The following is a 72,089-nucleotide window of genomic DNA, read 5'->3' as shown; positions in this document are numbered from 1 at the left end:
CGGAACAAAGAAGTGGGTGAATAATTCAATAATCTTCAAGAGAAATATCTTTACAATGAGACCTGATTCTACTTAAATGCCTACACATGCGAACCTGTGCTTAAAGGGGTTGTCCGAGTTTTGAAAAAAATAAATATGTGGCCGGGAGCGGGCTGCATAAAAAACAATAAAGCTGTACTTACCTTCTGGTGCCCTCCGGTATCCAGCGCTGCTGTCGCTCTGGTCCGGGCGCCATGTAAACAAACATGGCCGCCGGAACAGCGCTGCATTCAGCTTCCGGCCTTCATACACAATGCTGTGTATAGGGAAGGATAGGCGTACCCGGCCACGGCCGGCCGGAAGCTGAATCCAGCGCTGCTCCGGCGGCCATGTTTGTTTACATGGCGACCGCTGGATACCGGAGGGCACCGGAAGGTAAGTACATTGTTATTGTTTTAGGCAGCCTGTTCCCGGCCACATATATATAGATTTTTTTTTTTTTAAACTTGGACAACCCTTTTAACTACTTATAACAATTCATATCTGATACCTGGTACATACATGAAGCTAGTTGTAAATATTCTGTTGCTTTTGACCAACAGTGACCCTAGTCCCTATCTTGGGACATTGTTTCATTTCCCCCAAAGAAAGCTCTTGTCTTCTCTATTTACTATGTCTCGGATTGTAGTTAAAAGACATCTACCACCAGGATGAAGGATTGTAAACCTTCTGGCAGGATCCGCTCTTCTTTTAGCTTCTTAAGCCCTATTTTTTAAAGTCTTTTATGCAAATGAGCATCAGAGGCTCCAGGCTCCATAGATGTTAATGGAGCCTGAAGCCCCTCAGGTCTATTTACATAATCCTTAAAGCCTTTTTTTCTTAAAAATAAGAGCATAAGAAGCTAAAAGAAGGGCAGATCCTGCTTGGTCTACAATCCTTCATCCTGGTGGTAGATGTCCTTTAAGCCTGATGCAATTTAAGAAGTTACCTCACACAAACTGTGGACAAGAAAGTCCCTCTTTATTTAATAAATAAATTAGCCGTTTTGCTTTGGAATCTCAGACAGCCCCTTTAACATTAAAGGGAAAGTGCCTCACACATGAGATTCCTCATCAACTTCTGAACAGTCTGTTACAGAACCAAAAATTAAATTGAATCAAAACCTTTTATATTGTTAGTGTGTAGCAAATGTGGATATTTTAAAGGAAAATAAAAATCATTCCAAATCGACCCAAAATAATGATTGAAACTACGGAAGGATCTTTCAAAGTGGAAAAGACTGTAATACATATATAATAAGAGAGTATAGCAATCAGAGAGAGGAGGGATTAGAGGGTATGTGTAAAGTGTTATGTACGTCTTTCAGCCTATAATAACGGCATAAAAATTACACAGCATGACAACTCCTCATCTGCTGACAATTTTGAGTAGATGATTGATGCCTGGAATCTCATACGTTAGTTCTAGGAAAGCTGATGGCAGAATTATTTGAAAGCCATAAGTCATACTCTTCTGCTTGAACCAAAGATGATTTTCAAGGTTGACATAAAGTAACTGACACCAACCTCCCTGTAATACTGACTATAAAACACTTTCATGTTCCCGCCATATAATTAGCTATAAATTCACATTCAAATGCAGATCTGCGTAGGAAATACTTTGGGTGAAATTTAAGGGAATTGCAAGAACCGTTCTAATCTATATGTATGGAACAGAAGTGAATGAAGAGGAAAGTGGTCATACTAGTCTGGATGACAAACCGAATGCATAGGCAATGGGGTCAGGCGAAGTCTTTAAAGTAAACCTACCATGAGCAATCTACTATCAGAAGTAGATCAGATGGTAGATTCCTCCTGCCTGCCTCTGCCCTAATCTGTAGTTTAATAATCCTGGAAATGAACCTTTTAAAAACATTATAGTTAGATTTGGGTCACAGCGGCTGTGGACCTATAATTCATATTAGTTCTTAGTATCTGAGCCTATATTAGTCAGCCCACCAAGTCGACATAGTGTTATGGGGGAGTTATACGGATATTAAATATATATTGACCCCTCTTAGACCTTTCACCCTGATTATATATCACTTATAAAGAGATCAAGATCAAAGCCTTCTAATCATAGTTTTTAGTGAAGTACCGTATATACTCGAGTATAAGCCGACCCGAGTATAAGCCGAGGCCCCTAATTTTACCACAAAAATATGGGAAAATCTATTGACTCGAGTATAAGCCGGGGGTGGGAAATGCATTGGTCACAGCCTCCCCAGTATATAGCCTGCCAGCCCCTGCCCCAGTGTATATAGCCTGCCAGCCCCTGCCCCCAGTGTATATAGCCTCATAGGCCCTGCCCCAGTGTATATAACACCCCCCCCCCCGTTGTGCAGCACAACAATACCATTGTAGCGGATGGATCGTACAGAAGATCTAAGGGGGCCGCCGGAAAGGTGAGTTTTGATTAATTTTTTTGACTCGAGTATAAGCCGAGTTTGGGGTTTTCAGCACATTTTTTGTGCTGAAAAACTAGGCTTATACTCGAGTATATAAGGTATGTATTTTGGGTGGGTTAATTTAAATGGTAGGTTCTCTTTAAGAAGGTGCCATTAGAATACCTTTTTACCTAATGCTAATAGTAGTCAGGGTAGTCAGTACACAGAAAGATGCATGAAGAAAAATATAAAGTAATAACATTTTACTGGTCATCAGCTTAGCACAACTCTACCCATGAAAAAAAAGATGAAAAAAAGAAGATTCAGCAAAAATCTGATAATATTGATACGTTTATTGGTTTTGAAGGTTTCATATATATATATATACAGTATATACACATGAGAATATGAATATTTATGAAACTTTGTGAACTGGTAAAAATATTGATATAAATGGAGATTTCTGACTCTTTTATTTTATGGTTATCTCAAGATTTCTATTTTTGTTCAGGCATAGAGCAGGGTGATGAAGCATAAATTTATATATAACTGAACAGGGCCATCCCAAAAATCAAAAAGGATCCCATAGCTGCCACCCATCAATTACTCCCATATGGAAAGCTATATTTTTCTATGTACAGGCAGTCCCCGGTTTGCACACAAGTTCCTTGGGTTTGTACTTAAGTTGAATTTGTATGCAAGTTGGAACTGTATATTTTATAATTGTAACCCCAGACAAAAATTATTGCCCCAGTGACAATTGGAGTTTCAAATTGTTTTGCTGTAATGGGATCAAGGATTATCAATAAAACTTCATTACAGAGATCTTACAGCTGATCATTGCAGCCTGGGAGTATAGTAAAGCATCAGAGCTTCACCAGAGGCCACAGTGGGCAGAGATGTCCGTTTGCAACTAGGGGTTGTCTGTAAGTCGGGTGTCCTTAAGTAGAGGACTGCCTGTATTCACAACTTTTATATATTTATATAATATATACACACATTTCCACCACGCTATGTATGTTACTGCTCCCAAAACATTTCCAGGCTTTATTGATGCATCTTCTTGGGAAATTCTACCATGGTACCCCAATATAATGGGGCTTATTTACTAAGGTCTGCGGCCGCCTTTTCATTGGGTTTTCCGATATTTTCGGGGATCACACCGGATGGGTAAATGTGCCCCAACATAATGTTGAGAATTACAGCACTGGGTGTGATCCTGTGTCACGATTAAGTGAATGTGGATAGCTGCATGTTACAAACAGCTGGATGACTGAGAGGGTATAGGTTTCGGAAAAAACTTATACGAGACCACAATTTTCGAAGGGTTCCAGTAATGAGAGACAAACTATTGGAGTAATACCTTTTGAGACCCATACCCAGACCAATACTTTTGAGACCCATATTTCTAGAGAACCTGGGGACCAACAATCCACCAGTTGAAAAAACTGTACCCAGCTATGGAAACTAAATTATGAGTTGGTAACAATTGTGCTTTCTAGGCTTGCCGATAAATTCCATAGACGTGTTAAGAAAACCTGACGGACAACATTAATATTAAATCTGTGTGTAGAAGTGGAAGCCTCAGCTGGAAAAACAGACGGCCCTAATTCTCTCCATCAATGGATGAACTAGAGTTGTCACCTACCGGTTAGTCATGATGTATCTACACAGGATATATGACACAAGACATTGACCAGAGAAATGCAGATATATCATATACATTATAAAATAGGTCTATATCATATAAATTGAATTATATCACAATAAATCCTCATTCACAAGGAGGGTTTTTACAGAATCTGTTATAGACAGATTGACATATTAAGGAAAACTTCAGATAAGATGCAATGCAATTGAGGAGGAAAAAAAAAATCAATGTTAATGTAAGTAGGATATGTCAAGCTTCACTCTGAGCAGAAAATCTAATTATTGAGTGCACTGACTCAAATACACAATCTTTACCTGAATTCATGTTTTGACGGAAAACTCCATCTTGTGGCAGCTCAGCCCACAGATAAAACATGTCCTTTATGCTCCGAGTATCTTCTGAGCAGATTGTGATCATAGGCTGTGATTTATAGTACAATTATCCCCCTTAAACCCACTGTTATACAGATACATCATCACAATGACACAATAAAAGCACAGTCTGAGAAGCGAGCTAGTCATTAGTGGAACAGGTCTTGGATGCATTTATAGTCGATGAACAATGCAAAGTATATTGCTTAAAGTGTGGCAATTACTGTACATAAAGACACTGGAAGCCACCATGGTGTGAGTTCAAGACAAACTCAGGGGAATCCAACAAGCTTTAAAGGACACTAAGTTTTGTTACAGAATTACACGGTAAAAACTTTGACTATTATTTGGACTATATTATAACACTACAAATAAAGGTGACCCTTATTTTGATCTTTATAGACGTTAGTTAGACGTTATGGTCTCTCCCAGGGGCGTAACTAGGAGGGCCAAGGCCTCATAGCAAGACTTCTAAATGGGGGCCCAGTACCTCCTTTAGAAAATATACATATTTGTATACACATTTATACACTTTTACACACATTTAAACAATCATGTGCACACAATTATGCACCAATATGTACATTTATACACTTACAAAGACCTATCCCTGTAACTGCTGCCCACATGGGGAAATACATGGCGGCAGGATTTAGAGATGAGAAATCTAGTCCTGGTCCTAGTCATTCGTCTGTCCCCTGCCGCGACATTGCTTACCTGTGCTGCCGATTCCTGCTGTGTACTGTGGAAGATGTGGACTGTTATATGCATATGATGGCGTACAATGTGCAGCATAATATGTATCTAATGGTGCACATCCTCCATTCTTTGGTGTATCAGGTCGGATGCCGGTCCCCTTGACACTGTAGGCCCCAGAGTAGCTGCTATGGCTGCTACCGCTGTAGTTACTCCCCTGGCCTCTCTTCAAGATCATTGGAATTTAAAAAAAAAAAACTTTGTTCACCTGGACTGCATTTTAGCATTCTCTGGAATATTAGGCCTACTTCCAGTGATGGTTTTGGCTGTCACCCCTATACTCCTTCTTTAGACAGCTTTTGGCTTTCTTTATAGTATTATCGAAGAACTGTCTATATTAGTAAATAGACAGGAAAGAACAATAGACATGAAAGAACAATTCTGGAGCTTAGCCAAGAGTAGTTAGCCATGTGGGTGGCTCCAGATGCAGATACATCTCTGCAAAGTCTGATTCTGGCAGCATTGACTGGATGGAATGATTCTTTGTAGGACTTACAACTGGTAACACCCATATGGCTAACTATATATGGAAATGTATCAACCTGTATATGCCAATCTGTATATATCAGACACAATGATTAATCCAGCGCAGCAGACAACTGTCTAGATATGCCCCCTATTGGTGTAAAGATTAATGCATCTCCCCCAAAATATTTCTAGAATAAGATCAATATTAGTTCAATATTTAAAAACTTTACTGGTAATATATAAAATAAAAGATAAAAGAGAGTGCAGACAGATAAGGAAAGGAGGAAAAAGATTCTTTGGATTTAACACCTTACATACCTGACTTACACTTGATTCAGCTCTGTAAAGAAATGAGGCTAATGAGTAAAATATTGTCCATGTCTATTAAGAGTTAAGTCATCAAAAACTTTAAAAATGTCTCCTTTTCTGTCTGCTGTTTGTGTAAGGTCTGCTAAGTAAGGAGGGGATGTTTATTTAGATGATAAATGTTGGGAAACCAAAACCCATCCAGGTCAACATCTGCAAAGCATTTGTATGTACTCTCCATGTTTGTGTGGGTTTCCTCCGGGTCCTCCAGTTTTCTCCCACACTCCAAAAACATACTGGTAGGTTGATCTGATAGGCAATATTTGTGTAGATGATGTAACACCATTGTAAAGATACCATTAATATTGTTCTTTTGTTACTGAGCCAGACAGGTTCTAGCCTGATAACCTACTCAGACAGAAAAGACAGTAACACCGCTATAATACAGAGTGTAAATACCCTGAATTACAGTATAAACTGATTTTCCTAGGAGAGTTAATGGATCTCTATGGTTCAGCCTCACACTTGACTTTAGTGAATTTTCATGTTCCAGTGTTCACAGTCCTGGAATGACTAAGCTCTGTCTGGAACAGCCCAAGCACAGGAAGAATATATTAAGCAATTAAAAAGTCTCCTTTATTCAGTTTCCTGCAGGTTACTAATATATACTTGGATTTTTCAGGTTGAGAAACAGCATCACCTGCTGGGAACGAACAAAATTTCACCGCACATAAGAAATTCTGGTCAAATCCTTTTCTCAGGACTGAAGGGTAAGACCAGAACACAAACCATATTTATAACAGTTCTTTTCTTTTATGGAAGGGTAAAGCTTACAACATGCTGACTCTATGGTGGAGACAGCTCACCGCAAGGCCTGTTACCTAATATAAACCCAAGACATTGAGCCTAAGAGGAAGCTGAGAGGAAATATGAAGGTCCCGGGATTTCCAATACTTGAACATTTACTGGTTGTACATAGATGACATTGTCTAAGGAAAGGAAATGTTATTGTGTCACTCTACAACTCTAACGCACTCTAACTGCTCAGCTCCTCCTGTTCTTTAACATGCTGCCTGCAGATATGGCACTATCAGGGTCGGCTACAGGTTTCAGTAGGCCCCTTAGCGACAGAGCCTCAGTGGGCCCCTTTGTAGTGAACTCACATAGCAGCATTAAAAATTCAGAAACTGGAAAAAGTCTCCTGTTCCCATGAATATTTCCTAGTTTATCGTCCCAAACAGCCCCTCGTGGTTATTTTATAAAAGCCTCACCTCAATGGAATTATTAGATACAGCTCTCCTCACCCCCATAGATTCATTATGTGCAGCCTTTTGCAAGACCCCCCCAGCAGACTCTTGCCCGGGTATGCCCATTGCTGGCACCGGCCCTGGGCACTATTTACAATCTACTCAGCTCCTCCTGGTTCAACCACTCCTGGTTTTGGCTCACAATAACCAAAGGCCTAACAGGGATATTAGGTGAACAGGCCCAGTTCACAAGTACCAGTACTAGGGGTGCAACTTGGTTGGATGCATTTGACATAAAGTGCATAGGTCGACTTTTGCCTATTTTAGGAGACAAATATTGTAAAAATTGATTATAGTTGAGGAGCCTAGATATAGGACCAGCATAACTTACACCTCTCATCTGGCCATTAGTATGAGCCCTAGTTCTAGGACTATCACATAACTGTGTACCAGCCGATGGACAACCATGAAGAGTCTTTTGCAAGTCTTTACATGGTCCCTCCATTATTGTGTTTATAGTACTGGTCTTTTACATGAGACACCTGATGAGAAAATGAAGACACCCTGGACCAGTGGCGTAACTAGAAGCTGACGGGCCCCAGTGCAAAGTCTGTGCTAGGCCCCGACTATAATGTATGGTTTATAGTAATGGCCTTCTCATATGGGAAAGTGACACCATAAGGGCCCCCTAAACCTCTTGGGCCCAGGTGTGATCGCAACCTCTGCACCCCCTCAAGTTACGCCCATGCCCTAGACCCCACTACAACACACCTTCCGGAACACCAGTCTGACCCCCTTGCACTGAAAACACACAGGCAGAAACCATGGGGAAAAATTAGTCAGCGAATACAAAGCTTTTGCATCGTGTCCCAGCCAGCCTCGTCCCCGGCCACTTGATGTAGAGGAGGGGTTTATGGTGGGAGGAGTCACAATGCCCCTCCTTTAAGTCTGGAATTGCTATGATGTACAAACCACATTCTAACAAGGAACTAGCAAAGTGAAAGCCGGTTTAACATTTTTTCCTGATTTTTTTTCTTTATCTTTTATAGAAATGGAAAATATCAATTCCTAGTCACAGTTTCATTTGCTATCATTTCATTTGAAATTGACCTTTACCAGTTATTTTTCTCAAAAACAAATCAAATGCTGGCAGATTCTGTTAATGAAAGTCAAAGAGGAATGAGAATGTATAATAATTCAGTAATGACTGAACTTTCTAATCAGTAATGGTCAAAGCCGTCGCCCACAAAACTTGATGTCTTCAGACAAATGTCATGGGACTGCGGAGGTGGCGCATTTTCTCTTCCCACAGAACTTTCCAATGTGTAAACACAGGCATCGGAGAATCCCATCCTCCTGCACCCTGCCAAAAAAATCTGCCCTAAAAATTATGATAGCGATGTGACTACATTCATTGTAGTGCATAGGACCGGACAATTCTCCCCCACGGAATAATCAAAAACAGGTCATTCCAAAAGGAAAAAGGGACATTTTCATTAGGACCACTGCTGGTGATGCCAAACGAAACACCATTACTGTGTAACAGAAATATTAGAGGCATTTCCTCTCTGTGTTTCTTTGCGCTTTTACCCACACAATCTGCTGCATAGCTGATGTACAGGAATGTGACACACACTTTGTTTCCATATTAGCATTTAACCTTTGCAAGAAAGACACAAGAGTGGGACAAAAGCTTAGAATGTGGAAATAGTTGCCCTCGCTGAGACATGAAATCACAGGCGGGTGGGTGGATATATATCTTATATTTAGATACAGAATCATTTGTCAGGGTGTAAAATAAGCCAAATCAAGAAAAGAAAACTCACCAGGATGTAAATATAATCCATTATTTTTTCCCCCATAATTCTCTTGTGGAAAGGCTCTTCTGTGCTACTAAATTCTGCATTAACCCATTGGGGCAAATTTACTTACCTGGTACAGTCACGATCCCCGATTCAGACGGTCCAACAAGTCCGGCACGATTCAAGAAGATTGTTCGCCCAAGTTCCTGCATCCGACACTTCCCCGCCGAGGTCCGCCGGAGTTCACCTTCTTCTTCTCAGTGCTTGTAAGTGTGAATTGCGACACAATTCTAAATGTTAAATCTTGCGGGTTGTCCGACCATGTGATTTCTGTTGCGTGCAAGTCAGCGCCAATGCGGCAAAATCCGATCGCGTGCGACAAAAACCCAGACGAAAATGCGCTCCGCGGACCCATAGTAAATTAGCCCCATTGTGACACTGGTTGACAGTTTTTTACTCTTCGAATCCCTGGTCCCTACACACAGGTTTTTGGATATGTAAGTTCACACCTACATTAGGCATATCTACAGTATCTACATATCTACAGCGCTTTAATAATTTGCTTTATATATATTTATATAGAGCTCACAGATTATGCAGCGCTGCACAGAGCTTTCCAAATCAGTTCCTGTCCCCATGAGGCTCACAATCTAGTCAACTGCCAATCTACCAGTATGTTTTTTGGAGTGTGGGAGGAAACCGGAGGACCCGGAGGAAACCCATGTGCAAACACAGAGAGAACATACAAACTCTTTGTAGATGTTGACCTGGATGGGGCTTGAACGCAGGACCCCAGCGCTGCAAGGTTGTAGTACTAATCACTGAGCCACCGTGCTTTCCACTGTATATAATGGATGTCTTACAGAAGGTAACTGTAAAGTCTCCAGCATATGTACAAGATAGATTCTTTAGATTTACCAATTTGTATATAAGTCGAAACTGGTATATTTTGAATAGTAAATATTCAATGATCAGAGATTGCTGGTTACCAAGGAGGCTTGCACATTCTCAGCAGCACAACCTGTGATCTCAGATAGAAGACGCTTGGAAGATACTTTAGGTTTTACAGTATAGCCTTTAATTTGTCATTGCTATTATTATATGTATTCTAATGGTTGTCCTGGTAATGTTAATATAACTGGTCTTATTCATTTTGTGTCTTATACATTTTAATACTTTAAGGGAACCTGTCACCACACACACAAATACAGCTAGTGACAGGTTCCTATAGAGTCCTATTAGCTAACTGACAGCCTTCGTTTAGATAAGAATTGTTTCCTTTACATCCACATCAACTTTATCATATATTACCTGGAATCAGAGTGGGCATGTCCTCCCATATACACCTCCCCATGTACAATACCTCTTCTCAGTATGTTATGTGACCAGGGTGATGTCATCTAAGATCCTTTACTCAGGTACGTTTTCAATGTCTACCCCATGTATGTATCTGATCACATGAAATCACAACACACCTGCATCCTCCACGGAAGCATGCTGTGATTTCATGTGAACAGATACATACATGGGGTAGACGTTTCAAATGTACGACATGAAGTGCCTAATGATGTATCAAAGCTCTCTCTAAATGTTTCACATGCCAGCATGTCTTAGTAGTGACACCTGTCAATCAGGAACAAGGAGGCACGGTAGTGCAGTGATATACTCCATTATTATGGGGTGAGTTGCATACAAGTTTACAAACTGATTTTTGATTGATTTTTACATTGAAGCCATGAAAAAGAACCATTTAGGAATAAGGGCAATGGATTTTAATCATAGTTTTTAATGAAGTATTTATTTTGAGTGGGTTCTCTTTAAATTTAATTGTATTAATTATATGTAATAAAAAAAAATTAAAAAGTTAGTGTAGTGAAATGTAGAGAGATCTCTTAGAAGACACATCTTTATTTACCACTATGGGACATGAACAAGCAATCGATTGCTTGTTCATTATAATACCCTGCAATACTGATGTATTGCAGGGTATAAGCGCTAACAGCCTATGAAGATGCAAAGGCTGACACTGTGCCATAGGCCCCATATTAACAGGCATTTACTATGGACAGCCCTGGGGTCTTAGCTCACACCCTGGGGCTGCCCTAGCAAAGATCAAATCCCGAAAACGCTGTGGGGGGCGCTAATCAAGCAGGGTCTCTGTCTGCAGTCATTTCAATGGTGCCGTCATGCTGACCGCGGCTACATGGTTACACGGGGATATCAGCAGTAGATTATCGCTAACACCACGCGATTCCGGATTCCGGCGCAGAACGGGAAGGGGTTAACAACAATTGAATGACGGCCATTACTGTGATAAATAGGGGTTCCAATATGGATAGGGAATAACACACCCACCTTTTTTTAGCAACACTATATATATAGCGATGTTATGAGATATAAAGCTTAAGAAATGTATTAGCCAATAAGTTTTATGTTTCTTTCTCTCCTTCAGCAATTACTGACATGACCAAAAATAAAAGTTACTAAAATGTTTAGGGATAGAACTGAGGCATGACCACTGGTGTTGGTTATGTGACCAACCCTGGGATAAGACTAAAGTATAAAACTACATAAATAAAAGTTTGAATTACTTTTTTTTCCCCCAATTTTTCTAATAACATGTCACAATGCAAAGGTACTTTAACTCTAGTGGATCCCAGCACTCATACAATATGCTGCAATACTACAGTAACACATCTGGCAGGTTACTTTACAGATCCTGCTATGACTTCCATGTTTCCTGGCTGTGAAAGAAACCAGCCGACGCCCAATGATGACAACCGGATCCAGGATGGTGGCGCCCACGCGGTGACAGTTTCCCCATTGTGTTTGATGGCAGCACTTATAACAATAATAATAATTCCTTTATTTATATAGCGCACACAGATTACGCATCGCCACACAGAACTTGCCAATCGGTTACAGGGTTATAACCCGTGATGGGTATCAGCCCTGGGTGTTAGCTGCATAGTACATGGATCACAAAAATCTGCGTCCATTGTACCCAAAATGAACGGAGCAGTCAGTCGTACATACAAAACATCAGAAAAATAGCCTATCCTGTGTATAAGGCCCCTTCTATACTTGCGTTTTAATGTGCATTTTCTGCACGTGCTTTTGAGCATTGCACTCTGACCCATTGTAATCAATGGGTCTTTTCAGACTTGCATTTTTTTCACGCACACATGCACGTTTTTTTAATGCACATTTAAATCTCGGCATGCTCTACCTTTGCAAGTCACACGCGTGAAAAACGCACCAAGTCTATGGAGATGCATCAAAAATGCATTGCACTCTGAGATCATGCAAGTGCAATGCGTTTTTTGATGCATCAATTGCCATAGAAAAGATAGAGCTCAGTCCTGAGTCCTTTTGAAAAACGCATTGAAATTGCACTGAAAACATGCGTGAAAAACTGAGACACTGAAAAAACTCTGACTGTACTTATTGAACTCTGATGAAAAAAGGCAGTTTTTCACTGACCAAACCCTGATCGCATCCTGATCAAACTCTGACGTTATCTGCAACGCAAGTGTGGAAGGGGCCTAAGGGTTAACTTGTCGTGACTGCACAACCCTTTAAAAGTTGGGGGCATGATATATCTTGCACTGGAGTACAGTTATGTCTCTGTGAGGGTCCCAAAACTCAGATCCCTGTCAATCATTAAATATGGATATTTTAATAGGATAAAAGATGGAAAACTCCCTTTAACACCTTTCCCGAAACTGTTTCCGCAGCATAAAACTCAAAGACCAACTCCGCCCTCTAGTGGTTGGATAGAGGAAATGACACTATGAAAACATTTGCAAAGCCTTTTAAGGTAAAGATGAGAAAACATTTTTGAAAATGTATATTAAGCAACTGAAATATCAGAACTTGGATTCTATATTTGTGCCTGTCAGCACAGAAACAAATTTTACAACCATGAGCAAGATAAAAAAAAATAAGCATAAAACGCAGTGAGAATTTATAGAAACTAACCAGGGAATCCACATGAAACAACTCGAATTACACAAATTTAAATATAAAAATGACATTTTTTATATATTGTACATTTTAAGGCAGTAAATCTATTACTTATAAAATCGGTACAGAAGAGCCAAGATCAGACGGCGCACGACAAGACTGGGTGATGGTTCCAATTAGGTTTTCTTTTTTATTAAATCGTCATAGGTACACAGAGGACACACAACGCGTTTCGGGGAACTGTGGTCCCCTTTTTTAAGTGGATAAAGAATCTGTGGGTTGGCGAAGTACAAAAGGGTATATGTGCATATATAAAATTTATACAAACATTAAACACAAAGAGTAAGGGTTTAGTAAATATGAGAAAAATACACGAGAAAAATCCATAGATGCATAAATATTAGGAAATGGATCTATTAGATAACAGAATTCTTAAATATATACACGATACATATATACATACGACACAACATATATGCGAAAAAATATCACGTTTCTTTGCATAATTGGTAAAAACAATTGATAAAATCCAGTATTGATGTAATTTACTCATAAATATTTATGGTAGGGGATGACGATTAGCCCCTGGTTAAGAATAATAATAATACATAAAATTGTGGTGTAGCATAGGGACACATACAGGAAACCAATTAATCTCTTAGTTAAAAAAATATAATAAATATATGTATAAAATAATATGGCCAAATGAATAAATAAATAATTAAATAATTAAATTAATTGATAAGTACATGGTATAAGTTAAATATATAGCTGCTCCTTATATTTCCCCAAAAGAGTGTGATGACGGGCTTACCAATCGCTGGAGTGATAATCGTGGGCGCTCCAGTGTGTGCGCGCGCCAGGATACATGTTGATTATAAAGCCTGCGGTGTCTCTGTTGGAGGCGGGTGGTAGCGGGTTAGTGCTCATGCGCAGTAGCTGAAGTATCGCGTCCCGCGTGCTCGAGGGTGCACGCGGGTTGTGCGCAAGCGCATTAGCGACGAGGAGACCAAAAACGTGGCGTCCCACGGTGTGGCGTCATGTGTTGTGTGTATAACACAATGGTGATTTGTTGGTGTATTAGGACTTGATCCTATGTTGTGGAACAAGTTAATTGCTAGTCTTGATGTAAAAGGCAGTGTGGGAATGTGATTATTAAAGGGAAAGGATTATGTAGAATAGGTCACCTGCTTGAAATAAATAAATAATTGAATAAATAAATAGATATATGAATTACAGTAAGTTAGGGTGCATTAAAATATGGATTCCGACAGTAGTCGCATATTCTGTATTAAAAGTATGTAGAAATGGATATTAAATAGATGAAACAGAGTTAAATTATGTTTGGGTGTGCCAGGTTCATCAATAAGTTATCAGAAAGGGCGGGGTGGGTTGGGCAGGAGGGGGGGCGGCGGGGGAGGGTTGATGTTGTTAGAAGTTCTCTTCAAACAATAACGACTTAGGTTTATCTTTCACTGCTACCTTCTCCCCAACCAAACTTGAATTCCTGGACTTACACCTGTCCATCAAAAACGACCAGATCATCACGAGCACCCATTTCAAAACGGTAGACACAAATAGTTACCTAGACTACGGTAGTGCACACCATAATAAATGGAAAAGCAACATTCCGTTTAGTCAATTCAGGAGAATCCGAAGAAACTGTACAGAAACCAACACTTTTAAAAAACAGAGTCTAATCCTAAAAAGGAGATTCAAAGAGAAGAGTTTTCCGAAACCCCTTGTTGAAGCAGCCTTTGATAGAGCCCTTAATCTCACACAAGCTGAATGTCTACAACCATCTAAGTCAAGCCAAGAACCTACCCAGAAATCACCACCCAACAACTGTCCAGTCTTCATCACTACCTACAATAATAACCATCTAACCCTCGCAAACATCCTTAAAAAACATTGGCCTATACTACAAAATGACCCCTTTCTAAACAAAAACTTACCCAGACAGCCAAAAATAATTTATAGGTGGTCACAGACACTAAAAGGCATACTAGCCCCAACGAAACTACAGGGAAAGAAAAACACAATTAAAACGACTTCCCTCTTTCCACAAACTACGGGCAGTTTTAAATGTGGCCGAATAAACTGTAAATGCTGCCTGAACATTCAACATCGGAAGAACTCTTTCACCAGCAATCAAACCGGAGAAACCTTTAAAATCCATCAGTTTCTCAATTGTTCATCTACCTATGTTATATACCTAATGGAATGCACATGCGGTCTACAGTATGTAGGCCGTACTTGCCTAACTCTACGCATTAGAATGAACAGACACAGAAGCAAAATTACAAATGGCTATACTAAACATAGTGGGGCAGATTTATCAAGCTGTCTGAAAGTCAGAATATTTCTAGTTGCCCATGGCAACCAATCATAGCTCCCCTTTAAAATATTCATGAGCACTGGTAAAATGAAAGCTGAGCTGTGATTGGTTGCCATGGGCGACTAGAAATATTCTGACTTTCAGACAGCTTGATAAATCTGCCCCAGTGTCTCTAAACACGCCTTAGCCTGTCATGATAAAGACCTCTCAGCATTCACAGTCACACCCATTGAATCCGTACCCGTCGATGGTAGTGATCGCTTCCAAAAACTACGAAAACGCGAAATGTACTGGATTTTTAAATTAAACAGCCTACACCCAGCAGGACTAAACAAAATGTTTGAAGAGAACTTCTAACAACATCAACCCTCCAATGCATATCTTACCAATTATGCAAAGAAACGTGATATTTTTTCGCATATATGTCGTGTCGTATGTATATATGTATTGTGTATATATTTAAGAATTCTGTTATCTAATAGATCCATTTCCTAATATTTATGCATCTATGGATTTTTCTCGTGTATTTTTCTCATATTTACTAAACCCTTACTCTTTGTATATAATGTTTGTATAAATTTTATATATGCACATATACCCTTTTGTACTTCGCCAACCCACAGATTCTTTATCCACTTGAAAAAGGGGACCACAGTTCCCCGAAACGCGTTGTGTATCCTCTGTGTACCTATGACGATTTAATAAAAGAGAAAACCTAATTGGAACCATCACCCAGTCTTGTCGTGCGCCCTCTGCTCTTGGCTCTTCTGTACCGACTTTATCACTCCAGCCGATTTAGCACCTCGTGTCTGGATACCCCAATTACGCCGGCTGCACCTCGACCCTTATTAAGATCCTATATGCCAATACGAGAGTTGTGCCTTATGTGTAAGCACAACTAGACCAGGTAAGCGACTGTCTAACTACATCCTATACCCTGATCCGACGTTATCACCCTATGAGCGCTGTTGTGTCCCCTGTTTGCTATCTTCCTATTACTTATAAAAGGTAATAAAAAATAAGTTAATGGCTGTATTGCCATTCTGTGCCTTTAAAGTATTAAAGGGATATTCCTATTCCAGCAAATTAATGTTAATGTTTTTATGATAAAAAGTTATACAATCTTTCTGTATCCATTCCTCACAGTTTTCTAGATCTCTGCTTGCTGTCATTCTATAGGAAGTTTATTTGTTTAGCTCTGGTTACTCTCTGTGATATATCTATGTTCACACAGGTGCACGGCTCGTTATAACACACAGCTCTGATTACTCTCTGTGATATATCTATGTTCACACAGGTGCACGGCTCGTTATAACACATAGCTCTGGTTACTCTCTGTGATATAACCATGGTCACACAGGTGCACGGCTCACTATGACACACAGCTCTGGTTACTCTCTGTGATATAACCATGGTCACACAGGTGCACGGCTCGTTATAACACACAGCTCTGGTTACTCTCTGTGATATATCCATGGTCACACAGGTGCACGGCTCGTTATATCACATAGCTCTGGTTACTCTCTGTGATATAACCATGGTCACACAGGTGCACGGCTCGTTATAACACATAGCTCTGGTTACTCTCTGTGATATATCTATGTTCACACAGGTGCACGGCTCGTTATAACACACAGCTCTGATTACTCTCTGTGATATATCTATGTTCACACAGGTGCACGGCTCGTTATAACACATAGCTCTGGTTACTCTCTGTGATATAACCATGGTCACACAGGTGCACGGCTCACTATGACACACAGCTCTGGTTACTCTCTGTGATATAACCATGGTCACACAGGTGCACGGCTCGTTATAACACACAGCTCTGGTTACTCTCTGTGATATATCCATGGTCACACAGGTGCACGGCTCGTTATATCACATAGCTCTGGTTACTCTCTGTGATATAACCATGGTCACACAGGTGCACGGCTCGTTATAACACACAGCTCTGGTTACTCTCTGTGATATATCTATGTTCACACAGGTGCACGGCTCGTTATAACACACAGCTCTGATTACTCTCTGTGATATATCTATGTTCACACAGGTGCACGGCTCGTTATAACACATAGCTCTGGTTACTCTCTGTGATATAACCATGGTCACACAGGTGCACGGCTCACTATGACACACAGCTCTGGTTACTCTCTGTGATATAACCATGGTCACACAGGTGCACGGCTCGTTATAACACACAGCTCTGGTTACTCTCTGTGATATATCCATGGTCACACAGGTGCACGGCTCGTTATATCACATAGCTCTGGTTACTCTCTGTGATATAACCATGGTCACACAGGTGCACGGCTCGTTATAACACATAGCTCTGGTTACTCTCTGTGATATATCTATGTTCACACAGGTGCACGGCTCGTTATAACACACAGCTCTGATTACTCTCTGTGATATATCTATGTTCACACAGGTGCACGGCTCGTTATAACACATAGCTCTGGTTACTCTCTGTGATATAACCATGGTCACACAGGTGCACGGCTCACTATGACACACAGCTCTGGTTACTCTCTGTGATATAACCATGGTCACACAGGTGCACGGCTCGTTATAACACACAGCTCTGGTTACTCTCTGTGATATATCCATGGTCACACAGGTGCACGGCTCGTTATATCACATAGCTCTGGTTACTCTCTGTGATATAACCATGGTCACACAGGTGCACGGCTCGTTATAACACACAGCTCTGGTTACTCTCTGTGATATATCTATGTTCACACAGGTGCACGGCTCGTTATAACACACAGCTCTGATTACTCTCTGTGATATATCTATGTTCACACAGGTGCACGGCTCGTTATAACACATAGCTCTGGTTACTCTCTGTGATATAACCATGGTCACACAGGTGCACGGCTCACTATGACACACAGCTCTGGTTACTCTCTGTGATATAACCATGGTCACACAGGTGCACGGCTCGTTATAACACACAGCTCTGGTTACTCTCTGTGATATAACCATGGTCACACAGGTGCACGGCTCGTTATATCACATAGCTCTGGTTACTCTCTGTGATATAACCATGGTCACACAGGTGCACGGCTCGTTATAACACACAGCTCTGGTTACTCTCTGTGATATAACCATGGTCACACAGGTGCACGGCTCGTTATAACACACAGCTCTGGTTACTCTCTGTGATATATCCATGGTCACACAGGTGCACGGCTCGTTATATCACATAGCTCTGGTTACTCTCTGTGATATAACCATGGTCACACAGGTGCACGGCTCGTTATATCACATAGCTCTGGTTACTCTCTGTGAAATGTGAGTCTTGCACCTTTGTGACCATGGTCAGATTTCTATCCACTTGAAGGGAACATAAAAGCTTTCTATCATTAGACATACTAAACAATTGAATCAGTCAGAAGAAACATTATTAAATGGTTACGGTGTTTCACAGGTGGCGTTTTGGTTGCGTCAAAACGTAAGCGTTTTTATATTTTTGCAATGCGTTTGGTGACTTTGAAAGCGTTTTTTTCATTGCTGTAAGTACACACGGTGAAAATATTTATCCAGCAATGAAGAAAAACTGTTCCAAGTAGCCAAACGTAGAGTAACATTTTAGAAACGCATGCGTTCTGACGCAACCAAAACGCCACGTGTGAACGAAGCCTCAATTCGCTTTTAAAAATTTTTACCTTTCAACCTCTTCGCGTACCAGGATGTACTATTAGATCCTGTTGCTGTGGGGCATGTATAAAGAGAGCTCTCCATACACAGCGGGGTGTCAGCTGTATAACACAGCATATCACCATAACTGTAGTGAATGTCCAATAACATTTGCGCCCTTTTAAAAACAATAATTAGCATATCTAAAAATGTATCCTATACAAATGTCTCTTTCAACCCTGCAAGAGAGGCCCATGATTAAAGCGTAAACCGTTGTGGATTTGATCGTGTTGAGTATGTAATACAGCAGTACTCACTGCAGGTGCTCATTATGCAGTCACTGCATACAACAAGATAAATGCCTTAAGGAGTAAAGTGGAAACGAGAGGAATCTTACTAACCATGTAAATGAATTAGCTATTAAGACAACAAGGATTTCTGCGGTATAAATTCTTCATGCCACGCACCGTGGGCGAGAAAAGATCTGCATTCTAAAACATGGATCCTTTGAGGAAGGCGGAAAAAAAAAGACATCCTAGAACCTTGTTACCTTCTCTCTATTACAAATCACTGGATAGGGGAAGACAAAGTGCGGGGATAATTTAAACATCATCACAAATTCATAGACATTCGCTTTCTCAAAAGAGCAACAAAATAAAAGTTAATTTGGCGGAGGGCGGCATCTTGTTATAGGCTCCGCTACATAGACCGTATTTTAGTTTAATTAGCTCGGCCGCTGATTTGCTGTGAACAAGCTGTGGCGCTGAATCTAATTCCATTCCTCCTTAGCAGGAGTAAATAAATTGTAGCGCAAGGTAATGTAAAAAGAGCAGTAAATAATTTACGGCGAGGCAGAAATATAAGGCGTCCTTAAATTGCAATTATAGTGACAAATGTGTCATTAAAGAAAGACAATTCCCGAAATCCAGAGCGAGTACTACATGTAGTGTCTGGTGTATGTAGCTTAAATAGCTGACTGCGATATCATCACCAAGCGCACAACAATACTTATAGATTATAGCTATAATAATGATCACTCAGCATACAGAATCTTAAGCGCATGGACTTCAAAGGGGCAAAAGGCACAAGAACAAAGTAAAATATTTATCAGGGGCTGGTGCATGGTGCCACCCGGATATATCCACAGGCTTTAGCATCTTAGGGCCAGTTCCCATCTTTGCTTTTTGCTTTTGTTTAGCAATTTCCAGTTTTATAACAAAGCATCCGTTTTTTTTTTTGGATGCCTTTAATAGATCCATTTATAAAAATGAATATGTATCTTTCCTTTAGTATCAATTTTAGTTTTTCATTATTTATAGCCATTGTTATTTCTCTCCTTTGGCCACTAGTGGTCGAATTTGAAAGTATGAAATACAAAATCAGAACATACTCAGTATAAAAAAATGGATGGATTAAAGGGGAACCAGTCACCACATGTTACATTATTCCAGCCAAGGCCGGATTAAGGTTGGTGGAAGCCCCTGAATGTAGCCCAGACAATGGCACACATTACTTTTCTACATTATCAGGAATATTCTAAGTTTTCTCCTATTTTCATGTTAGTGATACTAACTACTAGTCCCACTCACCACACCAGTCCCATGTGCCGCTGCTTCTCTGAGAGTTTTCTCAGACCGAGACTGGCTGCTCTTTTTATGGATATAGAAATTTTTTAGCTTAATTATAGGTGGCCATTAGTTAAAAGAAACTGCCAATAGCTGGAATAGTGAACAATGAGGTTCACAGGTTGCCTTCAACTGATGAAACAAATTTAAGCTACATTAACGCGGCCGTATGGGGCATGTATACACAGCCAACGTATATATGCCGTATACACGCTCCCATAGATGGAAATGGGTGCAAGGCACTGTATGGGGGTAGCACGGAGCCGCACACGTGCAGCACCTTTCCGTAGCCGGAGAAAAGATTGGACATGTCCTATCTTTCCCTGTAATACCTCGCCGTCCGCCATACATCGCTGTGTAGAGGGGCGAACCCCCTCCTCCTCTTCCAGGTACTGACCTCAGCATACTATCATGTGAATGTAGCCTAAGTCTGTTTTGTAGAAAACAATGTAAAAATAATGATGGAAGTCTTCCATTAGTCTTCCGTTACTTCTAAGGAAAAAAATGGTCAGCAGTTTGCGTCCAACTATCCGCAAAAATAAAGGCAGATGTAAAAATGGATACCAACTGGCACCTTTGCAAGTCCATTGAAATCAATGAAAAATATTGATCCATCCGATTTTAAAAAGAAACAACAAAACTGAAGCAAAAAGGCAGATGAGAACTGGCCCTTAGTATATCCAGGGGCTGACCATGTGACCACACTATTGTATACCAAGGAGGCTCTGGCACAGGCTAAAGCTTGTGCGCTGGTGCGGGCAGGAAGACTCACCACATGCCCCTCAATACCTATTTGACATTTATGTGGCATAAATGGGAAATAGTAGCAAAGCCAGGAATTGTGACTTTATGAAGAATTGTATGGCAGTGCACGCCTTGATAAATCCCCCCCATAGAATCTTGAACACGACCATGTGGCTACAAAGATTTTTCTGTAGAAGGATCCTCAGACATTGTAAATGATCACAAAAAAGTATTAACAGGGTTTAATAAGAGTCCGATGTGGGAATCAGTAGAACGCAGCAGGTGATATACACTGGTGGATGTAACACATGTAAATAGCGCCCCCCTCTGTTGAAGCAACTTCAGTGCAGGACAAGCAGTCTGTGGATACTGGGGACGATTTATAAAGAATGATGTGAACTAGGTCACCTCAAGATAGTTGGTATCACCAATGGTTATGTATGTTTCAGCTTGGATGACATGTACAGTATATGCTCACCATAACTCATAGGCCAAATTCTGTTTGAGGTTAATGAGATCAAACATAAATGACATAATTTTAGGCTCTTTTATTATTATCGTTGTGTTGTAGAGGCTGCACATAATTTTTTACTTTAACTTGCATTCTTTACACTATTACAGGCAGTCCCCGGGTTATGTACAGGATAGGTTCTGCAGGTTTGTTCTTAAGTTGAATTTGTATGTAAGTCGGAACTGCATATTTTATAATTGCAACTCCAGGCAATTTTTTTTTTTTTTGTATTTGTGACAATTGGATTTTAAAAATGTTGGGTTATCATAAGAACCAGGATTAACAATAAAGCTTCATTACAGACTCCTGTGATAACTGTTATAGTTATAGCCAGGGCCGCATCTGCCATGAGGCGAGATGAAAATCTCGCTTCAGGCGGCAGAATGCGGGTCCCTGTAAAGGGCGGTGAAATTTGCTGCTCTAAAGTGGGCAATTCGGGCATCCATTAACGCCCGAATTGCCCACCAGCTAAATAAATTGCGCCACTCCACTCTAAGCAGTGACACAGGCGTCATGACGTCACGCCGCCTGTGTCACTGTGAGGAGCCGCGGCTCACAGGAGAGCCGGGTGAAGAACGGAGCCGCACGCCGAGGGAGCAGCTGCCTGCAGGTGAGTATGATTTTATTATTTTTCATTATTTTAATTAATTAAATGTGGCTAATAATTAATACTGGGGGGGGGGCGCTATATATATCATATAGGGCCATAATTATTTTATACTGGGGGGGGGGGGGATGATGGAATGCTATGTATTTTATTTGGGGCGATAATTATTTTATACTGGGGGGGATGCTATATATATTTATATTATTTGGGGCTATACCGTAATTATTTTATACTGGGGGGATGCTATATATATTATTTGGGGCTATGATTGTTTATACTGGTGGGATGCTATAGATATTATTTGGGGCTATAATTATTTTATACTAGGGGGGTGCTGTATATATTATATGGGGCCATAATTATATTATACTAGGGGGGGGTTCTGTATATTTTATTTGGGGATTTGGGGCTATAATTATCTTATACTGGGGGGGGGGGATGCTATAGATATTATTTGGGTCTATAATTATTTTATACCGGGGGGGATGCTATATATATTATTTGGGGCTATAATTATTTTTATACTGGGGGGGGACGCTATAGATATTATTTGGGGCTATAATTATTTTATACTGGGGGGGGATGCTATATATACATATGGGGCCAGAATCATTTTATACTGGTGGGTGCTGTATATATTATATATCACTATATCACTAAGCTGGGGGGATGTATATGGGATACAGTATATTACTAAGCTGGGGGGGCTGTATATCGGGTACAGTATATTACTTAGCTGCAGGGGCTGTATATGGGATACAGTATATTACTAAGCTGGGAGGGGACTGTATATGTGGGGCAAGATTTTATCCCTATATAATGAAGGGATGTTTTGTATGTGGGAGAGTGTGGTGAGTTGTGTTGTGAGGGGTATATATTATTTAGGAGCACAGTGTTGTTATCCAGGAGACTTCATACTGTAAGTGACTGTGGTATTTTTAAGGACTCCGGGTGGAGATGCTGCACGGAGCTGAAGATATCTGGCCGTGAACTCAGCTGTGTAACGTCATGGATTGGAGGAGCCGGAATAAAGTTCTACTGATGGAAGAGATTGTCATCTATAAGGTATTAGATGCCACTAATGCCTCTCAGATCCTGTAGTCAGTCACACAGTGTCAGGGAGCTGTCTGTAGGGTTGTTAATTGTTAGTAAAGTTTGAGGATTTACTTAACAGGGAGCGGGGGGAGAGAGGCAGCATTTTAATATTCGCCTCGGCAGCAAATATGCTAGAATCGGCCCTGGTTATAGCTTATGGCCTAAGACTAAAGTACAGTAAATTACTATCATCCAGAGGTCTGTTTGTAAGGGTCGTCTGTAAGTCGGGTGTTCTTAAGTAGGGGACCCCCTGTACTTTGAGTAAAACCGTTTCCACTACTGGATGATCTCCTCCAGGACATTGAATAGTACGTTTGTATTTGAGGAGTGTACATTAAGTGAATTGGATATAAAAATGGCCAAGAAACATTTGGTAAAATAATTGCCAATAATTTCAAAGACTTTGAACATAAAATGTAGACACTGTCAATGGGGCACATTTATCACTTAGCGCCAGTGTGTAATGTTTCACCTGCTGTGCCTGATTTACCAGAGGATCCTGTCTCCCAATAAATCCGGTGGGGGGCATTGGCGGGGCATGAACTCCACCACCAGCTGTAACCCCCTTTATGTCCCCCACTCCCTCTTGCCGTGGAGGTGGCATAAGGGATGAAATAGGGGCAATTCCTGAGAAATTGTGCCTATGTCAGGGCTCATACACCAGATTTCAGGCCTACAATCCCTGATAAAGCTGGCACAATTGGGGGAGATTTATCATAAATCACCATTTATCACATGAAGAGAACTGTTCAATCAGAGCTCAGCTTTCATTTTATAAACAGCTGTGTTCCAATAAAAGCTGATCTGTGATTGGTTGCCAGTTCTCTTCATAGAAACTTCTGATAAATGTCCTTGATGCAATGAGTTTATATGTAATTTAATAGCAGAACCTTTTTACCTATTTTTCACAGAATGCAGCTTATTTCTTCTTTCAGTATTTCTTTGCCAGGTCTTTTCAGGTCCTTGGAGAATTGAATGTTTCCAAACAACCATTCCGTGGAAGTAAGCAAGTAATAACGTTATAATGGTCTGTGCACGATAACAAGACAAAATCGGGAGCTCGCTCATTAACCCTCCACATGTAGAATCCATTGCTGATTGTATCTCTCTGATTTAGTTTTTCAATACCCATGTGACTTAAAAGGAAATCTTGCATCAAAATTTATCTTGATTATCCAAGTACAGTGACTAGTAATCTTCTTTTAAACTTTTTTAAATTATGCTAATGAGGCCTAAAGGGTTTTTGGGGACCTTCCATGCTGTAGCTTCACAGGTATGTTACAGTGTCTCACCTGCCCCCCCCCCCCCCCCCCCCCGCTCTCCCAGCACTTCCCCCCTCCCTCTAGCTAATATGGTCTCACACAATGGGAGGGGTGTAACAACGGTGAAGCTGCAGCACAGAGGGGCTCTGGTAACACCACCCAGAGCCCTCCTGGTTCATAAGTATAATTTAAAAAGTTGTTTTTAGAGCGTCAGAGGTCTTGGACAACACATATAAGATTACCACAGTCATGATGCCTGGATCTATGAGTAAGGGCTTGATTTTAATGGTAGATTTCCTTTAAAGGGGCTTTCCAGCCCGGAAAAGTAACAGTAAAAATTCATGGGAAGTTATATTATTGTACTTTTACAAGTACCCAATTAGAAAGTTATTTAACATCTATACACAATAATCATGAGCATAGATAAATGCCACTTACATAATGAAAGGGCATTTAAATGGAAGAAAAATTTATGTACAGGTATGACTATAAAGGAAATACGGCAAAAGGCCATAAAATGCCTAAATAGAGTCCGGAAAATAATACGCTCTGGGATATGGAGAGAAACAATTTTAAATCATAGAGCGTACAGAGCTTTACTGAAGACTGCCTGTAGTAGGGATCGAAAGAAGTGACCGGGGCATGAATTAGCTGTAGCTTCCTCTCCGCGGCGCAGCTACTCCACGCCCCAGTAGCATCCAAAGAAAATTTGCATACTGATAAGATAAATTTTTTATATAGATCTGGGACACTAAAAGATTAACCAAAAAAAAGGATGTAATACAGAAACCTGCCACCAGATCTGCCTTATTAGGTAGATCCGTGATGGTAGGTTTTCTTTAAATTACCTACCTTTCCCATATAACAAGAATGAAACAAAACAATAAACATGTTCAGTTTCAGTGGGTTTTGTTGAACACCCTATCGGAAGAATATATTAAATGTCTAAATTGGTACTTTTGTTCCAGCAATAAAAATTAAATTAATTAAATTAATAAAAGGTGATTGAAAGGTTCGGGAGTTCACAAAATGGCACCACAAAAAATTACACGTTACACAGCTGATGTATAAAAATGTGTCAGAAAATAGCAATGAAAAAATGTATTTTTCTGAATCATTTAACTCTTCTTTACAGTATCAGCAAAACTGTGGTAATATATTTCAGAATTCCCTGATTGTTACTGAATTTGGAGCACTCTGCTGCAATGTTGTGTGAGATTTCTTCAATCTACTGCTGCAAAACCCCTATCCCCTGAGTTACTACGGTAGTATTCAAACTGAAGCCCACTACAGCAGTGACTCATAGCAGAGGGGACAGGCTGTGCTGTGTTCAGTGAAGAGATCTCAAAGACCAATGCCCCAGAGTTCTCCGAGTCCAGTAACAATCCTGGAATATGCAGTAAGCATAGTCTGTTTTTATTATCATTTTTATTATTTTTTTGTATGATAGTTATTTATCATGTTATCATGCTATTGCTTATACTATATACACTCACTGGCCACTTTATTAGGTACACCATGCTAGTAACGGGTTGGACCCCCTTTTGCCTTCAGAACTGCCTCAATTCTTCATGGCATAGATTCAACAAGGTGCTGGAAGCATTCCTCAGAGATTTTGGTCCATATTGACATGAATAGTTGCCGCAGATTTGTCGGCTGCACATCCATGATGCGAATCTCCCGTTCCACCACATCCTGCCTTGTATCAACGGTTCAGGCTGGTGGTGGTGGTCTCATGGTGTGGGGAATATTTTCTTGGCACTCTTTGGGCCCCCTGGTACCAATTGAGCATCGTTGCAACGCCACAGCCTACCTGAGTATTGTTGCAGACCATGTCCATCCCTTTATGACCACAATGTACCCTGTAACATCTGATGGCTACTTTCAGCAGGATAATGGGCCATGTCATAAAGCTGGAATCATCTCAGACTGGTTTCTTGAACATGACAATGAGGTCACTGTACTCAAATGGCCTCCACAGTCACCAGATCTCAATCCAATAGAGCATCTTTGGGATGTGGTGGAACGGGAGATTCACATCATGGATGTGCAGCCGACAAATCTGCGGCAACTGTGTGATGCCATCATGTCAATATGGACCAAAATCTCTGAGGAATGCTTCCAGCACCTTGTTGAATCTATGCCACGAAGAATTGAGGCAGTTCTGAAGGCAAAAGGGGGTCCAACCCGTTACTAGCATGGTGTACCTAATAAAGGGGCTGGTGAGTTAATATTTGGCTCTTCATATTGTGTGAATTTATATCCATATTTAGCTTTTTAATTAATAATTAATAGATTAGTTCTATGTCCAACATATCTTCGGGCATTCATATAGACACTCATTTATATTCCTACTTACGGTATTTGCCATTTTTTCTGCTTCTCTCGTTCTCGTGCATGCGCGGTTCAAGAGTTGTGACATCTCTGGGTCATCAGACCTGTTTACGTTCCACGCCATAGCAACATGTCTAGGTGTGATGACATGGCAGAGGAGCGCTGGTCACATACATGATGACACTGCCTTCATTGTCAGCACATGCGCCGATAGATTGCAGCACTTTAATAGTTAATGAGCTAGTGAAGCAAATCTGGTCACTGATTGGTGGAATTTTCTCATATAAACCATACAGGGCCACTCTTGGGGGCGGTGGTCTGAGACTAACTTTTGATATACTTTTGATATGTAACATGCGCATCAACCCTTTATTGTAGTAAACATAATGGTAATAAAATATTTTCGTAAGTGATTTGGGTTGATTTTATGTTCCCCGTGTATATGAACGGATATTTGATTGTTGCACTTTATAAATGATTATATCGTAGTATATCTCCATTTTGGGTTGTCTCTTTGAATTCCCTTTTGTATGACATGGTTTTAATTGTTTTTTACATTGTTGTGCAATAAAGATGAATTGATATGTACGCATTTTAATTAAATCTTTTTTCTTGTGAGTTGGTGACAACAAACACATTCAGATCTTGTTTTTTTTAACAAATTCAGTGTATACGCCAGGAAAGTATAAGCTCCCAACGTATGCGCTGAATGTGTCCATAGCTTCCTTTTGGCCCCTGTCTGCTCAGTATAAGTGGCATCCAGCAATGGTTCATTTTCTTTAACTGAGTTACAAATACTCACCTCCGCTCCTCTTCACCTTGATCCCGGCGCTTTCTGTAGCTACTCTTGACTCGCTGGGATCACCTAGAAAAGAAAGTTATAATTAGCTGGAAAGAGCAGCTGAGGCCTTTAGAGGCTAAAGGGGCCGGATACAGCAGTATGGCATCTATCTCCGGCCTCATCTGAGCGTCTTATGTTGGTGTTTCCATAGTGATATAACTGTCAGTATAAGCAAATATTGTGGGAGTTTTATCAGAAGTATCTAAGAGCAGACTTGTTCTAGTTGCCCATGGTTTATAAAACAAAAACTGAGCTCCGATTGGTTTCCATGGGCAACTAGAACTGTTCTGGTCTTAGATACTTCCGCTAAATCTCCCCCTTTGTTCTTAAGCTCTGGATCCCAATCTACAATGACGTACTGTACTCAGATGCAGGCCCGGCGCCAGCACCAGGCTAACCCGGGCAAGTGACTCGGGCCCCCGGATCAATTGTACCAGTGTCGCTTTAAGACATGTGCCTCTTTGCTGCGCTTGTCGGGTGTGCAGCATTGAGGCACAATCTAAAACTCACTTGTGCTGGTTCCCCCGAAGCTGCGCTCCGCACGGTATGCGACGGCTCTGGCGCATATGGCAGGCACATGCCAAAGACAGAAGGAAGCTGTTCCTGCACTGCTGCGGGGGAACCAGGAAAGGTGAGATTTTTTTCTTTCCCAGAGGGGGGCAGTATGTAAACAGGGGGAGGAGGGGGGCTGTGTGTATACAGGGGGAGGAATGTGTACACAGGAGGATGGGGGGACAGTGTGTCCACGCGGGGGAGGAGGGGCAGTGTGGCTACTGGAGGGCGGCCCACAGAGGGGCCCACTAAAACCTGGAGTTGGCCCTGCTCAGGTATATTGCAATGAAAAGCTGGCATCAGGGTATTAGACTGGTAGTAATGCAGTAATGTGCTCTTCTTTATGACTTCATTACCTCGGAAATACTCTGTATATTTGCACTGTAAATTTCCTGTAATATAGTGTGCGCACTGTTTGCTTTCAAGCAATAGGACAAGGTTTGGATAAATGAATTGTCACTTCTGTTTAACAAGTTATGATTTGCATTTCTTAGATGCAATGCGACTCATCTCTGTATTGAAAAGCTTAGTAGTGATGCTGAATGTCGCCATAGATAAATATGTACAAATGTAGATGCAGAATTTCTTATAAAGGAACAATTTCTGGGTTAATGTAAATACATTTATCCAATCTTTTGCAATATACTGTAGTAACATCATATTCAGAAGCTGGTTTATTCAAGTGGTTGTACCAAGTTATCCCTATTCACAGGATTAAAGTCTTAGAGGCGGGGTCCCATCATGACAACGGTGGTCCTGTTATGACTAAATGACGGAGCGGCTAGTCCACTCCATAAAATATCAGATATATAGCTGGCTGCCTGGGCTACCCCTGTGAGAGCTGGCTACCGGGGCTACACCTGTGAGAGCTAGCTACCTGGGCTACCCCTGTTATAGATGGCTACTAGGCTACCCCTGTGAGAGCTGGCTACCAGGGCTACCCCTGTTATAGATGGCTACTAGGCCACCCCTGTGAGAGCTGGCTGCCTGGGCTACCCCTGTGAGAGCTGGCTACCTGGGCCACCCCTATGAGAGATGATGGTTGTGCTACCCCGTGAGAGATAGTCATAAAACAAAATAGGCAAGTCTAAAACCTTAAAGGGATCCTGTCACCAGAAGACCCATTTTTAGCACTCCCCCAGAGCATAGTACATACACTGCCAAAGTGTTTTTGCATAAAAATTACAGAAAAAAAGATATGTTATATAGTACCTTTCATTAGCATCTGCTGTGTAAATAGGCACTCATCCCCTGGGAGTGGCTGGAAAGGAGCAGTTTCCCCTCCTTGGGAAACTGCTCCTCCATATGTCCTTTTCAAACATATGAAAAAACCCATCACTTGGCTTAGCGATGCCCCCTGCTCCTCTACAGCCAATCCCGAGTGAGGGGAGTTATTCATATATTTGAAAAGGACACGCTCCTTTCCAGCCACTCCCAGGGAACAGTCTGCTGGAGTTCATCGAAAGTGCATTGTCCGACAATCATGCACTGTGCTGCGATTCACTAAGATCATGCTCCCGATATTGTGCATGTGTCGCGTCCCCGCTCAGGTCCGACAGCGTTCACCATCTTTCTGTGGTACATGCAAGTGCATGTGAACACAGTCTTAGGTGTGGTTACGGATTGACTGCATCCCTTATTCACACTGGGATGAGTTGCAGATTAGTAGGCGTCTGGCCATTTGGACCCCAAGACATCACAAGAAGAGCGTTTACAGTCTGAATGAACCCTATTAATTTCTATTATGATGCTGCTGAAAACTACCGAAAGCCGTACTTTGCAATCTCTGGCTCTCCCGTAGTGATATAGAGTTTTCGGGTTTCTGTACCGATGACCCAATCGTCACCATGTGAATGGTAGAGGCAAGACACCCTGGGCCCGGTTCTAGTTTCCTTTGGGCGCATTGTGGGTAGTGGGTTCTGCTTCATCTTTGCCCCCGATACAGGTTTTGGTAGCCGAGTGCATCCTGGACACCGGCTCATCCTCTCTGGTCATGGTGACATATCCTGAGCAGCAGCACTCCGGATTTAGATGAAAAAGTAGTAACATTTTGACTCACCAGGAATCTTTTTCAAGCATATACAGGGCAGCCCACTTTTAACTAAATTCAAGTGTTGGGTATCCACCACTGATCAAACACTGTGGATTAAAAATTAGGGGCAAATAAGTAATACATAGAATTGTATGGCCTCTGCCCTTACCCCCACCAACACACTGGGGCTCATTTACTAAGGGCCCTGCGGACCGTACTTTTGTCGGACATCCCGACAATTTCCATTTTGGGCGCTGGGACAGGAATTTAAAAGTGGTTTTTGGCGCACACGATCGGATTGTGGGACAGCTGCGCCGGCTTTCATGCGACACAAATTGGGGGGTGGGCCATCGGACGATCCGACGGACTTGGACAAACCGCAGGATTTAACTTCAAAATTGTGTCGCAAGCCATGTACTTATATACACCGGGAGGAAGATGGTGAACTCCGGTGGACCTGAGCGGGGAGCGACACCTGCAGAATATCGGGCGCACAATCTTCATGAATCGAGGCAGAGTTCATCCTCATCGGACAATCTGGATCGGGGATCGCGCAGGGAGTGGGTAAGTAGATGTGCCCCACTGTGCCAAATGCCCAAACTCTAAAATACATGCCCATTGTAGACCATGGGTGGTCCTAAGAGCTAGAAAGGAAACACAGAACATTTCATAATGAACAATTTATTAAATGAATTCTGCTGTACATCTGTACACCAACACTGCTTTACTGCCAAATAACTTATTAACATCCATATCTAGAATATTTTACATATAAACTGATTTTACAATGAACAGTGTGAAAACAAACAAAACAAAAATTTTACTGGCAAAGTTACGGTTACACCGAAGCATTAATCACGACGTTTCATCATAAGCTTCTCTCGTTTTATACAAACAGACCTTTACTTTATAAAAATACTCTGTATTTATACTGTACAGACATAGAATCTCCAACAGAATATATTACATCGCTAAAACGTGGCTGTTTTTCTTTATAAATACTATACAAGCGAGCATGGCCGAAACATCTACAGGTAAAAAAAAACAATCCTAGAGGAAGGATTAGTCCCATGCTGGATAGAATACTAGGCTTGTGAGTGAAATACTACCATTCATTATGAGAATGCATCCATTTCCATACAAAAAGGCCTTTTACTAGTGGTACAACAGAAGAGATGCAGGATCGGTCCAAAGTAATGGTTCCTTGTACAATAAGTGCACAATCAAACAAAAGATTATTCTGATCTGTATTGGACAGATGAATCATCTATAATCTAAGCTGGCGTTGTCAATGTAAGACAATCTCAATGCAGCACCGTGGATAACTAGAAGGCTCCCGGCCACTCTCCTGCCTTGTCTGTCCTATTCCTCATGTTCCAGAGGGCTTATTGCAACTTTGGTTTTACTGTTTACTCTACCAGGAAAACTAGGTGCATGCATCAGTCCAAAAAGGTTCCTCACTGACGAGGGAAATGGTAACATTCAGTTGTGGTTTTATTCTGTAACATTCCAGGAGGAATAAAAGGTGGATGTTAGAATGGAAAAAGTTCTAGGAATGCTCCAGGAATATTTTATGGGGAATGCTAGTACTTGCTACAACAGACAAGCCACGAGAGTTGACCAGCGAGATGATTTCTGCTGCTCCAAGACCAATATAAGATAAGGAAGAACTGAGCTCTGTGATAGATAACTATCTATAATGAGTAGTGATAAATGGACCCACGTAATGGACATCTACCACCAGGATGAAGGATTGTAAACCAAGCACATTGACATACTGCCCTCTGGCAAGATTTGCTCTTCTTTAAGCTTCCCATGCCCTTGTTGTTAAGGAAAAAAGGCCTTAAAACTATACAAATAAGCCTGATGGACTCCATTGACACCTGAGAAGCCCAGAGACACGAAGGCTCATTTGCTTAATTTTAAAAGCTTTATCTTTTAAAAATCAGGTCATAAGAAGCTAAAAGAAGAGCAGATCCTGCCAGACAGGACACACGCCATCAAGTCAGAGGCTTGGTCTACAATCCTTCCTCCTGGTGGTAGCTGTCCTTTAAGTTAGGGTCTGGACAAGTTCAGACGAACCCAAAATTCCTGTCCAGGCACCAAACCTGGACAATGCCCCCAGTAACATAGCACCGATCTAGGGTATTAACTGTATAAATGCTGTTAGTGGCATTTAAATCGATTCAGCGTGTGCACATGGGTAGTAATGTGCCTGCTCGCCACCATTTTGAGGAGGATTGTCGTTCCCCATGACGGCTGTCAGCTGAATTTAAACTGTTAACACCTGTAATTGGTGCCAGCAATGTAATGAGCCGGACCCCAACTTCTAATGAAGTCCCCAATGATTAGTAAAAAGTAGAGTAATTACTGGCATGGCTCCTAGAGGTGACAATTTCATTACCAAATATAGTTATTGACAGTCTTCAGAGTAAACACTCTTACACTGTAAGGGGTGAGCTGGACTGTATATAACACAGAGCTCAGGTTCTCATCTTCATCTTATCCAGATCTTGGATATGACAGCAAAAAATACAAGACAGCTGCATTATAAAGTAGGCTACATACAAAAAGGCCCAAGAGTGAGGTCAGTAGCGTTTACAGTCTAGTAATGGAGCAGGACATGCGTCGGTGCAATACTTGAAATTGGCATTAATCTGGCATGTCGATGCTGAGTTTGGGAGGTGGCACCACGTACTTCCCCGGGCTCTGAGTGATAACAACTCCAGTCTTTTTGCGGAACATTGGAGCTATCTTAGGCGGCTCTGGGACAGGAGTCTCTTCTGCATCTTCACTGTCTTCATGGTGAATGTCATACGAGATGTTTCCATACTCCCGCAGAAAGGGGAAGATCTCCAGCAGGAACTGGCAGAAGTCTTTCCGGATACCAAACCACCCTATAAGAATATGGTCACAATAAGGCCTATGTAATGAGGTTACCACATTTGACACAGCACATTATCTATATAGTACTTACAATGATTCCCTCCCTTCTGTCCAAATGTGGTTGCCATCAGAGTTATTAAGGAAAGCCACAAAGGGACAAAGATGGGGATATAGGAGAACAGGTTATGACCATCCAATCGATGAACTAGAAGGATCTAAAAGAAGAAATTCATTTGACCATTATTAAAAATATATATAGGCGGCCCCCTACTTAAAGGACATCACCACCGGGATGAAAGCCTGTATGCAAATGAGCCTGAAGGGCTCAAGGCTCCATTAACACCTATGAAGCCTCTCAGCCTGATTTGTATACAGTCCTTCATTCTGGTGGTAGATGCCCTTTATGAACACCCGACTTACAGGCGACCTTTAGTTACAGACAGCCCTCTGGATGTTAGTAATTTACTGTACTTTAGCCTTAGGCTACATTACACAGCTATAACAGGTATCACAGGTGTCTGCAAATAGCTTTATTGTTAATCCTGGTTCTTATGACAATCCAACATTTTTAAAATCCACAGAGACCAAAACAAATTTATCTGGGGTTAAAAAAAAAAATCACATTCCTGGTGACAGGTTCGCTTTAAAGGGGTTTTCCCCACCACACCGCTCGTAGCACCACCAAGATGGCCAGAGCAGCTGGTTGCACATGTGCGGGTGGCCCAGTCCATCGCTATAGAGAGAACGGAAATTGATCATGGCGCTTGGCAATGTCCATCAGCTCCATAGAGCTGAGCAGGGCAGCTCAAGCATCCACGACCGACTTCTCCGGCCATTTCCGTGTTGCTACGAGGGTTGAGACGGGTACATAAGACCCCCATTCTCACGATCCATGGGGGTCGAATCACCAAGACCCCCACCAAGCTGCAAATTAGGCCCAAGTCTAACTTGCTTTGTGGAGAAAACACCTTTAAGTTTGTAGAGTCTGGAACTTCAAAGGCCATCAGGCCCCAATCACACAGGGGGCTCAGCGTACAGTTCAGTATAAGATAATCACAATGTATATAAATCATCCATGTACCACATGTTTGTAAACTGTAAGTTACCTCAAAAGTGAGCAACGGCACGACAATAGCCATCCAGCTGACCGCCATGGTGATGTGGGTCCTTCTCTGCTCCGCAATGACATCCATAGACCGTAAGAACAAGACGGACCACACAATGTAGTACAGAACCACCAGACAGAGGAAGGACATCAGGATCCAGAGGGGCACACATACCACCTAGGCACATAAAGACATCATAAGGAACCAATTACTCTACAGATCCGCTGGCATTACACCTACATCAGCCGCTCCCTGCTCCGGGAAGCACATGGTTTACATCAAGATGTGAGGAGACGCACTTACAAGCCATGGCCAAGTGATGATGTTGTCAAGCCTCAGTGCAATGAATATAAACTGCAGAATATTCACAGAGCACAAGATTTCCAGCTGCAAAGAGAAGAAAAAGAAAAGTTAGCCATTTCTAAAAACAAAGTTTGTGTGTATAAGACTGCAGTTCCCCCTTACAGCTATAAAGACAGTCCCCTACTTAAGAACACCCGACTTACAGAAAACCCTAGTTACAAACTTTAACAGTTATGAAAGGTTTCTGCATTTATTATTAATCCTGGTTCTTATGACAACCCAAAACGTTTAAAATACAATTGTCACAGAGACCAAAAAAATTTTGTCCGGGGTTACAATTATAAAATATACAGCTCCGACTTACATACAAATTCAACTTAAGAACAAACCTACAGAACTGATTAGGAGGACTGCCTGTACTGGTGTATGTGTCAGCCTTCACTGCATTTCTAGTATTTAGAGGCCAATAAATAGGATTCTAGAAGAAGTGTATATTATATAAGGCATAAGATCTTGTAATACACATGTAATACTGTCATAATCCTGTCTATGCTACATTAAAACTACAAATACTGTGCACATCTAGCACTCAAACATCTAACAGACACCACTTCATGAACCAAGGAAGATCCTGTAGCCATCAACCATGTTAGGTGCCAGTAACCAAGTCCTGGTATCAGGAGTAAAAAGGGAATATTCATTAAAGGGGTTGGCCTTATTACCCAAGGTATTTTGTAATATGTGTGTAAGTTTGGAGGTAGGATATTAGGTTGTTCTGCACCACTTTCTTGAAATGTAAAGCACAGCCCCCTGGTTCAGAAATGTCTTTTACATCTTCAGCAGTCATTTCTGTCCATACAATGGCTGGAGATGAAGGGTCATGTTACTGTCCAACTTTACATATCAAGAAATCCTGCCTAATTTATGAAAACATTTTTTCTTACTTTGTTATAGGAAATCTACCAGTAAGTTTAACAAAAAAAACCACATACTCTCATGTCCTTCTCTTCATTCCAATCCTGGCAGTGATTTTCTTTAATCTAGACAAGCTGGGATCGCCTGGAAAAAAAGAGACTTATAATTAGCAGGCCAGAGTGCGGGGACAAGCTGTCCGGCGCTACGGGCTGCTAATTATTCACTATTCTGCCATGCTGGGAGAGGGAGGCGACGTCACGCGAGAGACCTGTATTCACAACTCCTGCGTGATAACATTAAAGAAGAACAGCATTGGGATCAGGGTGAAAACGAGAGTAGGTGATTATCTGTAGTTTGCTATTTGTTGAACTTACTAGTAGATTTCCTTTAAATATGTTAATTTAAGTTTCTGCCTCTGATTTGGCACCTCTTTCCTCTTTTCCATTAAATAAAAAGAGAAAAACAAAAAAAACCTAAGATAAATGACCCCCCATTGTATTATTTTTCTCTATGATGAAAGGACTCTCCCATCCACTGCACTGGGCGCGATCCTTGGCATCTGACCAGCACATGGTTCTGTTTCTACATACCGAAGACTTTCGTGTGTAGGGGGCCTTTCTTCAAAGATCACATCTAATAAAGTAGGACCTAGTGATGTGGAAACTTCTCTTTGTATGAAATGAGCAAAGACTCACCTCGAGAGATCGATCATGTCTGAAGCCCCAGACACAAGCAGCGACTGAGACTGGCGACACAAAGAACAGCGGCATGAAGACCAGGAGCCAGAAATAGTGGTTTCCTCTCTCAATCCGATCACAGACGAGAACTTCAAACATCAGGAGCAACAAGTGAATTCCCACTGCGATGAGCATGGCTTTAAACTCCACACAGGTCTCACCTTCCGCCCTGCGGGGTCACACAGAGAAGGGGTTGGCGAGAGCAGATCGCAGGACAGCTACATAGGATTTTACCAAGGGCGGTTCACTAAGTACCCGTGTTAGAAATAAAGAGACCATTTTTACAATTTTTTTTTTTTCTCCATAGTCCCCCTTTAGAAAGATACACTTCTTCACAGTCCTGCCATTTTTTAACCCCTCCAAAAAATAGGATTTGTCAAACTCTCAAAATACGCCTCTGTCTTGGAGATGACTTCCTTGTTTGAGCGAATTTTTTTTCCTGCAAGCCATTTCTTCATGTTAGGCAACAAGAAAAAGTCGCAGGGAGCCAGATCGGGTGAATACGGGGTGGCGGTGGTGGTTGGGGGGGGAGGGTTGGGGGCATTGTGCGGCAGCAATTTATAATGCAATTCATGTAATTTGAAGGCGACACTTCCGGATGAATGTGCTGGTGCGTTATCGTGGTGAAACAGCACCTTCTTTTTTGCCTAATGCCACCGTGTCTCCTTCAATTTTTTGTCGAAGTGGTCCAATAACTCACTGTAGTATTGTCTAGTGATCGTTCTTACTTTTTCTAAAAGAGAAAAAAAAAAATCCACGAGGATGCCGTTTGCATCCCCCCCAAAAAAACGCTGCCATCACCTTTATGGCCAATTGGACAGTCTTTGCCTTCTTTGGAACAGATTCACCGGGAGAAATCCATTGTTTTGATTGTTGCTTAGTTTCTGGTGTGTAATGATGAATCCAGGTTTCATCAACGATGACAACTCGACGCAAAAACTCCTTCGGATCTCGCTTAAATTGCTCCAAACACTGCATTGAGGTTAACAGCCGCATCCGCTTGTTGTCCACCGTGAGCAATCGCAGCACCCATCGGGCTGACAATTTTTTCATTGCCAACTTATCATGTAAAATATTAATTGCCTTTCCAGTTAACACACCTATGGCCTCTGCTACTTCAAGCACTTTCGTTCAATCAGTGAGTATCATGGCATGGACTTTTTGAATGATTTCCTCGGTAACCATGTCTACCGGGCGTACTGGGCAGACATGAAAAACGTGGGCGAACATCAAAAACGAATGTTCGCCCATGTTTTAAATTCGTTGAACCAATATCTAACTGTGGTCATAGATGGTGAAGTGTCCCTATAAACAGCATCCAACTTTGCTTTTATATCCCCGCATTTTTCCCCATCCAAAAACAAAAAGCGAATTACCGAACGATACTGCTCTTTTTCCATCTTACCGAAAATCACAAAACACTTCTTACTCAAATGGTTGCCAAATCCAAACTAACCAATAAATCAGTCTGCAATTTGTTTTGCCGTCGTTTGATAGATGGCAGCACATGATGATAACACCAACTTCCCTCAGGAACGCCCTCTGTCGTCAAACACAGGTACTTATTGAACCGCCCTCGTAGATCCAAGGTGGGAGAATGTACAGTATTTATGGTACCAGAAATGTCTGACATATTGTCTGATACATTGCGTTCATACAGTGCAGGAAAAAGTGCAGCAAAATTGGTAGGTAAAAAGCACCCATTTGGCGCAACAAAATCAGAAGGACATATTTCCTTATTACTTCCTACTGGCTGCAGGGATAGGTTCACACTGTTTTTTTTCTAGTATGAAATGTGTTCAATACCTGTACTGAGGGTTGCGTGCCCAAACTCCTGTGCCCACCGATGCTCCAACGATAACCATCAGCTTCCATAGCCATACTGGTGCAAAGACAGCCCAGTAACTCCATTGTATGATGCCGTCCAAACGCAGGGACAGGAGGACAGAGAATAGTAACAGACAGGCATAGATGAGAAATTTACTGCAAAACACAAAGATGTAAGATGGAATGAGGGCGTGTGTCATGGCGACCGCAATAGCAACTGCAAGATTGACTGATAGAGATGGATACAAGACTCTCAAAAATAGTTATATTCACTGAGAAGAGAAATTTGCTGGCAAAAACACAACCTTTATTCTAAGCTGTATTGAAAAGATAAACTAGGTGACCACCCAATGTGTAATGTCTCCCCTCCGTATAACTCAGAAAGTATCATTGGGACAAGCTGTAATCTCACTGGTGCCACTTTGTCCCAGTAAGATGATAAGCCGTGTGTTGTGTGGTGCGACTAGGTAAAGGGAGGTAGTCAGCACCCAGAATCCCCTAACTATGCCACACTGAGTGCTAGCCTTACTATATCCCTACCACACGAACACCTATAGGATGATGTCAACCCTCAAGTGAAAACTATTATCAGGGGTCACGATTAGTGATGAGTGGACTCATCAGCATTGGTTATGAACCCAGAAAACATTGCCCACTGCTGAAGACTTTCCCTAGAGCTAAACAAGATGTAAAAACTCAAAATACCCGTATTACTCTATATACTACATGTAGCAGGCCATCTGGATGAACATTGTCCATTCTTCTTATAGGAGAGCCAGACAAAGATGGTACACGTTGGGTCAGAGGAAACTGGTAAATGGCAATCTGTCATTGAGGCCTCTTGGTTGTATACAGCCCATTTTGAAAATTCATCGAGCCTCTTTGTGTAGAATGTAGAAGTTATCCTAATCTCGCTTAGGCGGCCGTACCAACTGAATGGAGAGAATTCATCAGAACCGACGGCTCTTCGATCATATTCACTTCAGCCGCAAACTTCGCCAGTGCCAACCTGTAGACCAGATCAGAACTGGTGGAGTTCTTTGTTATAGTCTCTTCTGGTTTTCCAGCAGAGACTATAATAAATATGACAGGCCGGGAATTCACGCCCTGGCCCACCTTCTGCCCATCCTAATGCCAGAAACTGGTGGGGGCCGGGAGATTCATGGAGTTTCTCTGCCAGAAAACTGGATTTCCACCAATGTCTTGGAAACAAAGAGCCAGGGTGGCAATTGGAGTTTAATGTTTATTTTTTATGTCTCTTACATGACACCTAATCCGAAATCTATGGTTTTCCCCACTTAGTTTAAGGGACAGTCACATATTAGGTGATGGACAACTTGTGACATTAGACATGTCACTTGATTCCAGTGTCCCATTCTGACTGCATTGCCGGTCTGAATACAGGCACAGGCCTTGCTGCCACCTGTAGATGTACCTGGGCGTGAGCACAATAGCCCTAGAAATATTGTATATCAGATGCTATTAGGGCATACGGACATCATTGGGGACATTGTCCTGCCTGCTCTTCAGTATTTATAGCTGTGTTAAAAAGAAGCAGCAGGACTATAAAAGATAAAACTCTGGGATTCCTGACACTGCTGTGCTCTCAAGAATTGCATTGATCTTCTCCACAGCTCCTCTTCACAAGTTTGGAAAAATGGAAAGCAAGCTCATGGCCGCCATAGAGATGCATTTCGCATGTCTGAACTATGCGGCCACAGAGAGGATGGCGCAGAGTCTAATCCTGCCTGGATTCGCAGCGCGGCTGCTCAGCGCCCTATGGAGCAGGCCTTTACCCCTCTTACATCCTGCTTGTGGCTCACAGAACACTAAAGGCTGTGGCCAGCTTCTGGTTGTACACTACAGCAATAAATCAAGAGCAGAGAGGAGGGAGTGTAGATAAAAAGAACCATCACCTTTACTTACCTTCACCAGTAACAATTAGTATTTACTAATTAAAATATATAAGAGCATAATTACATATTGTAAAATACAATAAAACATCGCCTATATGTTGTATCTAATTAGGAAACCTATGTATTTATATTTGGCTATAGGGTACTATATATGGTCTTGTAATATATAATCAAAGGTATATGTCCATTTTCTATCTTTTCAGCAAAACATTTTCATAGTATGAAATAAAAGTACTGTATATACTGGCGTATAAGACTACTTTTTAACCCCTTAAAATAATGGCTACAGTGGGGGGTCGTCTTATACGCCGGATATACGGGGGCCGCACTGTGTGAGGTGTTTTTTTTCCCCTTCAGCGCGCAGAGAGCCGCTTCCTGGGTCTGCCTCTCACAGTCATTAGAAGAGGCTTAGTACGCGCTGATGGGGCGGCGCGCTGTATGCTAATGCAGCCGCCCTGTCACAGCGGTGGGGGTCACAGAGCTGGGGGTCACAGGCGGCACTTACAGAAGCATGTCGGATCTTCATTAATATCGCAGCTTACAGTTATGATCACCAGGCACTTGCTCTCTTGTTTGTTTTGCAAAGTTTTAAGCAGACTTTTTTTCATTTGGGAGAGGGGTAGTCTTATACAGTGAGTATATACCAAATTTTATATTTTTAGGGCAGAAGTTGGGGGTCGTCTTATACGCCCAGTCGTCTTATATGCCGGCATATACGGTAGTCCAACATTCTACTATTCAGAGAGTTTGTTGGAATTCAAGATCGCAACAATGGTAGCGTGCTACTTACCAAAGACTGAGATACCCAATGTAACCCTATGGCTTTATGACTTAATTAGGCAAAATTCCCATGAACGTATGCGCATCAGAGCTACGGTCGGGCACGGCGTACGGCCATGCAAACGGGAAAACATAGGACATATCCTATCCTTTTTCTGTGTACAGAGCAATACCGTGCCGCACGTGTGTGGCACTGTATCACTCTGTGCGCTAATTGCCATCTATTGGGCCGTTCGTGTAAATGCAGCCTTACTCTTCAATCGTCCAGTGAATCTATTATGTATTTTACCATATAAATCGATCAAGAACCTTTTTTAATTATTATATATAAAGTGATGGATAAAAGTTTTCCACTGCACCTCTGGCACCCCAGGATCAGTAGAGTTGTATAATATAGGCAGCTTGAGCAGTAGCCAGGGGCCCATGGCCACTCAAACTCCTACCGAATCTTATACTTAGCTGCTGCACAGTAGATAGCGGTTTTTAATTGAAGATTTTGTTTCATATAGAGTAGGGAACATACAGCAGTTCAATGCAGAGAGTTAAGAGAACAGCTGTGTGAGGACACTAGTCCAGTGTATATGGAGACACTGCTATCCTTGAATATAAATATACCTGCGGCTGCTACTAGCAATATACAGTAATATAACAGCTACAGGACCAAATCGCTTATCTGTGTCCAAGACTCAATATAATATCCAACTAGGGACAATAAATATCAACAAAAACTGGAATAAGTCCTAGAACTGATCAGTAAAATTTAGGGGCCGCCGGGGAGCGCCCGCAACATAGGGGGCTCTAACGGTGAGACACCAATCACTGGAGATCCGATGAGATGTAGGGATTACTAGAGGTCAAACCTGGGGATTTATCAGAAGTGTCTGGGAGCAAAACTGTTCTAGTTGCCCATGGTAAACCAATCAGAGCTCAGCTTTCATTTTGTAAATAGCTGTGGGAAGATGAAAACTGAGCTCTGATTGGCTTCCATGAGCAACTAGAACAGTTTTGACAAATCTCCCCCTTTGAGTCCATGGCGGTGACCTGTGACCCCGCACGGTCCCGGGCAGGACCCCGGGCAGTACAGGCCTCCAGTCCTCGGTCCTCACTTGTTTCCTCCCTGTGCCTAGGCCTCATGTTCCCCGCCGTCTCCAGGCCGCCTCACGCTGCTGTCCCCGCCACCCCTTCACCACAGACACCCTCGCCCTCACCTGGGGTTGAAGTCCTGGAAGAGACCCCGGAGATTCATGGCTCAATCCCCCTCGTCTCCGGGCTCTAAGGAACGGACATTGCGATCTCAACCGCCGCGGCCGCCGTAATCCTCCTACATGACGCGCACTAGGCTTCTCGGCGGTAGCGGAGCGCCGGCCGCTGCCCTTCTATTACGTGTATTACGACTCAAGAATTCTCATAAGGAAACGCGATAGTGATGGCGCTGTGTGCAGTGACAGGACCCGCACAGCAGCCGCAGGGGGCGCTATACCTGTGCAGCCATACACCCCCCTCAAAATATTCACCAGCATTATTGTGGTAAATATTTTAGAGAAATCACCACAGCAATCTCCGAATTCACACGTGACGTTTGTGACGTGTTGTTGTCACGTTTTAGTTGATGTGTTTCAAGCAAAAACGCCAAATGTGAACAGGGACTAAACCCCCACCGCAGATGTATCTTTTAGTGAAAGCTTATCCCTAGGCCGAGGTAAATACAGACAGTAGTTCAGTTTCCTCCACAAAAAAAAATATTTACACATAGATACAAAGAATATTTACTAATACATCAGTTATAATGTTACTAAACCTGCCTCCAGTCCTGAGAGAGCTCTCATGTGTATATGCCAGGGCCCCTCATATGGTTTAGGGCCCCCCATACTTCTGTATTGGGGTTTACTCACATGTTCCCCCTGATATGTACTGTAGTAGTGCTCTGCCAATGACTATGTACTGGAGCTCCCTTATATGTATATGTCCCCCAGATATATAAGAGTTAGGGCTTCCCAATATACACTAGTGCTCCCTGGTATGTACAGTTCAGTACGTATTAGGTCTTACTGATATCTATGTGTATTTGGTCTCCCCAATACTCATGTACGAGGGTGCCCTGATATATATGGACACTAGTGCTCCCTAATATGTACAGTTCAGTATGTAATAAGTCTCACTGATATGTATGTGTATAAATATTATTATATCTATGTGTAATATATACAGAGCTTGGTAATATATGTTTGTGCTTATCTGTGTTCTGAGTTTCTGTAAGGAGCTCTACTCTGGTACTAGATTTCTGCACAGAGCTTGGTTCTGGTGCTGTATTGATGTACTGAGCTTCGATCTGGTTCTGTGTTTATATATTGACCTTGATGCTTTGTCTACGTAAATGGTTCTGGTTCTGTATGTATGCTCTTTTATAATATTCCATAGTAGGCGCCATATCATAATTTGAGGGACACATCTGAATTAAAGGGGGGATTGTTTGTTATGATTGTTATCAATTTGGAGGCAATGTATATATTGAAATGACTTCTGGGGCAGGGGCACACTTTTAAGGTTCACCCTGTTTAGTAGATTACCTAGAAAGTTCCCTGGCTCCTTACATGTATGTATACATTCATACTGTATGAACCCCATGGATTACTAGTTTTGTACTAAGCATATAGGAGGAGATATTGGGGCTGAGCCCCAACCATAGGCGTGCATTGCTCCACAGCTGAGCTATAGGCAGAGTCCATCCTCCTGCTACGTCATACCCAATCACCCTGCTGCAGCACCTCCCCAGTCACAGGACGCTTCTCAGCACACATCTAGGAAGTAGCCTTCACTTTGAGTATACACAGCACAGGGCACATATGTGGCAGGGCACGCATTACATGTATGTGACAGAACCAGCATGAGATCTCCAGATTACTACATCCCAGGACTCTTGTTTCTCCTCTACATATCTCCTGTCACTGATGGACTGGCTGCCGGAAGACAGCAGAAGTCTGTACCAGGTATAAGATGCTAGAGGGTTATGGTGACACAACAGATCTCTATACATGTTCCTAATATTGAAGGTAATGCTCGGGGTTAATGCAGTCTGAGGACGGTAACAATGTGTTATTGTTACTGTTTACATGCAATGCTACAATCTATGGCAAAAACTTTGTTGCATGCTGCACTCCACCAGAATTTTCTACTTGGTTTGAAAGGCTGGAAAAAGACTGCTCGTCTATAATCCATTCTGTATCTTTTTTGCAATGCTGATTTTTTTTTAATGAGCTTTGATGCTGATGCTGCAATGTAGCAGGGGAGCAGCGAGAGTTACTTCCCCCTCCAGGAATTAACTATATATGTGTGCAGACCCGTGTAGCCACAAACTAAACTCACAGCACACAAAGACATACAGGGGGTTATTTATCAGGCTCTGGCCTCCTGATGTATCCAGTCTAATACCTGGCATAGGAATAGACACATACATGAAAATTCTCCGGCTGCAGCGAGTGCACAGGTACGGGGGCAGGAATGCCCCATGCCCACCAACTCCCCGCCGACTGTGCCCACACTCCGGCTGGCCTCTTCTCCCTTCACACACCACTACGTCCCTCTTGCTTGGTGATGGTGGAAAGGGGAAAATAATCTCGAGGGTAGCTATAAGATAGTATTTGCGATTATTTCAGGGATTCTGAAAAATACCCCCCATCGACCAGTGACTATCCTGCCTGGATTTGCGGCCAGGCCTGTCTCTGTCTGTTGACGTCGACAGGGGTGAGTGCCGTTCAGACAGGCCGCAAGTCACGTGCATGAGATGTCTAGGTGGACAACCCAGGTCCCTTGTTACAACTTCCTTGTTGTGTCTGAAAAGTCTCCTATTCTTAGGGCAGTGATGGCGAACCTTTTAGAGACCGAGTGCCCAAACTTCAACCAAGTTCCACTTATTTATCACAAATTGCCAACGCAGAAATTTTATTTGTGATTTATACTCCCTTCTATGTCACAGCTTACATTGATATCAGCACCCTGAGCGCACCAATAAAGCAGAAAATAGAAGAAAGTTGGATGATCATTGTAGCTTCCCTCAAGGGTCCCATAAACAGGAAGAATTGTCAGGGCCAGAGCAGGAACTACAATGATAATCCAGATCTGTCCACACCTTCCCACTCCTCCTGTAGTCCCAGGTAGTCCTGTCACTTTAAAATAGCTCTGTGCATAGCAAGTCCTGGGCTTTCTAGGACTGCAGGAAGATACCTGGAGTCATCTCTGGTGATGGCCTGGGTGCCCACAGAAAGGGCTCTGAGTGCCACCTCTGGCACCCGTGCCATAGGTTCGCCACCACTGTCTTAGGGGATGATTGCCTGGTCAATGGATGTCACAAGAACAGGGTGAAACAGGTTACAATGATGTACTGCATTCTTTATGGAACTGTACAAGCCAAGGGCAGCACTCGGCCACCTCCACTAATCCCACAGACAGTGAGTGGAGCACCATGATCAATAGGGGTTCCAGCAGTTGGACCTCCACCCAGCAGAAACTTCATGTCCTGTGGATAGAGACTGGGGCTTATTTACTAAGGTCCTGCGGCCACATTTCCGTCTGGTTTTCCAGCGTTTTTGGGGATTGCGCCAGGGATTGCGTTGCACGTGATCGGATTGTGTCGCAATAGCGCCAGCTTTCACGCAACACAAAATGGGGGGGGGGCGACGGACGATCCAACGGATTCGGACAACTCGCAGGATTTAACATTTAAAATTGTGTCCCAAGCCAAGCACTTACATGCACCGGGAAGAAGAAGGTGAGCAGGGAAGCGACACATGCAGGATATCGGGCGCAGGATCTACGTGGATCGTGGCAGCTGTTCATTCTCATCGGGGAACGCACCTCGGGGATCGCACCGGGACAGGTAAGTAAATGTTCCCCAATATCTTTCAAATATAATCCAACTCATTTCCTATGAATCTAAATGCATCCCTAAAGCTGCATCTCAGTAAATCACATACAGTAAATTACAATGACAGTTTGACCTCTTTTCTCTTTAGGTGGAGTAAGCCGTATGAATGTCCTCCTCATCATTGTTGATGACCTCCGGACAAGCCTCGGCTGTTATGGCGACAATATTGTCAAATCTCCGAACATTGACCAGCTGGCATCTTACAGTATTCAGTTTACTAATGCCTATGCCCAGGTGAGTGGAAAGCTGTGGAATTCATTTTTTTTTCAGACTGCAGTTTGTAAATTTAAAGGTCCATCCAGTTTGTGGCTACTATCTGGGGGGGTTTGCAAAATGAATGGGAGAAGAAAGGGGAATATAGGCTCTTTTATATCATCCCCTGCTCTTGGCCACACATTTTCGTCTTCAACAAACCCTTAAAAGAAAATCTGTTATTACATTGAAGATGAAAATTATGATAACTATGTAAAATAGTGTTTTCAAATACAGTGTTTTCACACTAGTTATACAGAGATGAGTCTGAATGTGGTTAGAAGAGTCTGCTGAAAGTCCTCTTCTCATTCCGCTTAGCTAGATTTCTGTCCAGGAGTGAAACTTGAAGGAGTGTAAATGGAACAATCACACAATAGGATGCAGGAGCTTTAGGAGGCCCAAAAGGTTCCCTTGACAAAATACTGACCAAAACAGTGTAGTGTCAAGGTAGCCTAGGGCCTCATTCACACAGTGGTGTGCTCACCCAAACCGAATTCTGGGCGTAGCACACAGCCAGGTGGTGAAGGTTGGGAATTGAGCGCTCCTCCCTCCTCCTGTCTCCATTGGAAGCTGAGCGACATACTGCCGGGCTCAGTTACGTTGCTGTGAGACACTGGGGCAGATTTACTTACCTGGTCCATTCGCGATCCAGTGGCGCGTTCTCTACGGTGAATTCGGGTCTTCCGGCGATTCACTAAGGCAGTTCCTCCGACGTCCACCAGGTGTCGCTGCTGCGCTGAAGACCATCGGAATGCACTGAAGTTCACCAAGCCATCGTGGGTGAAGGTAAGTGCGTGTCAAGCGGCACTTTTTTTTTAAAAAATGCGGCGGGTTTTCCGAATCCTTCAGGTTTTTTTACGGCCATGCCCCTCGATTTCCGTCGCATGCGTGCCGGCGCCGATGTGCCAAAATCCGATCGCGTGCGCCAAAATCACGGGCAATACAGGGAAAATTGGCGCAAAACGGAAAAATTTGGTTAACCCGTTGCAAAAACGCGAATCGGGCCCTTAGTAAATGACCCCCACTGTGTTCTCATCACACCATGACAAGCTATGGGGGAGCATGATCTGGCCACAACTTGTGCGGTCGTGTTAATGGAGCCTGAGGCCTTGATGCAGGATTTTAGTTCACTGAAACTGCATACCCGCACAGTATAAAAATAAATCCATAAGGGATATGGATACATGGTGGATCCAATGTATTCTTCATTAAATAAATCCATAAGTTATATTCCTTGACTTAAGGACACGCAACTAACAGATGACCCCAAGTTACAGACGGACCTCTCTGCCCACTGTGAACTCAGCTGTAATGTGCATGTAATGGACCTTTTGTGACAAGGCCGATAACATTTTTTGGCTGGAGCTGCAATTATAAAATATACCAGTTCCGACTAACATACAAATTCAACTTAAAAGGAACTTGTCATCAGCAATTGGCTTTGTTAGGGAAGTGTAACACCTTCTAGGTTTATTTCTTTCTTGGTCCGGGCTGGTAACAACATCGGGAAAATCAATTATGAAGTGAGATGTAAATTGTTATATAAAGTCAAGGAGGAGGAGAGTTTAATACAGAAGTCAAGGTGGGGAGCTCTTCAGGAGATCTGGTCGGTGATGTCTCTTGAGGCAAAACCATCAATTACAGTGAAGTGGGCTTTCTGAGGAAGAGAGAGCTTGACTTCAGTGTTATCTCTGCCTCCTTGACTACAGCCAATTTACATCTCAGTTCAAAGTTGATTTTCTGGATGATGCCACCACACTGGGCCATGAAAGAGACACAGTCTGAAATGTGTTCAGCTGCTTGGCAACATACTGGTAGTGGTTTAAAGGTCTGATGACATGTTCCCTTTAAGTACAAACTTAAAGAACCTATATTGAATGTATTATAGCTGTGATGGTGTGGAGCATGTATTATCGATCTATTTATCATTTTTTTCTCTACTACAGCAAGCAGTGTGTGCGCCAAGCAGAGTCTCCTTCTTGACTGGAAGAAGACCTACTACCACCAGAGTGTTTGACTTTAACTCTTATTGGAGGGACCATGCTGGCAACTTCTCCACGCTACCACAGTATTTTAAAGAACACGGTTATGCGACAATGTCAGTCGGGAAAGTTTTCCATCCAGGTAAGAATGAAATGGGTTTGAAAGGGATTTTACTTTTCTGTTAAAAATGTAAATAAATTATAACACTGCCAAAAACTATTATTATTGAAATTGCCCAAATCATTCTGTTCAAAGGCAGACTGTATACCGCTCCCCACCAGAGATTACATTGTTAACATGCAGATAAAACCATGTCCACATGTGGTGGGAGGTTTTTTTTTCAAGCAGCATGTTTACAAGCCACACAATTTTGCCCTGGTCTTTCTGCACATGATTGTTGATGGTGCTGTGTGTTTTTTTTTTTTTTTAAGATAAAAATACATAATTACTATGGCCAATTCAGCTGTTTAAAAAATGTACCCTCTGCAGTCGTTCACTGGGCTGCTGTAGGAGGTTTAGTTTGTTAATATTAACTGGACTCTTATGTGATCCTGTTTTCCTATCCCGAAACCAATAGCTGAACGGAACTGACATGCTGCATTCAGTTTAGTTTTACTAGATTTGTCTTGTTAAGACTAGCCGTCATATTGACCTAGTTTACTGGTACAAAGTCCTGGAGGTAAATGGCCCGCTCCATGCACACTGACGTATTACTGTAGCCAGGCAAGCAAATAGGAGACGTGCTGGAGAGGAGGAAGGACGAGCGCTACTCACCCCTCCCCTCTCCACAGGAAATAGTACCACATGTCAGTTCTTACGGCCAAAGATAGAGCAGGCTCTATCATTTTGGAGGCACAGAATGGTGAGCACATGTAGCCAATTTGCGGCAAGATATGGTGGATTAATGGTGGATTAGATGATGATGTGTAGGAGTTGATGTAACATGCCAACCAGCCATTTAACTTCGACCCTCTGTCTATATATTTCTGAACCTGTTGAGATTTGGTTTGCTTGAGATACATGGATTTTGATAAAAAAAAAAAAATAGCAACAAATTAAAAAATAAAACTACATTATTAGGGATTAGGGATGCCCACCTCAAATCACATTTTCCTCCCCCTTTATAGCTGCTATTCTATAACCCCTTCCCGACATTTGACGTACTATTACTGCATGGCGGGAGCCGGGGCCAGAAGCTGCGGGTGTCGGCTATATATTATAGCTGACACCCTCCTCTAACACCCGCGATCGGAGATTTCTCTGATCGCGGGTGTTAACCCCGCTGACCGCGCTGACCGCGACGTGCTAGGGGCATTTAACTGAACTCGGACATCCCCCCCCCCCCCGTGGCGCTTACCGGGGGGGTCCTGCTGCTCCTATCGCAGCCCAGGACTGCCAGTACCCGGGGCTGCGCGATCTCCTTCCGGGTGCCGAGTCCGTGCCTTCTGGCAGGACCCGGCTGTGACACACTGAGCATGCGCAGCATGCTCAGTGTCTCACATAATACAGTGTAATACATCTGTATTACACTGTATTAAGTGATGAATAGCTTTAACAAGCGATCAGTGGATCGCTTGTTCAAGCTAACCTGTAAAAGTAAAGAAAAAAAAGTTAAAAACACTAAATAAACACACTTTTTAATAAAAATAATTAATTAAATACAGTTAAAGTCCCCTAAACACAAACATTCCCTATACACATCTAATAAAGTAAAAATACTTGAAAATCACCAAAACCCCCCACATATTTGGTATCGCCACGTCCGTAACAATCTGTACAATAAGTCAGAAACATTATTGGCCCATACGGTGAACGCCGTAAAAACAAAACTCGCCAAAAATATTAATTTTCATAAATTCCCTTCACAAAAATGTTCTAAAAAGTGATAAAAAAAAGTTATGTGCCCCAAAATGGTACCAATTGAAAGGACAACTCAACACGTAAAAAATAAGCCCTAAGCTAGCTCTGTCAACCAAAAAATATTAAAATTACGTCTCCGAAAAGATGGTGATGCAAAAACAAATGAGATTTTCTCTATATTAGTTTTTTTCCAGTAAAATTGTAAAAATAAATGAAAAACTATCTAAATGAGGTATCAGCGTAATCATATTGATCTACAGAATTAAAATATTATAGTATGTTTAATGTATGGTGTACGACCCCCAAAATATACAAAAAAAAGAAACCCCAAATCGACAATTTTCTTTTCCTCCATACATTAAAGAGTTAATAAAATCTCATCAAAAAGCTACAGACCCATTTAAATAGAAGTATTTGTAAAGTGCATCTCATGTTGCAAAAAATAAGCCCTTATATGTCCAAATTGCCAAAAAAAATCAAGATTGTATAGCCATTATAAAGTGACAATGCATAATCAGCTCTGAATGGCGCAGCTCCCCCCTCAATGCCCTGGCGTCTGCCCATAGAGCCGGTTACCACCACATATGGGGTATTATTATACACGGGAGGGATTGGGTATCAAATTTTGTGGAGCGTTTTGGTATTTTATCCACTGAGAATTTGTACATTTTATGAAAAACACATTCATTTAGCCAAAAAAAATGTAATTTCGAAATTGCATCCGATTTTGTTTTAACCCCTGTAAAAACAATATTCATAAAAGTTGTTTTACGTACATTGAGGGGTGTAGTTTCTATAATGGGGTAATTTATGGGGTTTTACTTTATTTAGGCCTTTCAAAGTGACTTGAAACCTGAGCAGGTCCCTCAATAGCAGGATTTTGCGTTTTTTATGAAAATGTGAAAAATTGCACCTGAGAGTATGTATAAAAAACCATATCCACATAAAGTAGACATTCGGCGAATGTTAGTTATTACGTTTTTTGGTGTTATGACTCATGTGTGGAAAAAGTAGAACAATTTGAATTTCGAAAATTGCAAATTTTTCAAAATTTTCACCAAATATCTGATTTTCTCATAAATAAATGCAAAAGATACCACCAAGATTTTTTAAATAACATGAATTACAATGTGTCACAAGAAAACAATTTCAAAATCACTTGGATATGTTAAAGCGTTCCGAAGTTATAACCATTTCCGTGTCAGGAAGGTGAAAAGTGGCTTCGGTGTTAAGGGGCTAAAAGACTAATTTCAGTGCAAAATTGGGCGTTCTCTTTTTATGCTATGTTAGGCCCCTTCTACACTAGCGAGTGTGATGCGATGAACTCGCATCACACTCGCAACGCAAGCTGCCGGGAACGCACGGCCCGAACGCTGCACCGCGGGAGTGAACTCAGCATGTCAGTTCACTCCCGCGGTGCAGGGTTCGGGCCGTGCGTTCCCGGCAGCTTGTGTTGCGAGTGTGATGCGAGTTCATCGCATCACACTCGCCAGTGTAGAAGGGGCCTTAATCATCCTGAATGATCTTCAGCTGGAGTTCTGCTTTTTAGAATTGAAAATAAGCAAATTGAGAAATCTAATCCAGCTTTGTATGTCTACTAGCAATATCACAAGATTCTGTTGTTTTTGTTAGTGTTTTTTTAATGAAATTATATGCACTTTACTATTCTGCTTTTTTATCTGCCAATTATTAGGCATTTCTTCTAACCACAGTGATGACTATCCATATAGTTGGTCTATCAGGCCTTATCACCCATCTTCAGAAAAATATGAGAATACAAAGGTATGCATGTTAATTATATCTCACTGATGTTCACTGTACACTCCGAACCCAGATCCCTCTCTATTACATCATGAGCTAAAGAAATAAAGTTAAGGCTCCTGTACAGGATCGTGTGTGTTTCCCAAGGACACAGGCCCATATGTGGCCAGATGCCACAGACAGCACACCTTGTACAGAAGGGGAATCTTTCTATTATACCTAAATTGTATTCAAGAACTTCCTGTCCTTTCATCATATTTTGCATAATGCAAGGGCTCCTCTTCTGTACAAGGTTTTGCTGTCCATGGGATTGGGCCTACATATGGGATCTTACTCAGATCAGATGCCATCTATACAGTAAAACTGTGTACGATCTGTCCATTCCCAAATTAATATTGACCTTTTCTTCACTAACAAGTAAAAGTCATCTAAAGAAGAGGTTTTAAGACAGTGGACCCCTAAACTAATTCAGGCACAAGACCACCATCCTATTTTCATTTAACCCCTAGATTAGCCAAAACAATCCTCTCAAATTAATCACAAATAAATTCCTAATTTTAGCTTTTAACCTGGAACAGACAAAAATAAACATACTGGATGACAAGGCTTGGTATGTCAGGCTAAAGCAATAGCTCAATTCCAGGTGGCAGATCTGCTTTTATAGATTGATAGGGGATTGTGTCTAATTTCAAACCTGTGGTTCTCTAGACATCTGTACAGTATATCAAACTTATGAGACCAAGTCTCTCATCTTATTACTAATTATATACTCAGCATATTATAACCTTGGCATCACTGCTCCTAATAAGGGTGTCCATGGTAAGGAGCTATTTTTATTTTACCTTCATCAAAGAATCAGGGTAATGATATAGGTTTCCAATGTCACAACAGACTTTATGCATAAGGTCCCAGCCGTAATTCATCCATACAATGTGTGACCAAAATGGGGACGGGCTGGACATCACTGAGTCAGTGGCACTGCTGGGGGGTTTATGACTAAATTAGCATCCCGAAATGTGTCACACTCCTTGAACTGTGGAATAAAAATAAAGTTGTCGGTAACAATCTAGTCACACTTGTGCTACAGAGGATCCTTCAAATGACAGAATTTGCAGAGAGACTGTAACAAACTCATTAGGGCAATTCAAAGCATCCTGAAAGTGTATCTATACATACTGTAAATATATATTAGCAATTTTATTGGGTTAAAATTGATAATGAAAATAGGACGATGTTACTAAATTTGGCCTATTATCATTCTGTGTTTATTATATTATAGTATAGCGCAGTGATGGCTAACCTATGGCACTGGTGCCAGAGGTGGCACTCAGAGCCCTTTCTGTGGGCACTCAGGCCATAACCAGAGATGACTCCAGGTATCTTCCTGCAGTCCCAGACAGCCCAGGACTTGCTGTGCACAGAGCTATATTAAAGTGACAGCTCTACCTGGGACTATTTTCTGCTTTATTGGTGTCCTCAGGTGCTGGTATCAATGAAAGCTGTGACAGAGAAGGGAGTATAAATCACAAATTAAATTTCTATGTTGGCACTTTGCTATAAATAAGTGGGTCTTTGTTGTAGTTTGGGCACTTGGTCTCTAAAAGGTTTGCCATCACTGGTATAGCGTATCATAGTTTATACAGTTGAAAAAATACACATGTCCATCTGATTTGCATTTTCTATTTAGACCTGTAAAGGTAAAGACGGAGAGCTTCATGCCAACTTGGTTTGTCCGGTAGACGTATCTGAAGTCCCAGAGGGAACGTTACCTGATATGCAAAGCACAGAGGAATCCATAAGACTGATTAAAACTGTCAAGCAGCAGAATTCACCCTTTTTCCTGGCAGTGGGATATCATAAGCCTCATATTCCTTTCAGATTCCCAAAGGTAAGTGTGACTTCCAGCCTTGTTATGTGTCTTCTTATTATTTATAGAGGTTGTTCCAAGCTTGACTGCTATCCTGTATGCAGAGAATAGGGAATAACGCTGAGGGTTCTGTTGCTGGGACATGACTGGGGGTCCCATTTTCACTATTTTATCTAGAAGCAGGTCAATTCGGTGGTAGAGGAGCATAGGAAATTTGTAAGCAATGCACTCGGCTATCTGTGACGCTCTCATAGACAGTATGCTATGCACCATTACTATGTCTTGGATCTGTTGTGATAATTTAATTGTGTCTGTTTTATTTTAGGAGTTTCTGAAGCTATACCCCGTTGAAAACATTTCCTTGGCACCTGACCCTGAGATACCCAAGAATCTTCCTTCTGTTGCTTATAACCCCTGGACAGACATTCGTAAACGAGAGGATGTTCAGGCATTGAATATCAGTTTTCCATATGGCCCTATTCCTCCGCACTTCCAGGTAGACCTGGCCAATTATTATACTGTATGGACCAGTAGAGGGACTGCCTGGCTTACATAAAAAGTTTTAAGGCTGGATGAAGTATGTATGGCATACATGAGGACTATCTACCTGTCAGTTGCTCCATAGTTCCCCATTGGTGTTTTATTTTATTATGTAGCCGTAGAGTCACAATAGATTCTATAACTGCTCTGGCCAATAACTGGTTGAAAACCAATGGTCAGCTGCATGGGTCACGTGTTTCCGATCTGACATCATTGCTGTGGGGGCATTACAGAGCAGCAATGCAGGCAGAATAGGAAACATAAAAGGTAATTGTCCAGTAGTCCTTTGATGGATTGCATTTTTATTTTGCAGTATTTTGGTATATATTTTGGAATTTGTTAGCAAAACCTCTCTAAGGTTCCATACACCTGACCGCATATGGTGACCATGAGCAAACTGCAAAAATGGCAGCTAGTTCCTAGCTGCATTGAGGTGCAGTGAGCAAACAGTGTCTAACCACATCGTGTCCGAGTCATGCTGCAAAAGTTTGGGCAGGATTTTGCGGTTCACCCACTCAATTCTCTATGTAGAGGGGAGGGTGAGAAGCGAAACACAGATGTGTGAATAAGCATAACTGCTGTAAACAAATTGTTGTGGACCATAAGATTATATCCCAATCTGAAGCTACAAATTTAGAACTTGTTCATGTGCTATCATCTGATTTTACAGCACACAGACAAATGCTTTTTATATTGACTCGTACATGACCGTGGTTTCCACAACACCATGTGTGAGCCCATTGACCAGGCCGAATTATAGAGCAGGTCCTATTCCTGCCTGTGTTTGCGGATCAGGCTTCGGTGGTTGAGTGGAGCTCTCACGCTGATAATGCAAGGCCCACACACAATGGACCACGAGTGTTCTGTGGTTATACTATGGCTGAGAACCTTGTAGCCAGAATCCCATGTGATCTACCGGAAAGTCTTCACTCGTGCATTCTGCAAAACTGTGTCAGTGCTTTGTAACCTGGAGTATGTGGATTCTATGCCATGACTGCTACTGCTAAGTGTGAATGTACTGTTTATCACTTTTAATTATTTTTTTTTTTCTCATTTCAGCGTTTGATTCGTCAGAGTTATTTTGCCTCCGTTTCTTACTTGGATAGTCAGGTTGGCCAGTTGTTAAGTGCAGTGAAAAATTTAGGACTGGCAGATGACACCATTATTGTTTTGGCCTCTGATCATGGTAATTAGAATGGTCACATATTGTGTGTGGTGTTTTTTGTGTTTTTTTTTTTAAAGGTTTATGTATTTTCAGGGTGGTCTTTGGGAGAGCACGGTGAATGGGCCAAGTACAGCAATTTTGATGTGGCCACACGTGTGCCATTACTGTTTTATGTGCCAGGAATGACTACCACAAGACAAACTCCGGAGAACATCTTTACATACATTGATCCTTTTAACATTGAAACCCTTGGAAAACCTTCAGGTAAAGTCCGTTTTATTTACTATTCTACTACAATGTCTCCTCTCACTAAATAAAAGGGTTCAAGAGTGGTTTTATTGTGGTTTTGTTTGTGGTCCCAAACCACCATATATAACTTTTATGGAATTTTTGAGGGTTTGGACAAGGTGATGATTTTAGGTCCATGGCACAGCCCCGTACATATTGTGGGGACCAGTTTGGATCCTGTCAGAGGGAAGTTTCAGTCTATGCTGATTGTTGCATAAAGCTTTGCACACTACATACATGTCATGGTGTACAATGTTCATTTCCAGATTTCAACATGCTGAAATAATTTACTGTAAAGGTTGTTAACCTGCCACCAAACAATTGTGGCAGCAGTAGGCCGACCATCACCAGTATTTGAACATACTGTATACAATGCATTCTCAACGGAGCCAAATCTGTAGGCAATTGGCTGGCCCTTCGGACAAATCGGATGTGCTTGTATTCCTGAAATTCTAGAAACATGTTTTGTACTGTTCCTCCTCCTAAAATGTAGGGATAAATGGACATCAGGGGAATAGAAAGGTCACTTTTATATGAATGTATAACATGTGTGCTCCTTAAAGGGGTCATAGGATTTGGGGGCAGATCATTGTGTCTAGGACCACCTTTCAGTTTCAAGGAACCAGGAACCAAAAATAAAAGTTTATATAGTTAGAGTTAGAAAAGTCCCTTTTTGTACTGAATCTTTATTGCCATTAAAGGGGGTCAAACTCTATGTACATACTTTTATAGCTCTGTGCATACAATTGAAAGCAGAAGCTTACACAGGCTATATAAAAAAACACATAAAATCAGAATAAACCTTGCTGCTTTAGGTCAATTAGGATAACCTAAATTATTTATACTTGCCAAATGCCAGAATGAGAGAATTGTTAAGGCATTTTCGTTGCTTTCTGCCATGTCAAATGGTTTACATTCATTTTATCAGTATTTGGTACCATTGCCCTTAAAGGAAACCTACCACTTCTGATGGTAGGTAGGAGATGTAAACACCGGGCACCAGCTCAGGGTGAGCTGGTGCCGGAGCTTACCTTAGCGAGTGTTTTAAACCGCTATATCGCGGTTTAAACACATTTTGATTTACCTCACCGAGGCAGCTTCGGCGCTGCGCGTGGCCATGCGCGCGTGACGCCTCCGGCACTCCGCAGCGCCGAAGCTACCTCGGAGAGGTAAATCAAAATGTGTTTAAACCGCGATATAGCGGTTTAAAACACTCGCTAAGGTAAGCTCCGGCACCAGCTCACCCTGAGCTGGTGCCCGGTGTTTACATCTCCTACCTACCATCAGAAGTGGTAGGTTTCCTTTAACTCTTTAACTACCACTTAATTTTTCGTTTTTTCTATTTGCATTTTTTACTCCCCATCCATAACTTTATTATATTTCCTATTACACAGCTTTATGGGAGCTTTTTTTGCCTAATAAAGAGTACTTCCTAGTGACCGCATTTGATTTTTCTTGGTGGTTACTGGAAAGCTGTAAAAAAATCCCAAATGCAATTAAATTGTTAGAAAAACCACATTTGCACCAATTTTTTGTGGACAGGTATAGTTTTTATGGCATTCACCAAACGCACCAAATTACAAGTCTATTCTATGGGTCTGTACCATCATATGGATACCAAATTCATATAGCAATTGTTATGTTTTAATAGATTTAAAAAAATGTAAAAACCTTTGGTACAAAAGAATATTCTGCACTTTACCATATTCTGACACAAATAACTTTTTCATACTTCAGGGCTATGTAAAGTGTCATTTTGTGTGAGACGGTTTCATTGCTGCCATTTTGGGGACTGTACAACCCTTTGATCACCTTTTATTACATTTTTCATGTATTGCAAAATGAGAATTTTGAAATGGCATTTCAGAGAATTTAGTGCTGTTTTCCATTACGGGTTACACCATAGCTAATAACGTTCTTTGTATTTGGTAGATCAGGACTTTTGGGATAAGGCTAAACCTAACATTTCTATTTTTTTATTTTTATGTCAGTTTTAAGGAAGGGGGGGTGATTACATTTTTATTTATTTTGTTTACTACCTTCTAAACCCCCCAAGGGTCTTTAACTCTTGGGGGTTTCTAGAAAGTTTCTGCCTCAATTATTTCCTTTGTTGTCTTTTAGGTAACATTAAGGAAGACCCTGTTGAGCTAGTTTCTCTGTTTCCTACCATTGTGGGACTTGCTGGACTTCCTCCTCTACCACTCTGTCCTTTTCCTTCCTTCCATATTGACTTATGCACTGAAGGGCGAAGTCTTCTTCCATACTTTACTGTCTCTGAAAAAGACAACCTAGAACCAATTGCCTACAGCACCTACCCCCGACCTTCCGACACTCCTCAGTTGAATTCTGACTTACCTGATTTGGAAGACATTAAAATTATGGGATATTCTAAACGGACACGTGACTACAGGCTTACTCTATGGGTTGGCTACAACCCTCAGACTTTTGAGGCAGATTTTACAGACATTCATGCACAAGAGTTGTATTTTGACAAAACAGACCCGAATCAAGACTACAATGTCTTCAATGTGTCTTTACATGATGATATTGCTCTGAAGCTTTTCGGACTCTAAAGTAATTAACTTTGATGTGAAAATAATTAACGTTTGTGTAAATATTTCATTAGGATTATCAGATGTAAATACGTTTCTATATTATTACAATGTTTTTGTATATTTTTCTAGTCTATTTAAAAAATAAAACAAACTTGTCAACTCAATCCTGTGTTCCACTCTGTTACTTATTTTCATAGGAGGGAATTTAAAAGTATAAAAGTTATAGAACTAGAATGTTACAATGTTACATTTCAGAAAGTTGAATTTGTTGTTTGATGCTTAGAAATTACATTTTCTTTTCTTTTTATCATCTTGTCTCTTTATCATCTGCACAAGGCAGTTTGGTATGGTTACTTGTATTTTCTGCCACTTGAGGGCAGCAACCTCCTGCCAAATTGTCAGCCATATAAAATGATTTCTCTCTTTATTAGCAGAATGTTTGTTTTCACAACAGTCTCCTCATGTTGCGACTTAATAAATTCCTTTTATCGCACTGTTGTTAAATTATTACAGAGTAGCTATGTGTATTTATCTTTTTCATTCTTCATGCAGAACCGTTATTGTAGATACTTAATAAATTCCTAGGCTGGGAAACGACACTTGCTTTCTTTTCCAGGGAATGTGTGTGACACAGGTCTCTCTGGTTAAGAATCTGTAACATGTACAGTATCATTTAATTTTTTTTCTGTACCATGTATAACACGTAGGAAATTGCATTTGAAGAGAGCATTAAAATGTATCCCAAAGTGCAGCCAGAATGTTCTATAGTAGGAGCACATGAGAAGATTACAAAGTTGTTTCTTTGTGTGTCACTCTTAATGACCATTGCAGCCAATGCGTGCTGGAATTACCAAGAGGTTACGACGCAGCTTATAGTAAATTTGGCTGGCAACGTGTGCAACCTGTGTTGCTTTCCTCCTTTAACCCCTGTATATGGATCTTGACTTTATACTTTAGGAGTAGTGTAGCATTGGCTGAGCCAGATTGGTCACACATAGAGGTTAATGGCACTGAAAGGATGGTACTCAGAAAACGGGCATGGTCAGGAAGGAAGAAGTTCAATCGTCTGCATTGAAGAGAGAGACAGTAGTTGGTGGGAGAAGGAAGTTGTGCTACTGTCTTGATAAAATCATAAATGAGTTTGAGCAAAACTCCAGAGATTAATCTTGGGTATTTTCAGTATGGGAAAGAACAAAGCCCTTAGCCTTTGCCTGCTGCTTGCATCCATGCAGTTATGAAAAATCTATTTATTTTTATTATTTTTTAAGAATGATCATTTTGACTTCCTCTTCATTTTTTAGAATCAGTGGTATACAACAAGTAGCCACAAGCTAGGACTATCAGTGTGGGAAGGTTCATGGTTTTTTCACTTTCCAGCCATAAAATGCCAACCTGCAGCTACCCTATGGCCTTACAGTCACATCAGATGGTTGAGTACTCATGATATTGTGCTCTTCCTGGTATGTCTAGCAGGAGTGGACAATGGAGTAATAGCAAGAGGGTTAGTGCTAGTTTTTTTTTTTTTTGCTGGATCAAGCAGCATTGTGTGGGAAAATTATTGGGCCTTAATAATAGACACTAATAAAAAAAATTTGCAGAAATAAAATATTTTTATTAAAATTAAAAAAGTGAGTGAAGTAGTCCACCAATCCAATGTAGTCCTCTGTATTCTTGAACTTGCAAAATAAAAAAAACACATATAAAAAAAACATAAAAAATAATATATTGAACAAACCTAATGGAACCATCGCCACATTAAATTAACGTGTGAATATAATCTAATAAATCCCAATTCCTTGCTTTCCTGTGATTATAGCATTATTAACTGTTTCCCTTTTTTTCCTGACATAGGATCTTCTTGAATGAATCCTTGGAACTTTCTCAGAGTTGAAATACATAGGGCGCTTATATAGTATCTTATATTATTCCTACAGATGTTACAGTATATACACTGGTCTCTTATTATTTTAACCTACATTAATCTACATCATATAAATACATGAAGGTCATTTTGGTATTAACTAATATTGATATGGCTTCAACCGGGTTAATTTTGTCATGAAATACATATATGATGAATACGGATGGCCTGAGCATGGTTACCAGTCATAAATATAATTGATTTTAGCTATGTTAAGACTTAAATATTTTGCGACTCTGAGCCGATGTCGGTTAAGCTCTGCATACTTCCGGTTGGGGCGAGCTCTAATCGCAGGTGTTAACACTTTATATGCTGCAGCCACCATGACCAAGGCTGCAGGGAGATTCCCAGCGTTTCTGCAGTGTTTTGGGGGGGGGGGTTTGGAGATCATTGCTCTGAGCTAAGACCCCAGGGCTGTCCATAGTAAATGCCTGTAAGGTCCTGTCAAAGATCTTACAGGCAGTGAGGCAGCCTATGCATTAATATAGGCTGTCAGTGCTAATACCCTGCAATACATCAATATTGCATGGTATTATCAAACGATTACCATAGTGGGACATGTAAAAAAGTAAAAAAAAGAGTGACACGTTAAAGGTAAATATAATCAAAGCTCTATATGCAGTATAATGGCTAATTAAATGAAAAGATATCACCGGGATAACAGGAGGGCGGGCTGGCTACCCACGCGTTCCGCCACCTAGTCCTGTGGCTTCTTCAGGGGTGTATATATATATATACGGTGATATCTTTTCATTTATTTAGCCATTATACTGCATATAGAGCTTTGATTGTATTTACTATTGCTTGATATTATACCAGGAAGTTGATTACATTGTGCGGGTATTACAGGGGTGAGGGTTTTTCAGCAACCACTGCTTATTCTTTACACATATCTACGTGGCTGCTATTGTAATCCTTGCATCATTTTGCACAAATTTGATTGATTACATAAGACATGAACTTGCACATGTTGGTGCTTTTAAATGTTTTTAACTTGTCTGTAGTAATAATTTAAATAAAGATATTTGATATTTTTTCAAAAACTATATATTCGGTACCTTTAACATGTCACTCTGTTTATCTGTACTGAAATGCTTGTTTTTGACATGTGGTACCAACATTGGCCATTGATTGGTTTCATAAAAAAAGGCTAAAATGTACCCTCAGAGAACATCAAACTGTGTGAGATGGGCAATGGAGGGGGCTGATGACCTTCATAAATTATGGTATTGTCCGAGAATTGCAGAATTTTGGAGTAAGGTCACTACAGAAATTGGACAAATTTTTGGTATAACCTACATGCATAATATGAAGACATGTATATTGGGATTGGTAGATGGAACATGTATAAGATAGCATAGGGTGAGGGTTATGTAAAAACTGTTATTTTATGCTAGACTTTGTATTATAAATCACTTCATATGCAGATTAGAGTTTCAAATGACTCTTTACAATGTGAAAAATTCACCTTAATGTGTAGGACCAGTGGTAAAACAAAGACATTTGATGAAAAGTGGAAGGAATGGTGCAAGGTCCATATGCTACAGGAAGAATTGTTTTTCATGAGAGACAGCATTTAGAATGGTATGGTCGCCAATGTTCTTCTAGGGTTCTTCTCTTTTTTTTTCTTCTTCTCTTTCTTTTTTGGGGGAGGGGGAATATCATGGGGATAAAAATCCAATCCTTATTTTTCAATTTCCAAGTTTACACAGATATTTGATATCCACTCAGCTTATGCTTCTAATTAGAAGAAGATATGTACCTATATATCGGATTTTGTATGTCTATTTAACGGAAATGTTTTATTTATTAATATAAGCACTTTGTATGTATATTTGTTGTGGCAAAGAAATTGCACAAATCGAAATTCTTCTTTACATGTTTTTTTTATTGAATTGTCTAAAGGATTGTATAAATAATAAAAAAAAAAGAAATAGAGACATACAACAGAACTAGGAACAAACATTCTAGCGTGAGACTATAGCAGGATTACTCAGCTTTTCACAGGACTTTAAAGCAAGGAATATTAATGCCCAGGTAAATCCCAGTGTAAGCAGGTGGCTTCTATAACCCGGTGTTCACAGAACCCAATAGCCAACAGCCATACATGGAGGAAGCTAAAGGAGCAGGAGGAAGAAGCTGGAAGCTGACGAAGAGACGGGGCCACCGGACACCAGACGTTGTGTACAATAGTTACAGGATACTTTACAAAATTGACCACAGCCATGGGAATCAAACTCGCTGCATCATTGTGAGCTACAGTGGCCTGGGTATTAGTATATCAATGCCAAAGCTTTTTGTTGGAACAGTACAGTAGTACTCCGGCTGTCACTATGAAACATGACCAAACTCACTGCGACATAGTTTGTCAATGCTCTAATATGTTCTCCATGGTCAATGGTGTACTCAAGCAAAAGACCCAGGACCCAAGATAAGAACACTACAGTATAATAATATATGCCAGTGTGATAAATATGAAATACAATAGGGTAAATTTAGCGAGGGAGTCCAAATCCCAACAGCATAACAGCAAAGCCAATGCTAGTTGTAATGCAAAGCTAATGGTAGTTGTATCTCTCATCGACTTTTGCACCTTAGAATGATATTATGCGACTACTTCCTTCCAATTACAATGTGAAGCTGCCAAATGTATGGTCTTTTATGCAGAGGGATAGTGTATAGAGGTCAGATCATTTCACTCAGTCATAATAATATTAAATATTAAATTATCATGATTAGAGAACTTCTAAAACACATGGCTCATGCTTCCGGGGCACAAGTATCACAGCTTCTAAAGACTATAATTAGAGATGAGCGAGCACTAAAATGCTCGGGTGCTCGTTATTCGAGACGAACTTTTCCCGATGCTCGAGTGCTCGTCTCGAATAACGAGCCCCATTGAAGTCAATGGGAGACTCGAGCATTTTTCAAAGGGACCATGGTTCGGGAATAAAATGTGTTAATTAATTGAAAAAGAATGTCTTCTGATAAGTTAGCAGATGTATGCAAACATCTGCAATCTATTCTTCACTGTTCCGCACGTATATTATCTCCCGACAAGTTAGCAGATGTGAAGAACAGTGAAGAATAGAATAAAAACAGTGAACACAGTGACCACAGGATCATTTAAGTGAAAAACACAGTGAAGAACACAGTGAAGAATAGATTACAGATGTTCGGCACATCTGCTTACTTGTCGGGAGAGGAGATACACTGTCCCGGGATCCGCTCCTCTTCTTCCACTGAAGTCTCCCCGATGTCTCCCTGCAGCCCGATGTCTCTCTGGTGCCCGAGGTCTGCCTGCTGCATGATGTCTCCCTGCTGCCCGATGTCTCCCTGCTGCACGCGGTCTCCCTGCTGCACGCGGTCTCCCTGCTGCGCGCGATGTCTTCCTGCTGCGCGCGATGTCTCCCTGCTGCGCCCGATGTGTCTCTGCTGCGCACGATGTGTCTCTGCTGCGCCCGATGTGTCTCTGCTGCGCCCGATGTGTCTCTGCTGCGCCAGATGTCTCCCTGGTGCGCGATGTCTCCCTGCTGCCGTTCCGCGCGTATCTTCCGACAAGTAAGCAGATGTGCAGAACATCTGTAATCTATTCTTCACTGTGTTCTTTACTGTCTTTTTCCCTTAAATGATCCTGTGTTCACTGTGTTCACTGTTTTTATTCTATTCTTCATTGTTCTTCACTGTGTTTGTTTAATTAAATGCTCGATCTCGAGCAGGGGAAATACTCGTCCGAGCAACGAGCCGTTTCGAGTACCTTAATACTCGAACGAGCATCAAGCTCGGACGAGTATACTCGCTCATCTCTAACTATAATCTAAGGTCTTCAAAAACAGAATTTAAAGGGGCTATTTGAGAGTATCAATAAATCATCATTGTAGGCACTGGGATATGGTAACGGATCAGAATGACCAGGCCGGCCGAAAGCTCCCGAGTGCAGTTTCCATGCCCCTGTAAACATACAGGGTACCGGATCAGATGGACCGCGATGCGGGACATTAGCAGTGAAAAAGGAGGTGAGTACATATTTATGTTTTTTTAAAAGCCTACTATAGCCGGCCCCTAATTTATTGATACTCTTGGATTGCCCCTTTAAGTTTTTATTAAATTAAATTGAGTTAGAAAGTTTTGAAATGCTTCTACTCTCAAATCCTCATCCAATCATAAGAAGAACCATGGACATTTTAGGGGTTAGTTATTATTGGTTTTCCTGGGCTTTTTTGGTGTAACATTGTTTCACATTGAGGGTTTTTGAGACTTTTCACTGCCAAAAAGTCTCACAGGCATATATACACTTCTTCATTAATCTGGCCCAAACATAGAACTACTGGGAACTAATCCCAGACAGAAAATAGACCATATGAACATTTATAAAAGGGCCAAAGCCACTCTAATGAATCTGATGGGAAGCAGAGCTCCAAAATTAGAACTGTCCCAAGGAGTCAGTCTAATGATAAATAACCCCCTTTGTGTTTTTTCCTGGCTCATATTCTGTACATGTAAAATAAAATTGAGTAAGAATCTCCTTCTCCATGTCCTTTTGTAGGCAATTCAGTGTGAGGAGTTTAGAAGGAAGCTGATCAGTCTGGCAGGCTAAGAGTTAGGAGGACCTTTCCTCATATTGGGATCTATTAGACATTCATAGAAACTCTTTATTTGAATGAAACGACTTTGCTGGCTTTCCGTTCTTCATTGCTTTTTTTTTTTTCTCAAGACCTCTTACATCTTTAGACAGAAAGAAAGATGTGATGTGCTACATAAGGGCCCATCATTGCGTTTTGAGGGTAGGTTATTCATGCTTTGGCAAACAGAATCAAGGTCAGGGATAGTGGAGACGGATAATCCAACTGATTGAATTTGATGGTATAATCACTTTCCTCCTGCGCTGCACCTCATCCTCTTCACTACCTTAAAAGAAATTAACCCTAGCGTTATTGTGCCATGTCAGACGTTGAAGGGATGTACATGGTTCATCATAAACAAACTGCTTGTTGCAACCTAAAAAAGTTAAAATATTAATATTGATATGATTTATGATTTTAATAAACCCGTAGTCCAGTGTGTGTACATCATTTTCCAGAAGTTCTCATCATTCTCATCTCATTTCTGCATGTTTGGCGTGCACTTTCAGTTCTACAAAGAAGAACTTTATAAAGCTTCTTTTATTTACTTGTGCTACTCAGTTGTCATTAAGAGGAGTTGGTACTTTTCAATAAATCTTCTATTACCCATGTCTCTGAATATATGTATACCTGTGTCTTTGCCTTGAAAGCTGCAGCCTCTCCCTGTTCTCAGTATGCTGCCCTCTGAATGCTGCCACCACTGTCTCTGCTCCTGGTTGTCCATGGAATGTCACCCTTTTTCTCTCTCCTCACAGTCTGTTCACACTAACAGACACAAGCAGAGGGAGGGAGAAGGAGCAACATTCCCCTGCAACAGCTCCTCCTATTCTGCAGAGATGTAAAAAGAGAAGCATGGACAGTCTGCACACAGTACAGATAAGTAGCATGACTGCTAAATGATTTCATGAACATTCATGGATATCTACAAAGCAGTAAATGCACATAGGCAACTTATGTAAAAGAGTAACCAACCCCTTTAAGCGTGCACTATTCATGCTGATATGCAGTGTGTCTACACAGAGAACAGAGCCATTAATAGGCATTTACAGCAACATATAAGAAACTTCAAAGCTTGTGAACAAAGCCTTAGAACATTCTCTTCTTTACCACTCTCTACAGCTGCATTTTGCTATTTATTAAGAACTTACCACCAGAAAATGACCTTTTTTCAAATCAGTTTTCATATCACTACATTAAAGTACTACATTAGTACACTATATTCTGCAAATTTTAATGTGGCCACTAGTTCAAATAATTGGTACACTTTTATAATTCTGTAGAGGTTCTCTTTAAAAAAGACTCCAATATCCAACCATGTCAGAAGGACATCTGTTTCTTTATTTAGGCAATTAATAAAAATCCATAGCAGGTAATCTTTTCCGGCGCGTTTCGAACGGGCTAGCTATCCTTAGTCATGGCTAATATGAACAAACTCTAACAAACTTTTGTTAGAGTTTGTTCATATTAGCCATGACTATGAATGGCTAGCCTGTTCGAAACGCGTCGGCAAAGATTACCTGCTATGGATTTTTATTAATTGCCTAAATAAAGAAACATAGTTGCTTCTGACAAGGCTGGATATTGAAGTCTTTTATATTGTTTACACTACCCGAGCAGAGGGGTGATCCGCGCCAAACAAGGACACTCTATGTTGCTGGAAGGTGAGCTGGTTTCCATTTCATTTTCTCAGAGGTTCTCTTTGAAGAAGTCCACTCATATATAATTTACATCATCAGTATAATATACAGGATTACAATGCAAGATAAATCCTCAATTGAAAACCCTTTAATTGAATCTACTTCTGCTAATAAATTATGTCATATGTTATATTTAGATAACACTGACCCATCATTACATCACTACTAACAATAGATAATGTCAAAGCTTATCTCCTCCTCCCTGTACAATGACCTCTATATAGATAACACTGACCCATCATTACATCAATACTGACAATAGATGATGTCACAGCTTATCTCCACCCCCCTCCCTGTACAATGATCTCTATATAGATAACACTGACCCATCATTACATCACTTCTGACAATAGATGATGTCACAGCTTATCTCTTCCTTCTCCCTGTACAATGACCTCTATATAGATAACACTGACCCATCATTACATCACTACTAACAATAGATGATGTCACAGCTTATCTCCTCCCCCTCCCTGTACAATGACCTCTATATAGATAACACTGACCCATCATTACATCAATACTGACAATAGATGATGTCACAGCTTATCTCCTCCTCCCTGTACAATGACCTCTATATAGATAATACTGATTTATCATTACATCACTACTAACAATAGATGATGTCACAGCTTATCTCCTCCTTCTCCCTGTACAATGACTTCTATATAGATAACACTGACCCATCATTACATCACTACTGACAATAGATGATGTCACAGCTTATCTCCTTCCCCTCCCTGTACAATGACCTCTATATAGATAACACTGACCCATCATTACATCACTACTGACAATATATATCTTCACAGCTTATCTCCTTCCCCTCCCTGTACAATGACCTCTATATAGATAACACTGACCCATCATTACATCACTACTGACAATAGATGATGTCACAGGTTATCTCCTCCTCCTCCCTGTACAATGACCTCTATATAGATAACACTGACCCATCATTTAATCAATACTGACAATAGACGATGTCACAGCTTATCTCCTCCCCCTCACTGTACAATGACCTCTATATAGATAACACTGACCGATCATTACATCACTACTGACAATAGATGATGTCACAGGTTATCTCCTCCCCCTCCCTGTACAATGACCTCTATATAGATAACACTGACTCATCATTACATCACTACTGACAATAGATGATCTCACAGCTTGTCTCCTCCTCCTCCCTGTACAATGACCTCTATATAGATAACACTGACCGATCATTACATCACTACTGACAGCATATGATGTCACAGCTTATCTCCCCTCCCCTGTACAATGACCTCTATATAGATAACACTGACCCATCATTACATCTCTACTAACAATAGATGATGTCACAGCTTATCTCCTTCTCCTCCCTGTACAATGACCTCTATATAGATAACACTGACCCATCATTACATCAATACTGACACTAGATGATGTCACAGCTTATCTCCTCCCCCTCCCTGTACAATGACCTCTATATAGATAACACTGACCCATCATTACATCACTACTTACAATAGATGATGTCACAGCTTATCTCATCCCCCTTCCTGTACAATGACCTCTATATAGATAACACTGACCCATCATTACATCACTACTGACAATAGATGATGTCACAGCAGAGTAAATGCAGTATACTTGCACAATATGACAAATTTGTTTTAAGCTCAATTTGTAAAGTTCCAACAATTATCAGATTCATTGTTGATACCTTTTTATAATCTTAAATACATTAAAACTAGAGATGAGCGAACATGCTCGTCCGAGCTTGATGCTCGGTCGAGCATTAGGGTACTCGAAACTGCTCGTTACTCGGACGAATACTTCGCCCGCTCGAGAAAATGGCAGCTCCCGCCGTTTTGCTTTTTGGCGGCCAGAAACAGAGCCAATCACAAGCCAGGAGACTCTGCACTCCACCCAGCATGACGTGGTACCCTTACACGTCGATAGCAGTGGTTGGCTGGCCAGATCAGGTGACCCTGGGATAGACTAGCCGCTGGCCGCGCTGCTCGGATCATTCTGTCTCTGGATGCCGCTAGGGAGAGAGCTGCTGCTGCTCAGGGAAAGCGTTAGGGTGTTCTATTAGCTTACTGTTAGGCAGGAGTGATTCTCAAAGAACCCAACAGCCCTTCTTAGGGCTACAATAACGTTCTACTTTTTTTATTTTAATTTGCATCTTTTACCATTTTGTGAGGAATTAGCAGGGGGACTTGCTACCGTTGTGTTTAGCTCTTAGTGGCACACATATCCATAGCAAAGACCGAAGTGGGAAAATTCAGTAGGGGTTGGATTTCTATTAGGCAATAACTCAGTGTCATCTCATCTGGCATAGTAGTGTGCTTCCTTTGATACTTGGCTAGAAAATAGCCATAGGAGAATACAAACAGCTTCTTGAAGCCTACAGTAGCGTTCTATATATTTGATTTCTGGTTGATCTGCTGGTGGCTGTAGTTTCTGCAGTGCATGTACTTGCCAATTCTGAGCAATTTGTAGTGAGACTTGCGACCGCTGTGTTCTGCGCTTAGTGGCGCACATATCCATAGCAAAGGCTGAAGTGGCAAAATTAAGTAGGGGTTGGATTTCTATTAGGCAATAACTCAGTGTCATCTCATCTGGCATAGTACTGTGCTTCCTTTGATACTTGGCTAGAAAATAGCCATAGGAGAATACAAACAGCTTCTTGAAGCCTACAGTAGCGTTCTATATATTTGATTTCTGGTTGATCTGCTGGTGGCTGTAGTTTCTGCAGTGCATGTACTTGCCAATTCTGAGCAATTTGTAGTGAGACTTGCGACCGCTGTGTTCTGCGCTTAGTGGCGCACATATCCATAGCAAAGGCTGAAGTGGCAAAATTAAGTAGGGGTTGGATTTCTATTAGGCAATAACTCAGTGTCATCTCATCTGGCATAGTACTGTGCTTCCTTTGATACTTGGCTAGAAAATAGCCATAGGAGAATACAAACAGCTTCTTGATCTTGAAGCCTACAGTAGCGTTCTATATATTTGATTTCTGGTTGATCTGCTGGTGGCTGTAGTTTCTGCAGTGCATGTACTTGCCAATTCTGAGCAATTTGTAGTGAGACTTGCGACCGCTGTGTTCTGCGCTTAGTGGCGCACATATCCATAGCAAAGGCCGAAGTGGCAAAATTCAGTAGGGGTTGGATTTCTATTAGGCAATAACTCAGTGTCATCTCATCCGGCATAGTACTGTGCTTCCTTTGATACTTGGCTAGAAAATAGCCATAGGAGAATACAAACAGCTTCTTGATCTTGAAGCCTACAGTAGCGTTCTATATATTTGATTTCTGGTTGATCTGCTGGTGGCTGTAGTTTCTGCAGTGCATGTACTTGCCAATTCTGAGCAATTTGTAGTGAGACTTGCGACCGCTGTGTTCTGCGCTTAGTGGCGCACATATCCATAGCAAAGGCCGAAGTGGCAAAATTCAGTAGGGGTTGGATTTCTATTAGGCAATAACTCAGTGTCATCTCATCCGGCATAGTACTGTGCTTCCTTTGATACTTGGCTAGAAAATAGCCATAGGAGAATACAAACAGCTTCTTGATCTTGAAGCCTACAGTAGCGTTCTATATATTTGATTTCTGGTTGATCTGCTGGTGGCTGTAGTTTCTGCAGTGCATGTACTTGCCAATTCTGAGCAATTTGTAGTGAGACTTGCGACCGCTGTGTTCTGCGCTTAGTGGCGCACATATCCATAGCAAAGGCTGAAGTGGCAAAATTAAGTAGGGGTTGGATTTCTATTAGGCAATAACTCAGTGTCATCTCATCTGGCATAGTACTGTGCTTCCTTTGATACTTGGCTAGAAAATAGCCATAGGAGAATACAAACAGCTTCTTGATCTTGAAGCCTACAGTAGCGTTCTATATATTTGATTTCTGGTTGATCTGCTGGTGGCTGTAGTTTCTGCAGTGCATGTACTTGCCAATTCTGAGCAATTTGTAGTGAGACTTGCGACCGCTGTGTTCTGCGCTTAGTGGCGCACATATCCATAGCAAAGGCCGAAGTGGCAAAATTCAGTAGGGGTTGGATTTCTATTAGGCAATAACTCAGTGTCATCTCATCCGGCATAGTACTGTGCTTCCTTTGATACTTGGCTAGAAAATAGCCATAGGAGAATACAAACAGCTTCTTGATCTTGAAGCCTACAGTAGCGTTCTATATATTTGATTTCTGGTTGATCTGCTGGTGGCTGTAGTTTCTGCAGTGCATGTACTTGCCAATTCTGAGCAATTTGTAGTGGGACTTGCGACCGCTGTGTTCTGCGCTTAGTGGCGCACATATCCATAGCAAAGGCCGAAGTGGCAAAATTCAGTAGGGGTTGGATTTCTATTAGGCAATAACTCAGTGTCATCTCATCCGGCATAGTACTGTGCTTCCTTTGATACTTGGCTAGAAAATAGCCATAGGAGAATACAAACAGCTTCTTGATCTTGAAGCCTACAGTAGCGTTCTATATATTTGATTTCTGGTTGATCTGCTGGTGGCTGTAGTTTCTGCAGTGCATGTACTTGCCAATTCTGAGCAATTTGTAGTGGGACTTGCGACCGCTGTGTTCTGCGCTTAGTGGCGCACATATCCATAGCAAAGGCCGAAGTGGCAAAATTCAGTAGGGGTTGGATTTCTATTAGGCAATAACTCAGTGTCATCTCATCTGGCATAGTACTGTGCTTCCTTTGATACTTGGCTAGAAAATAGCCATAGCAATAGGATAGCATTGTTTGGTTTTAAAAACTCAAAAAAAAACAAAAAACACAAAAAAAAAAAAAAAAACACAAAAAAAAACAAAAAAAAGTAAAAAAAAAAATAAAGTTATAACTCTCATTTTAAAAATGTTTAACCCGAGGGCTAGGGGTAGAGGACGAGGGCGGGGACGTGGGCGTCCAACTACTGCAGGGGTCAGAGGCCGTGGTCCTGGGCGGGGTGAGACACCACCTGCTGATGAGGGAGCAGGGGAACGCCGCAGAGCTACACTCCCTAGGTTCATGTCTGAAGTTACTGGGACTCGTGGTAGAGCACTGTTGAGGCCAGAACAGTGCGAACAGGTGATGTCGTGGATTGCTGACAATGCTTCGAGCAATTTGTCCACCACCAGTCAGTCTTCCACGCAGTCCACCCATGTCACCGAAATCGCCACTCCTCCAGCTCCTGCACCTCAGCCTCCTCCCCCCCAGTCTGCCCCCTCCCAGGAAAATTTGGCATTTGAACCGGCATACTCTGAGGAACTGTTTTCTGGACCCTTCCCACAGTCACAAACCACTTGTCCGGTTGCTGCTGAGCAATTTTCCGATGCCCAGGTTTTCCACCAGTCACAGTCTGTGGGTGATGATGACCTTCTTGACGTAGTGGAAGTGTGTAAAGAGGTGTCCGACGATGAGGAGACACGGTTGTCAGACAGTGGGGAAGTTGTTGTCAGGGCAGGAAGTCCGAGGGGGGAGCAGACTGAGGGATCGGAGGATGATGAGGTGACAGACCCAAGCTGGGTTGAGAGGCCGGGTGAACACAGTGCTTCTGAGACGGAGGAGAGTCCTCGACCTGAACAGGTTGGAAGAGGCAGTGGTGGGGCCAGACGGAGAGGCAGGGCCAGAGCTGGTGCATCAGCGCCACTGTCAACTA

The 72,089-nt window shown here is 41.6% G+C and overlaps 2 protein-coding genes across 4 annotated transcripts; one reads left to right on the top strand and one right to left on the bottom strand.

Annotated features, from left to right (window-relative positions):
* Window positions 1-31,219: 31,219 nt before the first annotated feature.
* TMEM185A (transmembrane protein 185A) lies at window positions 31,220-42,391 on the bottom strand. The gene is made up of 7 exons (XM_072125311.1): window positions 42,233-42,391; window positions 38,308-38,484; window positions 36,460-36,670; window positions 34,850-34,933; window positions 34,547-34,723; window positions 33,532-33,655; window positions 31,220-33,451 (listed from the first exon to the last, which is right to left on the bottom strand). Exons 1-7 carry the CDS (start codon window positions 42,268-42,270, stop codon window positions 33,207-33,209), a joined length of 1,056 nt encoding a protein of 351 aa, XP_071981412.1. The 5' UTR covers window positions 42,271-42,391; the 3' UTR covers window positions 31,220-33,206.
* IDS (iduronate 2-sulfatase) lies at window positions 42,309-58,380 on the top strand. Of its 3 annotated transcripts, none has more exons than XM_072125310.1 (9): window positions 42,309-42,551; window positions 46,034-46,179; window positions 48,144-48,321; window positions 51,734-51,822; window positions 53,489-53,689; window positions 53,994-54,164; window positions 55,268-55,394; window positions 55,467-55,637; window positions 57,783-58,380. In XM_072125310.1, the coding sequence occupies exons 2-9, from the start codon at window positions 46,048-46,050 to the stop codon at window positions 58,232-58,234; spliced, it is 1,521 nt and encodes a 506-aa protein (XP_071981411.1). In that variant the 5' UTR covers window positions 42,309-42,551; window positions 46,034-46,047; the 3' UTR covers window positions 58,235-58,380. The 3 variants fall into 3 exon arrangements, with proteins under 3 accessions (XP_071981411.1, XP_071981409.1, XP_071981410.1); XM_072125308.1 differs by lacking the exon at window positions 42,309-42,551 and adding an exon at window positions 43,775-44,011; XM_072125309.1 differs by lacking the exon at window positions 42,309-42,551 and adding an exon at window positions 43,968-44,074.
* The last annotated feature ends 13,709 nt before the right edge of the window (window positions 58,381-72,089 follow it).

This window comes from Engystomops pustulosus, chromosome 9, assembly GCF_040894005.1.
Source record: "Engystomops pustulosus chromosome 9, aEngPut4.maternal, whole genome shotgun sequence".
NCBI classification, from domain to species: Eukaryota; Metazoa; Chordata; class Amphibia; order Anura; family Leptodactylidae; genus Engystomops; species Engystomops pustulosus.
This window is presented reverse-complemented; position numbering and strand designations above follow the sequence as displayed.

Excerpts from the sequence above, each read along its gene's own strand:
- TMEM185A (XM_072125311.1), bottom strand. The coding sequence starts at position 42,270 with ATGAATCTCCGGGGTCTCTTCCAGGACTTCAACCCCAG. Across the intron at positions 34,934-36,459 it reads GACATGATCGATCTCTCGAG|CTGGAAATCTTGTGCTCTGT; the intron begins GTGAGTCTTTGC and ends TTCTCTTTGCAG. Across the intron at positions 33,452-33,531 it reads ACAGAAGGGAGGGAATCATT|GGTGGTTTGGTATCCGGAAA; the intron begins GTAAGTACTATA and ends ATATTCTTATAG.
- IDS (XM_072125308.1), top strand. The coding sequence starts at position 43,909 with ATGAGATCTCCAGATTACTACATCCCAGGACTCTTGTTTCTCCTCTAC. Across the intron at positions 54,165-55,267 it reads CTATTCCTCCGCACTTCCAG|CGTTTGATTCGTCAGAGTTA; the intron begins GTAGACCTGGCC and ends TTCTCATTTCAG. Across the intron at positions 55,395-55,466 it reads TGTTTTGGCCTCTGATCATG|GGTGGTCTTTGGGAGAGCAC; the intron begins GTAATTAGAATG and ends ATGTATTTTCAG.